Source organism: Pongo abelii, chromosome 7, assembly GCF_028885655.2.
Source record: "Pongo abelii isolate AG06213 chromosome 7, NHGRI_mPonAbe1-v2.0_pri, whole genome shotgun sequence".
NCBI classification, from domain to species: domain Eukaryota; kingdom Metazoa; phylum Chordata; class Mammalia; order Primates; family Hominidae; genus Pongo; species Pongo abelii.
The window spans coordinates 151,342,735-151,414,823 of record NC_071992.2 but is presented as its reverse complement, the minus strand read 5'-3'; positions in this window follow the sequence as shown (position 1 = coordinate 151,414,823).

The following is a 72,089-nucleotide window of genomic DNA, read 5'->3' as shown; positions in this document are numbered from 1 at the left end:
CCACAACTCTTTCCCTAGATCGATGGGATTAGAAATGGCTGATTTAATTAGTCCAGTCGCAGCCTTGCTTTATTACTTTCTTATTTACAATGAAATAATGGGAGCAAATGAAAGGGATTTGTCATTATCTAAGGACCCAATGAGGCTGGGGAGGATGCCAGTCTCTGGAATCAGCTGCGGCCCTTCCTGGAGGCAGACAAGGGAAATTGCTGCTTTTCGAAGAAAATCAGGATTTGTGACAGTTTGTGGAGTCCAGCAGGCAGCTTCACTGCCCACAAAGGCAGCTGAGACCAATAGCCCCTGGACCTCAGGATTCCTAATAATCACCCCAGGGACCTGAGTGGGACATTCATTCCTGCCACTTTCTGTATGACAAGGGACAGTGCGCTGAACTTTGCTAACCTTCAGGCTTGAGTCTGCATTAGAATCACCTCTGGAGAATTTCTACATAGTAATACTCAGGTGCCACCCCAGTGATTGTGAGTCCTCAGGCCCAAGTGGATCCAGGAGTCCTCTATTTTAGATGATGTCCAGGTGGTTCTGATGCATGCTGACCCTGAGAACCCCTGAACTGGACATACATAGCCCTTGGTCCTCGTGGACCACACTGGCCTCATTCCTGATGCACACACTTGTATACGTCATAAGAGAATATTTCCCAGCTCCGTATTGTACATGTGCTGTTTCCTCTGCCTAGGACTTCCTTTTTCTCCTTCACCCTCACTCGTGTCTTCAACTAGCAAACTCTTCCACATTATAAAAGGTCCCAAACAAATATTACCACCTCTGTACTGTTTGTCCTGATTCTCACAGGCAGAAGTTGTCACTCTCTCCTCTTTGTGCACAGAGCACTTCCTACAACCCTTCCTCAGAGTGCACATTTCATTATGTTTCACATGTCTTCCCCTCCACTAGATAATGGGATCCATGGACTTGTATTCCGTTCATCTCCATATCCTCAGAACCCAAAAAAGCATCTGGCACATGAGCGGATGTATTAGTCCATTCTCACACTCCTATAAAGATCTGCCCAAAACTGCATAATTTATAAAGAAAAGAAGTTTAATTGACTCACAATTCCACATAGCTGGGGATCCCTCAAGGAACTTACCATCATGGCAGAAAGGGAAGCAGGCACATCTTCGCAAGACAGCAGGAAAGAGTGTGAGCATGCAGGAAAAAATTACCATTTATAAAACAGATCTCATGAGAATTCACTCACTATCACAAGAACAGCATGGGGGGAACCAACCACGTAATCCAATCGCTTCCATCCTTCGACACAGGGGGTTACAATTTGAGATGAGATTTGGATGGGGATACAGAGCCAAACCATATAAGTGGGTATTCAAAATGTACATGTTGGGTAAAATAATGAATAAATAAATAAATAAATTTTCAGCCAATTCTATTGTCTATTAAGCCCCAGCTTAACAGTACATGATAAAATGTACTATTGTCTGAGCGATGTGATTTCAGAGAGATCAATAACTCTCTCTACACCCCAAAATAGCTTCCCTGAAATCCCATTATGGTGCATGAAATTCTCACCATTAGTTTATTCATTTAATTAAAAAATATTGATTGTGACAAGAACTCTGCAAGATGAGCTTGAAATTGTGGTTGGATCCAGTCTAGCATTCCCATCTGAGCACAGCAGTGGAAGGAGCTCCTTTTAATATGGAAGGAAACACTATACCATGGAAGGTTTTAAGGAAGAGTTTCTAGCACTTGGAGAATTGGTGGCCTCATTCTCTGAGAAAAGGAAGAAACCCAGGAGGAGGAGCAGATGGAGTGGATGGAAAGAGATAATGAGTTCATTTGGGGGCATGTGGAGTGTGCCTCAAGGGAGGTGGCCAGTAAGTGATGGATACAATGATCTGGGGCTCAGAGGAGAAGTGCCCTGGGAGATTATAATTAGGAAGTTACCCAAGTGTGAGCAGATCCAGACCATGCAGTGGAGTAGACGACATCACACGTGGAAAGTTTGCAGCATAAGCCAAAGACTAAATATAGGAGAAATCTTTTAGTAAAGAGAAGTTAAGACACCTGACATTTAGCTAAGCACTTCAGTGTAATCCTCCCCATAGGCCTACCACTGTGCCTGTCACATCATCTTGCTCAAGTAACATTGTTGAATGAATGAATAAATGGACTTTGGGTTGTAAGTACTATTACTATGTTCATTTTCTTGGTAAGGCAACTACAGCATAGAAAGCAAAATGACTTAACCAGGATTATAATTAGTAAGAGGTAGAGCTGCACTTCAAACTTAATTTTGTCTGATTTAGGGGTCAAACTTTGCTATCCTTCTTATGACATCATTTGAGGTGACAGCTGCTGGCAGTCATGCTAGTTCCTGACAACTACATAAAGAGGGTGACAGTGATATGCTGGAGCTGGCTCAGACCAGCTCATGAAAGCTGATTGTGCACACCTCATCCCAATGCTGTAGTCAAGCGACTTCATGTTGGTAGCTTAAAATTGGTAGCTTACAATTGTTGGAAGTATTTACACCATGGAAATTTGCAAATGCTACAAATCAGGGGTTTTTGTTGTTGTTGTTTCGTTCTTGCTGTTGTAACTTATTTGTTTACTTTTAGGAAGACAGTTTTTAAATCTTTACCTGGACACCACTGAAGGGAAGCCAGAGCCCATTATTCCCATTTTGCAGAGAAGAGACCCAGATGGTTAAAATGTTGAAATGCTTAGGTGGTTACAATTCTCCTTTGTATTGCATGTGGTAAAACTGAAGCCTCTAAAATTAAATGAGTCAGATGAAGTAACATAGCTAGTGAGTGCATATTGTTGTATACAGCTGGTATTCATATATTTTGTGTGCTGTAAAGTGTTAAGGTGGGAGGTGGAGAGGAGATAAGATCAGTCCTCCCTAGTTGCAGGGAATAAGGGGTGTATTACCTGTAGAGAATTTAAAATCTTCAGTAAAGTTGACAAAATGTGTGTCTGCTGTTTATTAACACCATGTTCTAGCAATTCTAAACAATGTCAGTAAGAAAGTCTCCTCCCCCGGGAGGAGACTTGCTCTCACCCTCCTTTTAGTACATGACCAGTTGATTTTTTTTAAATACACGTATCTGTTTAATATAGGTTTTTATATACATTGGCATAAGTTGTTCATAATGTCCTCTTTTTTTTCATGTAAGCTACAAATTTTATCACTGAATATATTTTTAATATGTATTTTAAATATTTTTTACTAACTCGATAACCCATTCCGCAGGTTTGTCCATTTTGTTAATATTTTCAAAGAACTAGCTTTTGGATTTGTTGTTTGCTATTTTTTATTTTTAATGTCATTAATTTCTGTTTATATCATTATTATTTTGCGCTTTTCCTTCTCTGGTTTACTCTGTTGTTCTTTTTCTAACTTCTTAAGTTGGAATCTTAGCTAATTGTTTAGCCCTTTACTCTTGTTCTTTTTCTAACTTCTTCAGTTGGAGTCTTAGCTAATTGTTTGGCCTTTGTCTTTTTCTAATACAAACATTTCAGTCTACAGTTTACTTCCAAGTAACCATTTTGATGCATACCATGTTTTCAAATGAAATATTTTTATATCATTTTCTCCTAAATATTTCTTCTTGAACACATGAGTTGTAAAGAATCAAAGATTTGTTTTCCAAACATATGAGGGTTTTAGTTATATTTTTGTTAACAATTTCTTGGCTATTCTCATTGAAGTCAGAAAACATACTTTTTATGATACCAAATATCTGAATGTTTTGCTTGGTTTTGTGGCCTAATGTATGTTAGTTTTCATATGCTCCTATACGAGTGAAAAACTGCTGTTTTCTGCAATTGTTGGGTAAAATGCCCTAGATGTATCTTTTAGCTCAAGCTTAATAATTGCATTGTCCAAATCTTACTTATCCTTACTGATGATTTGGGTATTTACACTATCAATTATTGAGAGAAAATGTTAAAAATCTCCTGTGATGCTGGAATTATCTATTTATTTTTCTAGTTCTGTCAGTCTGTGCCTCATATACATTGTGGCTATGTAATTTGATAGATACAAGCTTAATTAGTTATACCTTCTTAGGAATGGAAATTTATTTCATTATACAGTGAATCTCTTTAGCAAAAGCGTTTTCTTAAACTAATTTTTACCTAATATTGCAAAAGTTTTGCCAAGTTCTTCTGTATTTGCCAAGAATATAATTATGGGCATTTTTGTCTTTTTCATGTCCTATGTTTGAGGTCATTATGAATATCATGTTGATTTTTTTTAAACAAGCATGATAATGTTTGTCTTCATAGCACTTGTGGATATACTTGGGTTTATCTCTATCACTAAATTCTGTGCTATGTGTATCTTATATGTTTCCTTTGCTCCTTTTCCTTATGTTACTTTTTAATTGATATTTTTCTCATTCCATATATTTCTATCTACTGGATGAGAAGTTATGGCCTATATTTCTAGCTCATCCTAGAAATTCTAATATGTTTATTTGGCACACTTAGCATTTCAGAATCTAAGATCTTGGAACATTTTTATTCCCTTCACTCCCTCCTGATCTTATGTTCTATTATGCTTATGTATTTTAATTCTATTCTTTAAAGCTCCACAAGATATCATTTTTACTGTTCTATATTATTAAGGTTTGTTTTGATTTACCCATATATTTACTGCTTTCCTTACCATCATTTCTCCTTGCATCTCAAACCTTCCATCTGGAATTATTTTTGTTCTGCCTAAAATACAATCTTCATGATTACTTCACTGAGTGTTAGTTGGTGGTCAGTTTTCTCAGTTTTTGCCTATCCAAAAAAGTCCTTTCTTTTCTCCTCATTCTTGAGAGATATTTAAACTATCAGTTATTTTTTCATAGCACTTTGAAGATATTATTCTACTGTTTTCTATGTTCCATTGTAGCTATTAAGAAATCAGCTATTGGTGTATTTGCTGTTTCTTTATAAATTACCTGAATGTTTTTTCTCTGTGCTCTTACGATCTTCTCTCTTTGGCATTCTGCAATTCTATCAGGCTTTGCCTACGTGTGTTTTTTATTTTATTTTATCCTGCCTGAGATTCACCAGAACTTCCACATTTGCAGATGTGTGTCTTTCATCAATGTAGGATAATTCTCAACCATTATTTTTTTGAATATTACCTCTACCCTCTCCATCTGAAATTGCAAACTGATGTTCACAGCTTCTCATTTAAATTCCACGCAAGTTAATCTTGCTTCCTTTTTTTTCCATCTCTTTATCTCTAATTGGTATACCCTGAGTAATTTCTGTAAGTCTATCTTCTAGTAAATTGATTCTTTCTTCAGTTGTGTATAATATGCTGTTAAATTCTATCTATTGAGTTTTTAATTTCAATTATTTTTCATTCATAGAAATTGTTTTGGTTTTTTATTCAAATCTAATTATTCACATTTATTGTTCTTACGCTTTCCTCATTTTCAATTTATTTATTTATTTAAATATAGAAACATCTTAACTGCGTGTCCTGGCTCGGATAACTTCAATATCTGATCTCACAGTCTGTTATTTATTCTTACTGGTTCTCATTCAAGATGCCTTGTTTTTTTTTTTTTTTTTTTTTGTGTGTGTGTGTGTGTGTGTGTGTGTGTTGGGGGATGGCTTTGTGACTATTAACATCAGCTCATATTTCTTGGAACTTTATCAGTGGGAATTCTTTGAGGCCTGAGTTAAAGGTGAGTTCTTTCAGAAATGATTTGCATTTCCTTATAATAGTCTTCTGAAAGTTCTATCAACTTAGAGCCATTTAAAATTAATTTATTGGCTTAAAATTCTGTTGAACTACCCAGAGAGGGTGAATTTGGGCTGCAAACGCCAGTGAGGACCGGTTTCTCAAATTTTCCTCTGTTGTTGATTTCTAATGTAATTCTTCTATGGTCAGAAAACATACTTTGTATTATTTCAATTTATTTAAATTTACTGAGACTTGTTTTATGGCCTAGCACATAAAGAATATTTAATAAACACTTGAATGTGTACTTTGGGGCTGGGCAGACTGGCTCATGCCTATAATCCCAGCCCTTTGGGAGACCTAGGCAGGAGGATCTTTTGAAAGCAAGGAGTCCAAGACCAGCAACACAACACAGCAAGACCGTATCTCCACAAAAAAAAAAAAAAAATTAAAAATTAGCCAGGCATCATGGCATACAGCTGTAGTCCTAGCTACTCAGGGAGACTGAAGCGGGAGGATCACTTCAGCCCAGGCATTCAAGACTACAGTGAGTTATCATTATGCCATTGCACTCTAACCTGGGTGACAGAGCAAAACCCTGTCTCTTAAAAAAACAAAAAAATGTGTACATTTTACTATTGTTGGGTGGAGTGTTCTACAGAGGTCAGTTAAGTCATGTTAGTTGAGTTAGTTGGTAGTGTTATTTTAATTCTTCCACGTCCTTCCTGATTTTTTGCTTATTATATTTTCTATTAGTTATTGCTAGTAAGTACTGAAATCTTCAATTATTATTGTCAAATTTTCTATTAAACCTTATAATCCTTTTGGTTTTAGAGGTCTGTTGTTAGTTGCATATATGTTTATCATTTTTATAGCTTCCTGATAAATTGAACCTTTATCACTATTAAATATCTTTGTCTCTAGTAACATTCATTTTGTTTTAAAGTCTATTTTGTCTAATGTTACTACAGCCACTCCATCTTGTTAGTACAGACACTCCAGCTTGGATACTGTTTGATAATATCTTTTTAATTATTTTTACTTTCAACCTACTTGCGTTTTGAGTCTAAAGTGGTTCTTTTGTAGACACCATATGGTCAGATCCTAGGATGTTTTCATCTAGTCTTACAATCTCTGCCTTCTAATTGGAGTATTTAATATAACAATTGATGTGATTGGATTTATGTTTGCCCCTTTATTGTTTATTTTCTATATGTTTCTGTCATTTTTGTGCTCTGCTTCTCCTTTACTGCCTTCTTTTGTGTTAAATAGATGTTTACTAACCTATTATTCTCCGTAACTCAGCTCAGAGTTACCTCCACCTGGAATCCTTTCCTGACACAGTCCCCAGTCTAGCCCATGTCCCTGACTAGATTGGAAGTCTTTCTCTGGGTTCCCATTGCCAAAGCAGAAGCAACACTAGTCTCTGAGCTTCTCAAAGGAAAAAAAAATTATTTTTCCATCACTACATTCTCACATACAGGCTGGCACATATAGGAGTTCAATAAATGCTTGTTTAGGGATAAAGAAAATAAGTAAACAATTGCAATTTTATGTGTTGAGAGCTGAGATGAAAAAAAGCACAAAATGCTCAAAGACCCCAAGGAAGGAAGGATCTAACTTAAACTTAAGGTCAGGGCATCCTTCCTAGGACCCATGAGATGAATAGCAGTTAGTCTATCAGGAGAGAATGACATATCAGGAAGACAGAACTAATGTAGTGTTTTGCAGTATAGAGATTATATGCCATCATGGAAGATAATTTTAGGTGGTGTAGGGAAACCTTTATATATATATATACATATATATATATTTTTTTAAGATGGAGTCTCCCTCTGTCACCCAGCCTGGAGTGCAGTGACACAATCTCAGCTCATTACAACCTCTGCCTCCTGGGTTCAAGTGATTCTCCTGCTTCAGTCTCTTGAGTAGCTGGGACTACAGGCGCACACTGCCATGCCTGGCTAATTTTTTGTATTTTAGTAGAGACGGGGTTTCACCTTGTTGCCCAGGCTGGTCTTGAACTCCTGAGCTCAGGCAATCTGCCTGCCTCAGCCTCCCAAAGTGCTGGGATTACAGATCTGAGCCACCATGCCCAGCCAAAACCTTTATACTTTTATTTCATTGGTTATACATTTATTTTCATATGAATTAGAAAAAAAACTATGCACACACCATATGCTCACATACACACATCTACTACGTCAAACCCATGCTCTCACACCTATTGTTGCTCAAAGTCTACTTTGTAAGTAACAATCTTAAAATAAATATTAACTGAATAGTGGTTCAATCGGGATACGAAAGTGGCAGCATCGTGAAAGTGATATTTAAATGCCTGGAGTTTGGGAAGCACTGAGCTAAAACACAGAGATGTGAACAAGCATGATGAGGTAGATGCTGCAGACAGTAGAAACCAGCAGAACTATAAATTACATGTGGGGATAGTGTGAGGAAGAGGCTGAGTGGCTGGAAAGGAGCCATATCATACCCTGCTTTAAACACTTGCCAAATAGTTTGGGGTTTCCTCCAAGGGCAGTGCATGGGGGAGAGGACAGAAGCAGCGAGATCATTAGGATTTGGGTTGAGCATATGAAACACTCAGTCCAATACTTTAAAAGTCTTGAGCTAGAAGAGAATAATTTGAATGTCCCTAGCCTAAAGATAAATATTTAAGGTGACAGATATCCCAGTTACCCTGATTTAATGTTTACACATTATACAAATGTGTCAAATTATCACACATAACCCCAAAGTATGTATATCTATTACATATCAATAACAAAAAGATTTAAAACAATAAAAGCCTTGAGAAATACTTACCAGCTGAAATAATCAGACATGTAAATCAAGATAAATGTAAAGCATATTCATGGTAGCATCATCTATGTTGGTGAAAAACTATAAACTAAATATGGAACAAAAGATCGAGGCCAGGAATGGTGGCTCACACCTGTAATCCCAGCACTTTGGGAGGCCAAGGCGGGCATATCACTTGAGGCCAAGAGTTCAAGATCAGCCTGGCTAACATAGCGAAAGTCCGCCTCTACTAAAAATACAGAATATTAGCTGGGTGTGGCAGCACATGCCTGTGATCCCAGCTATTCCGGATGCTGAGGCACAAGAATCGCTTGAACCCAGGAAGCAGAGGTTGCAGTGACCTGAGATCACGCCACGGCACTCCAGCCTGAGTGACAGAGGGAGGCTCTGTCTCAAAGAAAAAAATAAAAAGGAGTACACTGCTGTAGATCCATGCCTGAAGGATACAGTCATCAAAGACATTTTTAAAAAATATGCTATGACATGGGAGAAATGCTCACAACTAAAGTTAAGTTTAATACCTGAATATAAATCTATATATTCAGCAAGGCATATATTCATTATAGGAAAAATAAATGGTAAGAAAAAGTATCTATAAGTATATCTATATCATGGTTCTATCTGGGAATATGCTCACCATTTAAAAAAACAACTTTTTAAAAGTTTACTATTTTCTACAATTTCTACCACAAATAATACTATTTTTTATTTATTTTTATAGATGGAGAAAAGTTATTTTAAAAAAGAAAAGGATATTTTCACAAAGACAGAACCAAACACAAAGAAGGAAGCTTTGGCCTCTTCTAAAACCAAAGCCAAACAGAGGCTTTAAAGGCCAAGAAGGCAGTGCTAAAAAACACTCACGCCAAAAAATAAATGAAAATTGCACATCATCCACATTTCAATGGAATAAGATACTGTGGCTCTCAAGGCAGCCCAAATTCTCTAAGAAGAGCACCACCAGGGGAAACAAGCCTGACCACTAATCCATCATCAAATTTGCCCTGACAATGGAGTTGGCCATGGAGAAGATCAAAGGCAACAACACACTTATGTTCACTGTAGACGTCAAGGCCAATAAGCACCAGATCAAACAAGCTGTGATGAAGCTCTATGACCTTGACTGGCCAAGGTCGACACCCTGATCTGGTCTGATTGAGTGAAAACGAGTGCATTTGATCTGCCCTAAGATGCTTTGGATGTTACCCACAAAATTGCGATCATGTAACAGAGTCCAGCTGACTAATCCTAAATATAACAATTTTTTTCACCACCAAAATAAATGAGAAAAAAAAAAAAAGGAAAAGGAAATCACTGAGGACTATTAATTGCTACCCCTGTAATAATCTCCCCCGAAAAATAGAAAAGGAACAGATCTTGAGACTAATTTTAAAAATCAGAGGGTGTGTTCAAATTTCCTTTTGTAGTCACTCCCCTTTTGTCCCCTGCTGCAGGAGTGCTAATACAAGGATCTGGGCTTTTGTTCCTGGAACCCTGGGCTAATCTTTGTCAATATTGGCTTCTTGGAACTATTTTCTGAACCAAAATGGAGGGCATGGAACAGAAGGAGAGATTTCTGACCAATCCCCAGTGCCTGTCCTGTACAAATGAACTTTTAAAGGGAGACAGAATAGAGAAAATGAAAATCAAATGTAAGAAAAAAAATAACTCTTTCTTATATTCATGCTAATTATTTTAATTATCTGATCCTTTTTTAAGGAATGGAGTAAAATAAAATTTAGATTGCCAGGCACGGTGGCTCATGCCTGTAATCCCAGCACTTTGGGAGGCCAAGATGGGCCAATCATGAGGTCAGGAGGTTGAGACCATCCAGGCTAACATGGTGAAACCCCGTCTCTACTAAAAATAAAAAAAAAAAATTAGCCAGGCGTGGTGGCGGGCGCCTGTAGTCCCAGCTACTCGGGAGGCTGAGGCAGGAGAATGGCATGAACCCTGGAGGCAGAGCTTGCAGTGAGCCAAGATTGCGCCACTGCACTCCAGCCCGGGCGACAGAGCGAGACTCTGTCTCAAAAAAAAAATAAATAAATAAAATAAAATAAAATAAAATTTAGATTTATATTTTTTATAATTTAAGGATAAGCATTCTTTAATGTTATCCTTTTCCTCTTTATTCATTAGTGAAATCACAGACTCTCAGGCTTGGGAAGGGCCTTCAAGTTCATCTGGCGCAATCCTTTCCTTTTGCAGAAGGAAAACTGCAACTCAATTCTGAGTTGATTCAGAATTTCGTAAAGGAAACAACATAAGGATGAGAAAGAGGAGGAACAACTGGGGTATTATAAAAAATTACATGATTTGAAATTATGCAGAATGTTAATATTTCTTAGCCACATAACCTTAAATAAAATGTCTTATTGGCACTGAGACTCAACTCTATAATTGAAAATTGGGATAATATTAATCACTGAGTGAATGTCAGGAAAACAGTAAGCAAGTCCTGTGTGTACAGTTAGGTCTTGAAATCAGCCAGATACTGTGCTATGCAGGTGACACAAGCTTCATACGACACTGCACATTGAGCGTTCATACCAACCACGTAAGGTCAGGAGTTCATACTGCCATCCCTGTGTTACAAACCAAGAATCCAAGTTACAGAGCTAGAAAGCGGCAGAGTCAAAATTTACACACAATTCACCAATTCAAGAATCGGAGTTATTAAATGCCAAAAGTACTATAAAAATTGCCAAGTGCTCAAAATGTAAAGATTTGGTATTTTTCTAACTATCCAAAGTGATTGGGGTTTTTCTCAGGTTCAAAATCGATCTGAACTGGCAGCTTTGCCTCCAGAATCCTTTGCTAAGTGATAACTCAGGCTCATTCCAAGTGGTCTCTAAAGATCATTTCATCTTAGATGTGCACATCTTGATCTTCTCTTGGTGTAGACAGACACAGGACCAAGGCAGTCCTGGCAAGGAAACCGAAGTACAACTCTTAGAGATAACCACTGACTGGAAGTCAAGAGCCCACACTGGCTCCACCACTGATAACCCTCATGACCGTGGATGTGGTCATTGTCCCTGCCAAACCTCAATTTCTGCATCCATAAAATGGGAACTGAGATAGCAGAGTTGTGTAGTGGAAGCGTGCTGGGCCCATAAAATGGGAACCGATGTCAAATAAGGACCCATGTGTCTTAGCCAGATATTGACAAGTTTAGAAGGGAACTTCAAGATCCCTAAGCTCCAGGGGTCATAAACTGAATGCCTCTAGGGGCTAGGCAGGCCACATAAATGAGGGAAACAACTTCAGTGTAGTACAGTAGGGAGCAATGGGGATTGTGGTAAACAAAAGAGATTTATCAAAAGAACTGTCAAGTTCCAGCTCTGTTGCAGAAATGTGGACCTACGACTTCTAGATCTCTCCATTACCAAAAGAAGGCAGAAATTTGATGTTTTATGAAACATATTCTAAATTTTTAGTGTTGACAAGTAACTCGGTTTTTTTGTGTGTGTGTACTCTCTAGGCTAAACATACAAGTCTGAAGGTAGTTAAGGCCCTTGGGCCGATGGTTTGCACCCTCTGACTCAAACCCATATCCTCCTCATCCCAGGCTAAGACATTGAGGTTCAGTGAGGTGAATGGAGTGGCCTTTCATGTCCAGGGCTGTAACCCAAACATCCTATCACCCAGTTCTAGCTTTTTTCATAGCACCTGGCCACTTCTCCTTTGAGTCCTTGGAGAGGATTCGAAAATGGAAGATTATAAACTAACCTAGCGAGCAGCAAACTTCAGCCTCCCCTCTCAGCTTGGCAGTGTCATGTGGCTAGAGTGCAAGGCACAAAAGAGACGATTCAATATCTCATTTTCTGACATGCCAGGAGTAACTGGTGGGAGGAAAGAGATGCTGGGCTCACGTCACAGTTGCAGGGAAATTTATTTCTGTTTCAGACACTGATGTATCTGCATATTCATAAAAGTCTCAATCATTAATCCAGTAATACCCACAATTTCCTGTCTATTTTCTCAGGTGTTACCTCTTTCTTATCTGCTGAGTAAAGAATACCCCCAAATGGCTGTGTTCCTTTCTCTCACAGAAAGATATGCTGTTGCCAAGAGAACCAGCTTCAGAAGTCAGAACCATGGAGAATAAAAGGCATCAGGTTATGCAGGAACAATTATGCCCAAGACCCTAATTGGATTATCAGCAGCCCAAAATTCAGCTTTAAGCAATTATCTATTCCATGCCCACTGGAAAAAAAAAAAAAAAAGCACAAGCACAAGTCATTTCTTAGCTGTCCTTCCTGGCAAGGGAGAGAAAAAGTTCTTCTTGCAATGCGTGGGAGATTTCTATTAATGAGGCAGAAAACAAATTCTTGGAAGAAAAAAATTACATACATCCACACAACATGTTACTGCATTTTCTTCCATTATAAAAAGATTTTTTAAAAGTCTAAGAAAGTGAATAATTTAAATCTCTATTCATAGCCCAGTACTGTACTGAGGCCTGCAAAAGATCAGATAATTCTTTTCAAATTTCATAAATTATTTCAGTGAATCATCAGACTTCAACTAAAGACAACATGAATTACAGGACTTCCATGTGCCAGCCCCTATGCTGGGTACAGAGCTGAGTGGGATGAATTGGTGAGCCCTCCCAAGAGCTTGGAGTCTTCTGACAATCATCAGACTTCAACTAAAGACAACATGAATTACAGGACTTCCATGTGCCAGCCCCTATGCTGGGTACAGAGCTGAGTGGGATAACTGGTGAGCCCTCCCAAGAGCTTGGAGTCTTCTGACAATCATCAGACTTCAACTAAAGACAACATGAATTACAGGACTTCCATGTGCCAGCCCCTGTGCTGGGTACAGAGCTGAGTGGGATGAATTGGTGAGCCCTCCCAAGAGCTTGGAGTCTTCTGACCATCATCAGACTTCAACTAAAGACAACATGAATTACAGGACTTCCATGTGCCAGCCCCTATGCTGGGTACAGAGCTGAGTGGGATGAATTGGTGAGCCCTCCCAAGAGCTTGGAGTCTTCTGAGCTCGGAGCCTTGGGGTTAGAGAAGCCAGCACTACCCAGACCATTATAGAACCATGAAACTTGTGTGAGTCTGGACGTGTACACCAAGGGCCTTGTAAACAGCAGACAGAACAAGGAACAATGCCTGGGAAAGTCAAGGAAGGCTGCCTGGAGGAGGTGACACAAATATTGAAGGATGAGTAAGAGTTTGCAGGACTGACAAAGTAGTGGGTTGTCATTATGATCAGAGAAGACAAGTAATACATGGTCACAAGGTGTGAAAATTCTTGTTGGTTCAGGGGCCCCTGGTAACTGACAACAGGGTCCCATGGTGCACAGGATGTCATGCAGCTCCTGTAATTTTGTGCAAAGTGTTTTTGCCATCATTATCTCATTTAACCTAGAGTAGTCCAAAGCCCATGAGGCCAGTACTTGAACTGAGAACTTCCCATATGCCAGCCACGTGGGTAAGTGTTTTTATATATAAAATTTCACTTCCTTTTCCTATCAGGCCTTTGCAGGAGATTTCCTTCCTAACCCCATCTTGCAGACGGGGGAAGGCAGTGGGCCATTGGTAGCCTTCCCCAGGTCATGAAGCAGCAGAGGGGGAGAGCTGGGATTCATACCTGCGCAGTCGGCTCCAAGACCACACTCTGTCCCATGCGTGTGCCACCAAGTGACACCAAGCAAAGCCCATTTGTGAGTTGTTGCTAGGATGAGGACTGAAGCTCCAGGTCAATGGAGAACACGAGGCCCACATTATAAGACAAACTGCCTCAATTGCTCACTCTCACGATGGCTTGTTAATGCATCCTCTGTGCCATCCTGGGAATGGTGAGGCAGATGGAAGCCAGGGTCACTTGAGGCTGGAGTTATTGAAATTGGCTCAAAGAATTAATGACTAGCTACAAAAAGGCACAGAGGATACAGGCAGGGTCTGAATTTGGGGCTCTATCCACATCTCCAATGCTCTGGCTCTTTCTACTTGACTGTGTGGTCCAAAGTGAGCAGCTTCCAAAATGCCCCATGCAGCCTAAAGTCTCTAGGGATAGCAGGAGCTTAGGAAAATAGGGATCAGATAGCACCAGCCCCTGTGACATTTCTAATCAGTGGCTGCCCTCCTCCTGGCACACAGGCCTTGCGATTGCCTGTTCCTTAACGCAGTAGCTCTGATGGGAATTCTCCTTGTCGGCTTATCAGAGTGACCCTCAGAAGAGGGGCCGACACAAAAGTCTCCCCAGGACATTTCAATTTAATTATTTATTCCTAACTTTGGCCTCTTCCTCCCTCTTCACAAACACCAACAACACCTCATCCCGAAACCTTTTAAAGAGTGGGAAGTAGGCCAACTCTGAGGCAGAGAGTAAATTTGAATCTTTACTCCACATTTTATTAACCTCTTGGGAATGGAGGCCCCTCAGCTATAAAATGGGATTTATTCATTCAACACATATTTCTTGAGCACCTACAATGTACCAGAGACATACAATTCATAGTCAGCAAAACAAACTGAGTCCCTGCCTCATAAAACCTATAGTCTAGCAGGAAAGAAAAGCAATGAAATCAGCCATTACAATCAATTTGATAAGTGTTTGGGCAGAGGAAGCCTAATTCTTAAGCCAGGAGGGTGATATTTCCAACCCTTATCCATGCAGTTTGAAAGCAGATCTTCCACATCCAATGCCTGGAAGCATTTTGAAAGAAGTGTGGTTGGGACCAAGAGGCTGTGGGACAAGGATAAGCTTTAGATTCAGACAAGACCAGGCACCACCATTTACTAGACATGCTATTCCCTATCTGCAAAATGGGTATACTAGCAAGACCTACATTCCGGGTTTATTTATTTATTTATTTATTTATTTTGGAGAATGAAATGAGATCATGTCTGTTATTCTTTTCTTTTTTATTTTGTTTAAGACAGGGTCTCACTCTGTCACCTAGGCTCTTTAGTGCAGTGCTACAGTCACATCTCACTGCAGCTTTAAATTCCTACAATTCTCACACCTCAGCTTCCCAAGTAGCTGGGAAGACAGGCACATGCCACCATGCCAGGCTAATATTTTTATTTTTATGTTTATTTTTATTTTGTAGATATGAAATCTTGCTTTGTTGCCCAGGCTGGTCTTGAACTCCTGGCTTCCAGCAATCCTCCTGCCTTGGCCTCCCAAAGTGTTGGGATTAGAGGCATGAGCCACTGCACCTGGCCCATGTTAGTTCTGAATCTGGCACATTGCAGGCATTCAGTCCACACTCTTCCCTGTCCTCCGTGTCCATCAGTGCAGGTGGCAGCACATGGCAAGGCCTGAGCTTGGAGTAGTAACAGGAGGCACACAGTCACTGAGGCAAATCCTCTTCTTTTAATCAGTCCCTTGTAAATGTAGTAAATCCTATAATGTGCAGGAAGCAGAATGAGCCCCCAAAAAAGCTTATATTAAAATACAAAAAAAAAATCTAGTTTTAGTCACAACTGGGGGACTAATTTCCTGTGTTAATTAATCTTGTGAAGATCAAAATTTGATGAAATAAGTAAATTACAAGCGATGGAAAAACACTGAAGTGGAAGGGGTTCATGCTTTTATAAATGACGTTACAGTAATCCCGCCCTTATCCTCAGGGGATACGTATCAAGACAACCAGCAGACGCCTGCAACTGAGTATTGAACTGAACCCTTATATATACTGGGGTTTTTTCCTATGCATGTGTATCTATGATAAAGTTTAATTTGAAAATTAAGCACCATAAGAGATGAACAATAATAACTAATAATAAAATAGAACAACGATAACAATATGCCAACGTCACTACTCTTGCTCTTTGAGGTCATTATCAAGTAAAAGATGGATTATTTGAACACAGGCACTGTGATACCACGACTGTCGATTTAATAACTGAGATGGCTGCTAGATGACTAATGGGCAGCTAGCGCGTACAGCATAGAAACACTGGACAAGGGGATGATTCATGTCGTGGGCTGGATGGAGCAAGATAGTGTGAGACTTTACCATGCTACTCAGAATAGCGTGCTATTCAAAACTTATGAATTGTTTATTCCTGGAATTTTCCATTTAATATTTTTGGGCCATGATAACTGAAACCACAGAAAGCAAAACTGTAGATAAAGGGTAACTGCTGTATATCTGTTGTAGTTTCGAAGCTGGGCCATGTTGGTTTTTTTTTTTTTGTATTTTTTATCAATATATCATAGTTATATATATTTTAAGGGGTACATGTGATATTTTGATACCTATGTATAATACATAATGATCAAATCACGGTAATTGTAATATCCATCACCTCAAACATTTTTTCTTATTTGGGAACATTACAAATCCTTTCTTCTAGCTTGGGTCATGTCGTTTAATGGAGTTTATGATAAATTATGGTGATGATGTGCTGATGAAAAACGTCACTCTTAGTTCCATTTATGTGGGCATCATAGAAAGACAAGGACTGTCACAGACAGAAAGATCAGGATTAAAATCTCATCTCAGGGGCCGTGTGCGGTGGTTCACGCCTGTAATCCCAGCACTGGGAGGCCGAGGCGGGTGGATCATGAGGTCATGAGATAAAGACCATCCTGGCCAACATGGTGAAACCCTGTCTCTACTACAAATACAAAAAGTAGCTGAGTGTGGTGGCACGTGCCTGTAATCCCAGCTACTCAGGAGGCTGAGGCAGGAGAATCGCTTAAACATGGGAGGCGGAGATTGCAGTGAGCCAACATCACGCCACTGCACTCCAGCCTGGTGACAGAGTGAGACCCCATCTCAAAAAAAAAAAAAAAAAAAAATCTCATCTCAGTCACTTTCAGCTGTGTGATCTTGGTGAAGTTAATTTACCTAAGCTGCCATTTTCTCATCTGCAAAAGAATACATTTTCTGTAGCATGGTGTTCTAAGGATCGAAAATGACAGCCCATGTCAAGTTCCTGAACTATCACAGAAGCTCAAAAATGTGTGAATCCTGGTGAGTGACATTAGCTTCCCTGCCTCACATCTGGATGCCTGAGTACCAGCCTCTTAGCCATTTCACATGGCCAAGCATTTTCTGACCCAGGAATCATGCTCATCCACAGAACTTGCTGTATTAGGCAGTTCTTGCATTGCTATAAAGCAAAACTTGAGGCTTGGCAATTTACAAAGAAAAGAGATTCAATTGGCTCACAATTCTGCAGGCTATACAAGAAGCATGGTGCTGACATCTGCTTCTGGTGAGGCCTCAGGGAGCTTTTACTCATGGCAGAAGGCAAGGAGGGAGCAGATGTGTCATTTGACGAGAGCCAAAGCAAGGTGGTGGGAGGTGCCACACACTTTTAAACAACCAGATCCCGCAGAACTCACTCACTATTACAACGACGGCACCAATCCATGAGGGATCCCACCCTCACGACCCAAATACCTCCCAGGCCCCACCTCTAGCATTGGGGATTACATTTCAACATGAGACTTGGGCACGATAAATATCCAGCACCCCTAAAACTGCCCTTCTACCCATGAACAGCAGCACCCTTGGCTCCTTCCTCTTCCCCTCAACATTCTCCTGTGTCTTCAGTCTTCCTTTCAGGTAAAGGTATCTCTTCTCCTATCTAAGACCAGCCCTTCAAGACTATACTTTCAGGGATCATTTCTATAGTTCATTACTAAGACAAGCCCCTCAACCCATGCCCTCAGGCCTGACCGGTCTAAATCCACCCTATGTTCGCCCTCCTCACGTCCTAGCAGGGCAGCAGGCACCCTCTACAGGCCTCCCCCCACTGCTTAACACGCCTCTGTCAGGCCTCTGAGCCCAAGCCTGCAAGAATACATCCAGATGGCCTGAAGCAAGTGAAGAATCACAAAAGAAGTGAAAATGGCTGGTTCCTGCCTTAACTGATGACATTACCTTGTGAAATTCCTTCTCCTGGCTCATCCTGGCTCAAAAACTCCCCCACTGAGCACCTTGTGACCCTCACCGCTGCCAGCCAGAGAACAACCCCCTTTGACTGTAATTTTCCACTACCTACCCAAATCCTATAAAACGGCCCCACCCCTATCTCCCTTTGCTGACTCTGTTTTCGGACTCAGCCCACCAGCACCCAGGTGATTAAAAAGCTTTATTGCTCACACAAAGCCTGTTTGGTGGTCTCTTCACATGGACGGATGTGCATGAAAGCCTCAGAGGGCCTCTCCTACTCCCCTCTCCCTTCCATGCTCCTCTGTCACTCGTCACAAAAAACAGGACCCATTTCTTGCCTCTCAGCCTAAGTCCATTGAGCTTGCACCTCCAGGCTGTCCCTTAATGTCTCAATCCTTCACCCTGGCCATGATGCCCAAGTTCCTTTGGCTCCAAGAAGCAACAGGCCTGCCCTGGCCACTGCCCAGCACACTCATCCAACAGAGCCATGTCCCCAGCCCTTGGCAGGAAGGACCTGACAGAGTGCTCACGCTTCATCTGCGACTATCCTCCAACACTAGCTGTCACTTGCAACATAAGAATGCTGATTATTGTACTCCTAATTTTTTAACATCTAGCAGGTCAGGCTGGTCACAGTGGCTCATGCCTGTAATCCCAGCACTATTGGAGGCAAAGGCAGGAGGATCACTTAAGCCCAGGAGTTCGAGACCAGCCTAGGCAACATAGGGATACCTTGTCTCTATTAAAAATTTAAAAAATTAGCCCAGCATGGTAGCACACACCTATAATCCCAGCTGCTACGGAGGCTGAGGCAGGAGGATCACTTGAGTCTGTAAGGTTGGGGCTGCAGTGAGCTGTGTTGGCACCACAGAACTCCAACCTGGGCAATATCTTGTCTCATAAATAAATAATAAAATAAAATCTAGCAGGTGAACTAATAAGTCCCCTAAGCCTCCCTTTTGGAGGTGGTCAGTGATGTCCATCTGAAACCTGAAACTAGGAGTCGTCCTGCCCTTGGAAGATTCCAGGGCAGGAGGATAGGGCCTGGAGGCAGGGAACAAAATGCCAATCCACGCTGACTTCCTGGAACTAAATCAAATGACAGCACTCCAGCAATGACAGGAATGTGAATGGCTTGGTAACTTCATCCTCTCCACTCACACCGTTTTACACTTTGTAACTTCACATTCATCCTCTCCATTTACATAGATCACAGGCACTAATTAACATCCTATCCATTTACAATAGGGCACATTCTGAGTAAATGACTCTGTTCCTTCACTTCATTCTCTTCATTTACATAGAATATACACCAAGTAACCAATGGGAAACATCTAGAGTATTGGAACCCCAGAAAATTCTGTAACTGACGCTCTTGAGCCCCTATGTTCAGGCTGCTCCTACACTGCGGAATGTACCTTCATTCTCAATAAATCCCTGCTTTTGCTTTCCTTGCTTTCTGTGTTTTGTCCAATTCTTTGTTTGAGATGCCAAGGACCTGGACACCTTCTGCCAGTAACAATTCCATGGGGCTGGGAGACAAGCAGAGAATCAGGGCCTCTTGTCCATAGCTTCAGGTTGCACTGAATCAAGAGTAAATTTAGAGTCAAGAAGGAGTGAGGTCCAGAGGTCTGTAAGGCCAAGAAAGGTTTGGACAGCTTGCCAAGCTGAGAGGAAGGCCTGGGAAAGGATTCAGAGTCAGCATGTGAGGCCGGGGAGTCCTGGAGTCCAGGAGCCAATGGCAGAAAGTGAGAAGCCAGGAAGCCAAGTATCAGGTGGACCTCAAGTGGGCTGCTGCTCATGGGCCTGCGGAGAAAGAAGGCTTTACTTAAGAAGCCAGAGATAAGCATGGACCAACCTCCTCACTGCCAAACTCAGTGATTGCTTCCCTGAACTCTTCCTCCACAAATGTCTACTGTTTGATCTTCTTCACCATACTTCCTGCCTGAAACTACCCTCTTTGGCATCCTTCTCACTCTTGGCTTCTTCTCTGGACCCAATTTTCCCTTGATTCTTTGCTCTTCATCCTCTCAGATTTTCCATCTGGTTACTAGTCAGTGACCAGACTAGTAGATGGAAGAATAGGACCTGGGTCTTCTAACTCCTGATGACTCTGCTAATTCCATTGCTACTGGACAGCAAGCAGCTAATAAAACAAAGACGACCATTCCATCAAAAATATTCATCAAACACCTTGTATGGGACTGGACTACACCAGGCATGATGGAGAATTCCTATGAGCGGCCTCCAAGGAGCATTAGATTAGAAGGTGGCTGGAAGGTGGATATTTTCATACCCAGAGACAAAGCTCCCCATCCCAAAACAGATCCAGAGTCTGTTTTGGACCACGGGGAAGGCCCTTCTCCAGGATTCTGATGAGCATTCGGTACCCAACAATTGTTCCCACATGCACTTGTACTGGAATTGGCTTTTCTGTGGCTGCTGCATGCTGTATCTGCAAAACTATCAGCTTCACCATCAATCCCCAAGCTTGTATGGTCTCTGAATTATTTAATGCCACATTCCAAGAGGCTGTGAATAATGGAATGGTGTGTAAATAATCTTATCTCTGTCTCTACATGCAGAGATTGTGAAGGGGGCATCTAGAGAGGCTCTATGCTGCCAGAATCTTACACCTGTGCATGATTAAAAACCAAGCCAAATGCCCCCTAGATAACTGCTGTTCCCTAGTGGGTGAAAGAGTCAAGCAAGCGTCTCATCATATTTCTCATGTGGAGAGAAGCAATTATATATCAGGTTTCAGGTTCAAATGCCTCTAGGATAATTATAACACTACTTTACAGCTGTATAGAGCCTGACAGATTTACCCAGTTCTTTCCCCTGCCTGTGAGAGGGGCAGGCTGGTTTTCCTAATTGACAAACAAGGACTGAGCCCCAGAGAGATTACCTGGCTTACGGGATGGGCAGACAACAAACCTGGGGCTCAGGCCTCCTGACAACTCCTCCAGCGTGCTTTCTTCCCGTGACATGGCTATCTGGGCATCGTGCAATTGTGCATTTGCCTTCCAGTCATTGTGCAGTAGCACTGTGACCTGCCCACATATCAGGTACCTCTTAGTTTTGGCCAGATTTTTGTGTGGGCATGGGAAAGGGAATTCTGTTTTCTTGAAGTCCCATACCAAGTATCAGACACTTGACCTTCTTAGGTAAAGCGAGCCATTGAGGTAAATGAAAGAATGAGAATATACAGGGAATATAGCGTTTTTTCAATGCACTATAGTGTGGTGGAAACAACCTTTGGCCCAAAAATCAAGAATTATAAGAAAAAGTTCTGATTCTGCCATTACCAGCTGTATCCTCTTAGAGAAGTCTCTTATCATTCTGAGCATCCATTTTTTATTCAATAAAATAGGATAAATAATAATTTACCCACAGTGTTGCTGTGCAGCTAAAATGAGAACCATGTCTATTAGTGGAAGTGTTATCCCCAATTATTAACTCATGTCTTCAGGATTGCCAGGGTGATGCAAAGATTACTCAACAGGCTGTAGTAATTGGGGAGAATTTTCAATCCTCCTAGAGGCAAGGGGCCCCAGAGAGACAGAAACAGTGCCTCACCTATGAGGCACTGAAACAGTCCAGGTTAAAAAAAATCTCCCATTTTAACCCTTCCAAGTCCTCTCCCAATTTCAAAATCTCCCATCATAAAAACCCACCTCCCTTGGTGAGGATGAAGGAAAACATGGACAGAAATGATGGAAGGAATAAAGTTCCCCCACTGTGATCTTCACCTTCATTTCTGAAGTATTTATCCTCAAAGGTCTTCCTTCTTTTCTTGGAGCTCTGGATCTCTTGTGATAACTCATCTACCTGAGCCCTTAAAGGAGTCCAGTTGGAACTGTGTCTCAGTAGACATCATGGGTTCTCTCTCATGCCCACCTCCACAGGACATCTGACTACCAAAATCACATAGATATCAACTAGGAGGTGGGTGAACAGAATTTTAAGTTAATTAAGGAAAGTGGGTTATTGTAGGGAGGTCCTATTCAAAAAAGAAGGAAATCCGGTATGACAGAGAGATGAAACATTGCCTAATTGGGAGAACAATTGGGAAGAACTATTAACCAGAATAGGCTCAATTCCAGACACCCCACCGCTTAAGTGTCAAGACCAGAATAGCTCCTCAAGTCTGATCAATGATTCCACTTCCTCCTCAACACCGAAGGAGTTTTAAGGTATGATAATAAAGAATTATACAAAATGGGAGGCTCACTCCACCTGTTCTCACACTTTCTCCCCCTCTTCTCTTCCCAGTTTTATTGCAGCATTGAATTGTGATTATATCTGATAGTTCTGTGAGCATTCCAAAGGGAGAAAGTGTATTTCTTTTTCTTTTATTTACAAAAATGTGCTGAACATCTCCACACTGCACAATTGGTCCACAGATATCTTTAAAACAACATATAAAAATAAGTTTCTTACCTACTCCTTAGACTCATTCTTCCTCCTAATACCCTATCTCAACTGGGGACACCACAGACACATTAATCACCAGGCAAGAAGGTGAGGAGTTACCCATGACCCATCTCACCCCTTCATGTCCTACATCTATCAACCCTAAATCTTAGTTTTCTCTTAGTCTTCACTTAACTCCTTGATATGTGTTGAGTTTCTTGTATGTGCCTGCCATGCATTCTCCAAGCTCTAGGAAAATCATGGTGGCCAAAACGGACATAATGCCCTCCCTCATGGTTCAAATTCAGCTCCACCCCTTATTAGCTTGGGCAGATTATGTATTATCTGTGCAACTCAGGGTTCTCATCTGAAAAATGGAGATAAAAATAGTACCTACCTCAGATGATTGCTATGAAGATTCAATAGATGGTGTATTAGTACATTCCCATGCTGCTACAAAGAACTATCTGAGACTGAGTAATTTATAAAGGAAAGAGGTTTAATTGACTCACAGTTCAGCATGGCTGGGGAGGCCTCAGGAAACTTACAATCATGGTGGAAGGGGAAGCAAACATGTCCTTCTTCACATGGCAGCAGCAAGGAAAAGTGCTGAGCAAAAGGGGCAAAAGCCCCGTATGAAACCATCAGATCTCATGAGAACTCACTCACTATCACGAGAACAGCATGAGGGTAACTGCCCCCATGATTCAATTACCTCCTACCAGGTCCCTCCCATGACAGATGGGGATTATGGGAACTACAATTCAAGATGAGATTTGGGTGGCAACACAGCCAAACCATACTAGATGGGTTAGTATGCGTAAAGCACTTGGAACATAGTTCAGTGCTGTGTGTCTGCCATCATATTAATTCCAGTTGCAGTAAATGATACTAAAGAATTTAGGTTCCTCCAGGGTGTCCTGTTGACCTCACACGTATCTACTTAAAGCAGGTAGACAAAGCTCCCACTTAGTCTGAGTCTTGACGGAACACTTATGGATCCTTCCAGAACACGGGAAGATGGGTAGCTTGTAAGGGGCTACTCAAGTTCCTGTGACTCACCTCCCTATCTGCCCGAGAGGCTGTCTGGAGGCACTTTCTCACGACCTCTCGGGTTCTGATAAGTTATGAGGCCTCTTACCCCACCCCTCGAGGGTATGGCTGAGAATAGATAGAACCATGTTGCTGCACTCAGCCATGGGTATCCCACCACTTGTGTTGCATTGTCCTCTGGCCCCTATGGCTTAGGAGTTCTTGGTATGTGGAACAAAGACCAGCAGGGAGAGGCATCTTTGGCTGCTTTTCCTTTCACTATATAAGTAATTAACTGCTCAAACCTAAGCATGGCCTGTTGTTCCTTTACTGGACAAATCCGTCAGGACTTTGGCCTCAACTTGGCCTTGTCCTTAACAAAGAGAAAGAAATTGTTTTGTGCAATTAGAAGAACAACAGAGAAACCAGGGTGGCTCTTCACTGACCGGCCCCCAGCTTTAGCCCATCAGTGTACACTGTCATTTCTGTATTTAATGTACATCATCTGGTCTCTCTGCCTCCACACTTGTTTCTTCCTGCCAAGCTTCCTCAGAGGAATCAGAGCAACACAGAGAATCATATGTGTCCCCTGCTTCTTCAAGTATCTTAAAGACTTCCGATTTTATCAGATAAATGCAATTTTTTATCAACGGCCTACAAGAGCCATCATGACCTGGTTCTGCCAATGTCTCCAGCATCAGCTGAGACTCAACTCATCCTGACACCAACTGAGCTCTCGTCATGCAGGCCTTCTCCTGCCCGGTCAAACATGAGGAGACCTGCACCTCAGAGCCTCTGCATAGACTGCCCTTCCCCCCTTCTGAGATAAGGGGAAGAGAAGACGGCAGAGGACTGCAAAGAGTAGAGAAGGAAACACAACAAAAGAGCAATGACAGTGAGCAACTGGAAATGTGGGACAGTAACCCAGAGAGAGTGGTACCAAGAACCCGGTGAGAGGAATGTGCTGGAAGGAAAGATTGCTGTACTCAACAGCACAATGAGAGCTCCTGTAAGGAGAGGGCTCACAAGTATTCAACAATTCAGCACCATGTGAGGTCATGGGTGACCTGATAAAGACCAGTCCTGGCACAGTGCAGAGGGTAGGGGATGTGGGCGGTCAAAGCCAGCCCAGAGTGGGTTGAAAGGAATCAATGAAAACAGAGAGGGAGAGGTAGGCTGCAGATGCAGGAGAAAAAGGGAAACCACCAGAGTGAAGCTGTCAGAAGGTGGGAGAGGATAGATTTCAGAGGACAAGTGGAGTGGGTGGCCTTGATGAGAGGAAGAAGCTCTAGAAACAAGAGGGAGAGAGAGAAGAGAGGGTGTCTTAGATGCTTTATCTGCCATTTTTCTCCACCTTGACTCCAGACTTCTCAAAATTCACCAAATATATCATATTGGTATTCCTTTCTGCAGGCTTTTGCTCTGGCTCTTGTGTTCCATGAATGTCCTTTCTTTTTGTTTTTTTCTTTTTATTTTTTTTAAGATAGGATCTCACTCTATTGCCCAGGATGAGTGCAGTGGCAGGATCATGGCTCACTGCAGCCTCAACATCCCAGGCTCAAGCAGTCCTCCCACCTTAGCCTCTCAAGGAGCTGTGACTACAGGAGTGCAGCACCATGTCTGGCTAACTGTTTACTTTTTGTAGAGACGGGGTCTTGCTATGTTGCCTCGGCTGGTCTCGAACTCCTGGACTCAAGCAGTCCTCCTGCCTCAGCCTCCCAAACTGCTGGGATTACAGGAGGGAGCCACCACACCCAGCCTATGAATGCCCTCTCTGCTCTCCTTTGCCTACTAACTCTCAGTGACTTTCTGTGCATACTTTAAGGACACCTCTTCCCCTCCTAGGTGCTATATTTCTCATCTTACTTCCCAAAACCTACTGTGCATCTCTCCATCACTACACTTGCCAATGTGTCTTATATTTACAATCTTAGCTATTTATTTTCATCTTGAGGGGGCATTAACTGTATGTGGGTAAGACAGTAATCCTATTTATATCTGCATCCCCAGTGATGCCTAACACAGAACTGGCACACTGTAAGCATTTGATGAATGACTGGAGTCAGAAGCCCTGGATTGAGCCACAGCTTTGTGTTTCTTTTCTCTGTGTAGATTTAAGCAAATCATTTCATCTGCCTGAGCTTCTGTTACTTAAACTATAGATGAGGGGCTAAACCCAGTTGGACATTGAAGGGATTCTGTGGGATATTGAATATCACAGTGCTTTGGAAAATAACACAATTTAAATGTTATATATTATCACCCATTGCCATCATGTCTTATGGGGAGCTGGCCCTTTCAACCTAATTAGTTCCAACAGAGGTATCTATGACACTATACTTTGATTTGGATTTTTGAGAAATTGAAGAGGTGAAGGTGTGGTAAAAATAAGACCTGGAATTGAGACCAAGTCCCTAAATAGACTTGGGACTTGAAGCAAATCACTTAGTTGGTCAATTTCATCAATCACAAATACTTACTGACCAATGACCATCATCAGCCACTGGAGATGCCAAAGTGAAAAGAAGGCTCAGTCCCCACCTAGAGCGTGAGAGACTTGCAAAGCAACAGTAAGAGTTCAGTATCTCCAAGTAACCGCCACAGTGGGAACGGGACAGGGAAGGGCACCAGCATCGCAAATGGAGCAAGAGGCATTTGGGAGGCTTCCAAAAGTGAAGCTGCAATTTGGAGAATGGGTGGGGATGGCCACAGAGAGCCCAGGTGTATTAGTCAGTGTTCTCTAAAGGGACAGATCTAATAGGATATATGTATATAGGAAGGGGAGTTTATTAGGAGAACTGACTCACACCATCACAAGGTGAAGTCCCACAATAGGCTGTCTGCAAGCTAAGGAGCAAGGAAACCAGCTCGAGTCTCAAAACCTCAAAAGTAGGGAAGCTGACAGTGTAGCCTTCAGTCTGTGGACAAAGGCCCAAGAGCCCCGGGCAAATCACTGGTATAAGTCCAAGAGTCCAAAAGCTGATGAACTTGGAGTCTGATGTTCGAGAGCAGGAAGCATCCAACATGGGAGAAAGATGAAGGCCAGAAGACTCAACAAGTCTCTTCATTCCACTTTCTTCTGCCTGCTTTATTCTAGCCACGCTGACAGCTGATTAGATGGTGCCGATCCAGATTGAGGGTGGGTCTGCCTCTCCCAGTCCACTGACTCAAATGTTAATATCCTTTGGCAACACCCTCACAGACGCACCCAGGAACAATACTTTGCATCTTTCAATCCAATCAACTTGACACTCAATATTAACCATCACACCAGGGAAGGTTCTTTTTTTATTTTTTTCTTATGAGATAGGGTCTCACTCTGTTGCCCAGGCTGCAGTGGTACAATCACAGGTCACCGCAGCCTCCACCTCCCCCGCTTAAGTGATCGTCCCACTTTACCCTCCCAAGTAGCTCGGACTACAGATGCACACCACTGGCTAATTTTTTATTTTTCATAGAGATGGGGTCTCACTATGTTGCCCTGGCTGGTCCTGAATTCCTGCATAGACAAAGGGGTAGAAGTGTGAGACAGGCAGACATTAAGGGGTTCCCTTAACTTCAGCCTGGTGAAATTCTGAAGCAGAGAACCCAGCTAAGGTATGCTCAGACTCCAGACTTGCAGAAACTGAGATAATAAATATGTGTAATTTAAACCTACTAAGTTTGTGTCAATTTGCTACACAGCAACAGAAACCTATACAAAGTGTGGGGAAACAACAGAACATTGTTAATCTCAGAAGCGACATGACCATCTCCTAAGCTTTGGTTTTCCCAGGTGTAAAGTTGGAACTGTAACAAGATCAGACAGCCCTACTTCACAGAACCACTGCAAGCCCCACTGAGATGTTAGCCTCAGAAGGGTTTGTAAATTGCCACATACCATAAGGTTGCTGGTCGGTAGCACTCCATTTCCTTACACACACTTAATCACAAAGTTCCCAGAGTGGGCCTCATACCTACTTAGAAAGAGTAACACATTGAGAACTAGCCAAGATCTTTTCATACTCCCAAAGCAATGCTCTTTCTTGCCTCTGAGCCTTTGGCTGGGCTGTTTCTTCTGCTGGAGCACTCTTTCCTCCCTACCTCCTATTCACCACTCCTGCACGTGGCTAGATCCTACTTCCTATACACTTTTCAGTTTCTAGCTCTCCCAGCCTCCCTTCCAAGGCAAGGTGACCATCCACCATCTCACCCTGCCTCCATGCCCCCCGGCACCCTCCAAAAACTTGTGTCATCCTTGACTACAGTCTCCTATTTGCCTATTTTTCTCCCATCCCACATCCTTATAAGCCGTGACCTTCTTAAAGTCAAGAATTATATCTGAAGTCACCTTCATGCCCTTCATATCTGGCACAATGCCCAGTGTGCAGTAGGTGGTATTATACTAACATATAAAATATTTTATTAATATATATATCAATATACATAGTGTGGGCAGGCTTCCTGGTCTAGCAGCACTGATATGCGCAGGGGAGCAAACTCCACCAACAGTCTTCCCCCAGGGAAATAGATACATTTATATTGTATTCCCTGTAAGAAGAGGGTGTGTGGGGGCTTGTTTAAACTTTTTTCTTAAAAACAAAAGCAATTGGAGAGTATTTGGCTTTCTTACAGGTACAGGCAGCCCTCCTGCTCTGGGCTCCCTCAGGCAGCTGCCAGAGAAAGTTTGCGGCTGCCTGAGTTGCCTTCTCTTCTGAGTTGTCAACTCAACAGCTTTGGAGCAGCCTTCCTGAGAGGTGGGACGAAGGGGAGGTGGCTTTGCTAGTATTTAGATTGAGAAAAGGAAGCCTTCATTACACAGAGACTGGGACCATTCCCACTATCTCAGGGAAGGTACAAGAGAGATTCAGGTAGAGGGGTGAGGAAGGAGGGTGTGTGTCAACCCCACAGCAGAGGCACCAGCACTGCAGGCCCAAGGGTCCTGGTGGGGCTAAAGACAGGGAAGCAGTGTGATCCCACTTGTGCTTTACACCTCTCCTGGGAGCCCTGGGACTCTCCTTGGATGAAGCCACAGAACAGAGCCAACACCATTCCCCTCTCACTCCCACTTGCAGGTGGGACTTTGCTGCCATTCCAGCCTGGATTTGAATCCAGACCCCACTATTGCCAGCTGCATGACCCAAAGCCAGTCAACCAATCCTGCAGAAACCCAGTTTCCCACCTAAAAATGGAAGTGGTAATCCCAGCCTCGCAGGGTTGTTGAGACAATTCAATGAGGTTAAATATGCATGAAGCCCAGAACATGAGATGATTTCTAAATGTCAGTTCCCAATCTCCCAGCTACTTCCCCCTGGCACGGTAGGCACCTGAGCCCAAAGGAAAATGCATTCTTGAAAGAAAACGAGATGCTACATGGGATGATCCTCTGAGATGGGTAAAACTCCAATGTGCAAAGTGTAGTCACCATGATTACTATTGAAGAAAACAAAATGAAAAACAAGTATCGTACAAAGGAAAAGTGCAGTGCCCGCAGAGCCTGCTGTGTTCACTGCTTGCATGTGTATAGAGCACTGCAGAGCACCCAAGCTGCTACACACATTTTGTTTCACCTGACCCTTGGACAATATCAATATTTCAATATTTCCTGCATCTTACAATAGTGGAAACTGAGGCTCCACTATTGTAGGACTCAGGGGGACTGGAAATCAACTTCACGTTCCTAGAATTATATGTTCTTTCCTCCCCGCTACACTCTATCCATGAACACTCCTGATCGTCTCAGACAGGGAAGAATCCACCAGAGACTGTCGGATCCCTTGCCCTGTGTGTCTCCCACCATGGAGCCAATACACACATTCCCCTGGAGAGACCAATTAGAGCAATTTCAGTTGCACATGAAACAAACCCAACTCAAACAAGTTGAACAGAAAGAATTGATTGACTCCCATGCCTGAGATATGCAGGGGTATTCAGGCTTAAGTCACAACTGGGTTCAGGTGACCCACGGATGATGACAGTCAGGTTGAAAACACAAGGTGTCACAGACATCTGCTGTCACACTCCTTCTTTCCCAGTCTCAAGCCTTCTGCAGCAAAGCTCGCACCTTCCCATACCCTCCAATCGGAACAAAACAGTCTACATAGCACCCCCCAAACACACATGGAGCATTCACACTTCTGAGAATTGCCTTAAAGAGGTTGTGCCTCTGAGAATCTCTGTCTCACCTCGTTTTCTTTCTTTCTACAGTCTTTCTGTTACTGAAGACACACAGTGATTACCCCTCCTCTGTGAGGCCTTCTCTGATCCCTCTTTGCTGTGGGCTACAGTTTTCTAAGGACTTAAAGAATTGGCGTTGCATGGGGTCTGATGGGGCAGACTTGGAGTCCTGGGGTCTGTTTTTAAGTGAGAGAAGCTGTTACTATTTGAAAGTTGCCTGCTACTTTTTTTCTATGTTTATAAAGAACACAACAAAACTTTAGATAAACCACTTTGTGGCCCTTTTAATTATTTACATGTAAAGCTAGTAGGAAGAATGCAATGTGGGAGGGGTACACTGGGGCTTTTTTTTTTTTTTTTTTTTTTTGAGATGGAGTCTTGCTCTGTCACCCAGGCTGAAGTGCAGTGGCGTGATCTTGGCTCACTGCAGCCTCTGCGTCCCGGGTTCCAGTGATTCTCCTACCTCAGCCTCCTGGCTAGCTGGGATTACAGGCACATGCCACCATGCCTGGCTAATTTTTGTATTTTTAGTAGAGATGGAGTTTCACTACATTATCGAGGCTGGTCTCGAACTCCTGACCTCAGGTGATCCACCCGCCTCAGCCTCCCAAAGTGCTGGGATTACAGGCATGAGCCACCATACCTGGCCCACTGGGGCTTTTTTAACTTGACTGAAGTGGTCTTTCTCCTCTAAGAAGGACACAGGAATATTGGCCTAAGAACCCAAGAGCCTCTTGAGAATGAAATTATTTAGATCCCAATCCTGAATCTTTTGATGTTCAATGTTGATGGAACTTGTCTGGATACCTAGGGGGCTGCAATGGGGGGAGCCAGCAAATGGAGCTGATGAATCCTATCCACAGGCCAGAATTCCTCTTCTGCCACCTGGGCCCAGAGTGGGCTGGCCCTCTTGGGCTCTCTCCTATAGCCCTCGAATGGATGGGTAAGTCAGAGCACACCTGCTCTGCAGGCCTGCTGTTCTTCATTTCAGGGAGGAGGGGAAGAAAGATCCACTTTCATCTCAATTAGAAGCCATAGTCTCCAGCTCAGTTTTACAGAGGCCCCATATTTTAGAAATCCTCATGTATTTGCCCAAAGTCATAAAAGTGTACTTTCTCATTTGACCTCTGGTTTTTGCATATATGCTTCCTCAGTTTGAACCCTAAACATGAGAGGAGTGAAGATGTATGTTTTATGGTACCTTTAGAACTTCATTCCAGGTCTCTGTTTTGCTTTGTTTCATTTTTCCTACTGGGTTGGGGGCAGCAAGGACAAAACCCAGAACTTCCCCAGGAGCCTCCCTGGCCTGTGGCTAGGAGAGGATCCCAGCACTGAGGACTCAGTAGCATTGTGGGTCTGTGTCCTCCCTAAGCCTGATACACCTCCCACTTGGAGGTGCACACTCTCATTCATTCCTCAGCAACACTTTATTTATGGTGCCCGATGTCTGGGATAAAGAAAGTGGATTGAGAGGGACTAAGCAACCAGCCCAAGGCTGCACCATATGCGAGTGGCAGCCCCAAGCTTCCAGCCAGATCTCCACGTCTAGGTCTAGTGCCCAGGTTGGCTTTTTATTCAAGAGATGACTAAGGTGACACGTGACACCTGCTTCTAACTTGTCAAGTATTGGTTCCATGTGCTTTATACAATAAAAGAACAAGATATATCTTTAAAAAATAATTGGTATACAACATTCATTATACTATTCAAGAAATTAAATAGGCAAATCAACTTTTGTTTTGTTAGGAAGTTGATCTTGTCAATATTCTCCTTGGGTCTTCTAGACCCCTCTCTCCAAAATCAATTGAAAGGGGGGATCTGAGGAGCAGTGAGTTGGCCCTGGGCTGAGCTTGCCTTCCTGAGGACACTCCCCCTCACAGGATCTTCCCGACTCACCCCTGATGCCTGCTCGCCCTCACCCCACTGCCCCATGCCCTCAGCTTTGCTGTCACTCTCTGTTCATTTCTTTCCTCTTTCTCTGTCTCAATGCCCCCACCTCCCTTCTTTTTGCCCTGTCTCTCTGCATCTCTTTCACAGCCATACACATAAATTCACTTTATGTTTCACATATCAAAGCTGGTTGCCTTCAATGGGGTGGAGGGACAGCTGTCCTGAAAAAATAAAATTTGGCCAGTATCATCAGGTGGTGGTAGTTTTCCTTAAGCCCTTAAATTCCCTTTTCTCTCTCTCTGTCAAGGCAATCTTCTCTGAAGGACAAAAGCATATGGATCTTAATAATTGGGGACGTTGCCGCACTGAGGCCCTGATTCTTCCTCCTGCGTCTTTACTAATCTGCCTCCACAGAGCCTCAGGCCAGTGTCCTGAGTGTCCTTGCCAGATATTAGCACAGCCTCTCCCAGTCCTTCCCTGGACCTCAAAACCACTCAGGCTCAGCTCCTTGGCCCAGGGCAGCACAGGAGCCTGTTGGACAGCCTCAGCTGCATCTGCCTACTGAAGAGGCTCAGCTGGGGAATGCTCACCTGGGGTAGAGATGGGGAGGCCAGGTGGGGGAGAGAGACTGTCCTGCACTGATTGAAGGGCTGTCACTGCAAAGGTCAGCTTGGCTGTGCAGGGCTCTCCATCTGTTACAGCTGATGATGCCACAGCTGGCCAACAATGGCGTGACCCTCCAGGGAATTTCTGTCTCAGCATCCATCAGCCTTCTAAGGAAAGCTGCACTTACAGATGTGTCATATGCAGGTCTTGAGTGACTGGCCACTTGTCACCCTCACTGCCTCCCATCGAGGTCTTCTCTCTCTTCCTCGGCATGGTGATTTTTTTTCCTTGCTTTGATTGGACCCACAGATGTGTTGACTGTAGCAGGAATGGGAACCGCAGCTAATCAGCCCACTGATGGCCATCCAGGCACTGCCCCCACACCAGTCCCATGATGCTGCATGGAAAAGGCACAGGCCTAAAGTGAGACCTGGGCTCCAATCCCAGCTCCACTGCTCCAGCCATCTGACCTGGGTCAATTACTTGCAGGAAATAGGTGTCACACTCAAGCTGAGTATGCTGAGGAGAGTTTAACCAAGGACTATTTACAAGGAAGGGCCGGACCTGAGGAAAGTTAAGGATGAATGACAGGCAAGGATGCTTATTGGCTCAAGGCTACAAGAGCCAAGAGGAGTGGCTACTGTGTGGGGACAGCTGCCTGACAAGAGTTGTGGCCTTCAGTAGAGGGACACAGCCAACCCACAGCATAAACCCATGGCATACTCTCCTCCCACTGACAAACCCGGCCAGAAGCCGGAGGACCAGGGGGCCCATGGAAGCAGTCCATAGGGGTCAGCTCTGGGAGCACAGGGCTAAGGATTTGGAGACAGGACAGGAGATATCCAGGTTACCCTATCTAAGCTGCAGTTTCCCCACCTGTAAAACAGAAAAATAACTATAGGGTTATCAGACAAGTCAACAAAATAACACAAGCAAATGTCTTATTGTGGCACCCAGCACACGGGAGCTGGACAATACTTTCTTTCACCATGACCCAGAACCCTGCGCCTCTCTGGTTCTGCCTTAACCCAAATCAGGATACATCCCTTCACCCAGAATCTCCCCTGGGAATGGCCTGGTTTGCAGCAAAAGTCAATTCTCACTAGCCATTTAGGATGTAGCTTTGTTTAGAAAACACTGACAACTTTTTATTTTATTTTTTTTGAGATGGAGTTTTGCTCTTGTTGCCTAGGCTGGAGTGCAATGGAGCCATCTGATCTCAGCTCACTGCAACCTCCACCTCCCAGGTTGAAGCAATTCTCCTGCCTCAGCCTCCCAAGTATCTGGGATTACAGGCATGTGCCACCACGCCCAGCTAATTTTGTATTGTTAGTAGAGACAGGGTTTCACCACATTGGTCAGGCTGGTCTCGAACTCCTGACCTCAGGTGATCCACCCACCTAGGCCTCCCAAAATGCTGGGATTACAGGTGTGGGCCACCACGCCCAGCCGATAATTTATTGTATATTTCAAAATAGCTAGAAGAGAATTGTAATGCTCCCAATACAAAGAAAAGATAAATATTTAAGCAGATAGATATCCCAGTTTCCCTGATTTGACCATTATACATTGTATACCATTATCAAAATATCAGATGCACACCCCAAAAATATATGCAACTATCAAATATCAAGAAAAATATAAAATAAAACATTGATACCTAATGTTTAAACAATGGATTACGCAGCACTTAGTCTGATTTAACACTCACAGCCACCCTGAGAGGTAAACCTGTGATCGACTCCATTTTACAGATGAGGAACTGAGGCTCAGATTAATTGCTTTGCCCAAGATATTTGCATCATGAATAAGAAAGCCGAGAATCAAACACTAATCTTTACCTTCCAGGTCTGTGTCTCTTTGCATTTACTCTATATGTCTCACCTATAAAGGGAGCATGGTATATTCCCTTCTTAGTTTTCTGACCCACCTGAAGGAGATGGGCCCCCTCCTCTATGGCAGACACTGGCGTATTCCATCCAAATCCCCCAGAACTCTTTCCCGAGCATCCTTCCCCAGGCTTCAGTGTGCTTTGTGTCTGCAACCCTAAACCTGAAACTTTTCAAGAGAAGAGTCTCCTCAAGGTACTGGCGCCACTTTGTCCTGTGCTTAAGGAAAGTGGGATGTGCCTGGGAGTTTGTATCTCCCTCGTGGCAGCCCTTAGCTGATGACTGTGACCACAACCATGGGTGCTGGAGACTGATCACCCTGTTCCCTTGCCTCAGGGCATGGCCTCTCCAAGGCTAAGGGTGTCCATAGCTTCTTTATGGGATCAGGCTGAAGGTGCCCATCTCAGGACTTTGCTGAAATCTCACCCTTGTTTGGCCTCTTCCCTCCCTGACTCCCTCATCAGCTTCTCCTGAGAGCACTTTCTCAAGAAGTCACCTGCATGCAAGTTCTCATATCGAGATCTGCAACTTGGACCCCAACCCAAGACATCCCTTATTCTAAAGCCTCTTCATTGGAACTAGAAATATCCTCACAACAGAGTGATACTCAGACGGGACCACCTCTCCCCAAGTCAGAGGCAGCTTCTTTTCTGCTCTAGATCTTCAGGCTTTCTGTGAAATCACACACTATTCTAAAATTGCAAAAAGTCATTCTCCAGCAGAGCCCATAAGAATCCAGGAGAATCTCCATGATTCCTGGCCACAGGTCCACCCAGATAAGCATAGCACACAATTTCTTACATGATTTTTCTCAAGGACACACAAATAGTCCTAATTCCTGTCCAATTCTCTCTCTCCTTTGCAGGCTCAGGCCTGAAATTTCACTATCAGGGTTTTGATTGCTGCTCCAACAAAACATCCTCATTGGAGTCACACTTGAAGCTGTTATCTCAAAGCTGTTACACTTTAATTTGAATGAAATATCAGTTTCTTCATCTACAAAACAAAGATAACACCACAATCTTGGGAGCTTGGAGCAAAGATATAAGGGCTATGGAAAACTATCAAAATGTAAGTAAGTGTCCTTATCCCCATGACCATTTCACCAGGGACCTTTTCAGGCTGAAAGTCATTGTTGCTTTTACCCCTTCCAGCCTATGGAGAGTGAGGCTAGGTAAACCAAGCAAATCAATGACAACGCTTTCTACACGACGAGCAGAGTACCTGACTCAGAATGTTTAGGCAATAAGGAAGTTCACATAACCCAAATCTCAACAGGTTTTCTAGCACAGGTTAAACCACAGCTCAATGACCTTAACAAGGACCCACAATCTCCGCATCGTATTTTCAGCATGCCACAGTCAGTCAGATGGCTTGTTCCTCAGGCTAGACACCCTCATGGTCACAAGAAGGCTCAACATCAATTTCCAATTTGCATTAGCAACTTTTAAATTAGTATTAGAAAAATGCAAATTGACACCACAAGGAGATACTCTTACACACCTATTCAAATAGAGAAGATTTTAAAATTTGACCATACCCAGAGTTGGCAAGGATGTGAAGGAATTGGAAGGAAGGAATTGGAAATTTTACATACTGCTTATGAGAATGTAAAATAGTACAACCGCCTTGTAAAAGGGTTGGCAATGTCTTTAAAAGTTAAATACAGGTTGGGTGTGGTGGCTCACGCCTGTAATCCCAGCACTTTGGGAGGCCAAGGCAGGCTGATCACTTGAGGTCAGGAATTTGAGACAAGGCTGACCTCAAGGCGAAACCCTGTCTCTACTAAAAATACAAAAAAAAAAAAAAAAAAAAAAGTCACACGTGGTAGCACATGCCTGTAATCCCAACTATTAGAGAGGCTGAATGAGGCACAATTGTTTGAACCCAGTGGGTGGAGGTTGCAGTGAGCCAAGATCACACCACTGCACTCCAGCATGGGTGACAGAGCGAGACTCCATCTCAAAAGAAAAAGTTAAATACATACCCACTATATGATCCAATCATTCCACTACCCAAGAGAAATGAAAGCATGTGTTCATACAAAGGCCTGTATATGAATTTTCATAGCAGCGTCACCTGTAATAGCCAAAAACTGGAAACAGCCCAAAGTTCATGAAGTGAATAAACAAATTGTGGTACATCCACACAATTGAATACCACTCAGCAATGAACAGGAATGATACACTTGGCAACACAGATGAATCTCAAAGGAATTCCACTGTGTGAAAAGATCCAGACAAGAGAACATATCATACATTTGTATAAAAATCTAGGAAGTGCACACTAACGTACAGTGACAGAGAGCAAGTCAGTGGTTGCCAGGGGACAGGATGGCAAAAGGAACAGGAGAGAAAAATCAAAGGGGCCTGGAGAAACACTTTTGGGGCCGATTCATGTGTTTGCTATCTTGATTGTGATGATATTTTCACAGTGTACATATCTCTTAGTTTGTGCTGCTATAATAAAATACCTGAGACTAAGTACTTTACAAAGAACAGAAATGGATTTCTCACTGATCTAGAGGCTGGAAGTCCAAGATCAAGGCACCTGTAGGTTCTGCTGTCTGGTGCGGGCTGTTCTCTGTTTCCAAGATGGTACCCTGATGCTGCATCTTCCAGAGGGAGGAAACGCTATGTCCTCACATCACAGAAAAGACAGAAAAGGAAAAGGGACCAAACTCCCTCAGTCAGCCCCTTTTATGCTGGTATTAACTTATGATGAAGGTGGAGCTCGCGTGACCTAAACACCTCCCAAAAGCCCCACCTCTCAACACTTGCATTGGGGATTAAGTTTCCACCACATGAATTTGGGGGGACACATTCAGACCATGTCACTACATATGCTAAAATGTGTTAAATTGTATGCTTTAAATACATGCAGTTTACTGTGTATCAATTATTCCTCACTAATGATCTTTTTTTAAAAAAAGTACTTCAGCAGCATGGAGCATGGAAAATAGCAACAACATAGAATGGTTTGGCAGGGGTCAAAAATAGTTCCCCTCCCCTTGAGAAAACCCAATGAAATATTTAGTCACAGACCAGAAAACATCCTTTAGCAAACAAAAGGATTGTGTTCATTTGTGTTGACCGACATATTTCTTTTTTTTTTTTTTTTTTTTTTGAGATGGAGTCTTGCTCTCTCTAGCCCAGGCTGGAGTGCAGCGGCACAATCTCAGCTCACTGCAACTTCCGCCTCCCGGGTTCAAGCAATTCTCTGCCTTGGCCTCCCGAGTAGCTGGGATTACAGGTACCCGCCACCACGCCTGGCTAATTTTTGTATTTTTAGTAGAGATGGGTTTCACCATCTTGGCCAGCCTGGTCTTGAACTCCTGACCTCGTGATCCACCCGCCTTGGCCTCCCAAAGTGCTGGGATTACAGGCATGAGTCACCACACCCAGCCTGTTCACAGACATATTTCTTGAATGTCTATTATGTGCCATTCATGTGCTAGATGTCAGGGACTCAACAATGAAGACCTCCCTCTCAATAGTCCAAACTCCAGCAGAGAAGGCTGGCAAAGAGCAGCAACAACAAAGCAGCATCTGCACTCATGCCCCAAAGCATCACATCTCCTGGCCCTACACACTGATCAATTTTGCTGAACTGCACTCTTTCTTGTGCTGACCACCCAACCCCTTTGGGGAACACATCCTTTGTTTTAATTATCTTCTATCATTGGTTAAGCTACCATTGGTTAAGCTATAATCAAGTGACTGTCAGTAAAGATTATACACTTCTCTGTCTGTTCATGTCATACACTGACTTTGAAGACACTCAACCATCATACCCTGAACTCATCAACCACATCTACTATTCCCTCTTTGAATCCACCTTCTCTCCCATTAATAGAATGGGAACAAGCATGTTACAGCAATAGGAGCATAAATAAGTTATCAGACATAGCCAGATCCTAACCCATCTCACCACTACATTATCTATATAATTTTGGGAAGGTAATAAACCTCACTGGGCCTTCATTTTTCTATATATGCAAAGGGGATAATATATAATTTCAAGGGTTAGTGAGAAGACAAAAGATAATGCATGTGAGAACCAAGCACAAGGCCTAGCACATAGTAGGTGCTCAGCAAACTGAAACTATCACCATGATCATAATGATTCCCATTCAACCTCCATGATTTATTAGCATTGTGTCCTTGGGTGATTATGTTACTGCTGTCATGCCATTTCTTCATTTGAAATGTGAAGGTTACAATGCTTATTTCACAGGCTGTATGTCAGGTTCATTATGAAAGTAGCATTAGAAAGTTACTATATTAGCATTGACTGAGTACTTGCTAATTGCCAAGCAATGTGCTTTGTGTTGATGCAAAAGAGATGAAAAAAGGCATAGTCCCTGGCCTCTAGGAGCTCAGAAAGTGTAAGCAGAAAGTTAAGCTATAGTGAGAGAGAAGGAAGTTCTTGGCGGATATGGAACATAGAGAGGCACTTCTCCCAGACTAGAATAGGAGAGAGTTCAGAAAAGGCTTCCTGGAGGGTGCACTATCTGTAGAGTTTCTCCAAGGAGTAGGGGAGATGAAATGTCTTCCAAACAGATGGTCAATAAGAGCCAGTCATATCAGAGAACTGCACATGGTTTGGCCCAGCTGGTGCTGAGAGGTAAAGTACTGCACCCACCATCCTGACCACAGAAGGCACCCAGAAAAGGCTGGTCTCCCCTTCCCTTCTCTTCCCCAGGCATTGCCTGCCCTGTCAGCAGCTGGCACGGAGCTGCACTTGCAGCAGAAGCTGGCCTGTCACTATTGCAGGATTGACCCGTGGGCAGGCGTCCCCCACAGATATGACATCCCTCCTCCTGGCAGGCCCTCTGAAGTGACTCCCTGCCGTGGGCACTGACACAGCCTGGTGACAATTACAGAGTGAGAGAGACTCCTCGCCATGGGGCTTTCAGATCAGTGCCATTATCCTCATGTAACATTTATATTCCCCTTTGTCCTCCGTGGCCCTTACGACTTCCGCTCATGATTACTCACAGAGCATTATTTCTGCGGAAGAGTTCAGAAAAGATAAAAGGTTCTAGATGCCTTTAATCTGCTCCCTCTTCAGGCCCCTTTATTAAGCTGTCCCCTGTTTCCCACCCCACACCTCTGGGGTGGCTGATTACCCGTGACAGATTGGGAACCGGGGAGAGAAGCAGCCAGCATCATGGAACGCATGCTGGGCACCATGTGACACCTCACACATACCCGTGGTCATACGGTGAAACAGATAGCATCATCTGCATCTCCACTTTACAGATGGGGCCTTAGAGGGAGAAGCAATTTATCCGAATCACAGAGGTCACGGATAACATAGCTAGGATTTTAACCTGAGTGTGCTTGGCTCCAAAGTGTTTGCTATTTCTCCATACCAAAATAGCTTCTGAACCCCAAACATGAGGTAGAGATGGAAGGAATGTGCTTAGCTCTTGTGGAAGTTCTTCTAAAACTATTCAGTGGCTTGTGTGCTTCTCCTTCCAGGACTGACGAAGTGAGTGGTGATGATGCTGTAAAGAGCAGCAAAGCAGAAGTCTTAAGAAGTTCTAAAGTAGGTGAGTGATGATCAGATTTACATTTTTAAAAGAGCACTCAATCTTCTGTGTAGAGGACAGATTATAGAAAGCAACACAGGCAGCACAGAGACCAATTAGGAGGCTGCTGTCAAAGTCGGAGGGAGCACTGGCAGAATTTGGCGCATTTGGAGCAGCAGAGAAGATGAAGAGAAGGAGGTAGATTCCGAATCTCTCTGAAGGATAGCACCCACAGGTCTCACTCACTTGTGGGCTGAATGTGGGGGTGAAGTGGTGACATGAATTACAAAGGATTCCTGGGACTTGGGCTTGAGTGATTTGGGGGATGGTGGTGACATTTCAAGATGGTAAACACGAAGGGTAGAACATCTGTGGAGGTAAGGTGGGAAAATTAAGACTTTTTGATATATTAAGTTGAGGTGCCCATTAGTCATCTAAGTGGAGATGTCAAGTAGCAGGAGATGTGAGTCTGCAGCAGAGGTGTCAGTGCTGAAGAGAAATTTGGAAGTTATTATCATGAAGATAGTATTTAAAGCCATGGAAATGGATGGAGTCACCTAAGGAGAGCGTGTATAGATAAAGAAGTAAAAAGGACCCAGAAGTGAGCCCTGGCATGGTCGTCAGACTGGGGCTCAGACCCAGAGCAGAGGAGGGAGACCCAGCAAAGACAACAAGGGAACACAGCCAGGGAGGGCAGAGCAGGGCCTGGCCAGTGCTGTGTGAGTGAAGCCAACATCATTATCCACGTGGAATATTATAGGGAAATAAGGGAGACGACTGACAAGACCCTTAGAGTTGCTGGTCTAGAGGCTGACCATGACCTGAAAAAGCACAAGTGGAGGGTCCCATTCAGCCCAGCTGGAGGAGGTGGAAGAGGAAATGGGAGATTTGAAGTAAAAATGCATGAAAGAAGTGATTCTGTGATGGAGATAAAAGTAACAGAAGCAAGTCGGGAATATGAAAAGGCAGGATATATTAGCAAATGATATTATTCTAAAAGAATAATTCTAAATAGAGGAGTAAAGTCCTATAATCCAGTCCACAGTGAAAGTTTGTCATTTGATAGAAGCTGGGGCCATTCATCGGCTGAAAAGAGAGGAAAGGAAGGTGGGCCTGGTGGTGGGAAGAGAAGTCCCAATGGGACTGCTTCTCCTGAATTACGTAAGCAATTCAACCAGCTGAGAATGAAGATGGGAAAAACCTAGTGGGGTATTGAGGAGAAAGTCCTTTTCTGAGCATGAGAAATAATATCTAAGTGTAGCAGGGTTGTCAACCACACTTGAGTGTCCATCTGCAGTTAGAGGCCGTACTCTTCCTGCAGGACCAGTCTCAGCTCTGTCTCCAGTTCATTCAGGTGCGTAGGAACAGATAGGATGGACAGTGCACATCTGAGCTTAATCAGGGTTGAGGTTTGGCTGGGTCAGTTAAGCAGAGGAGAGGTGCATGGACATTACAAATATTTGCAAAGAGTGATTTTAATGATGGTCCTTAGAAGATAAAGTGTGTCTGAGAGGAAAAGAGGTCATGAGGGGGTGACTGATCATGAAAATGGGGTAGATGGATGAATGACAATGAAATGGAGCCATTGGGAGCTGGGTCACTGAGTCTGTCACCTGCAAGGGTCAGGGGTGTGCCCAGAAAGCACTGTATTCTAAAGGGACATTTAAAAGATGCTGCAAACACCAGGGTGTAGCACTGGAGTGAGTGGCTGGGGGAAGAGGTGGAGGAACGCAGAGGCCAGTGAGTTCCAGGGCACTGTTCTGTTCCAGGTGCTAGACTCTGCCTGGAGGCCTCTGCCCAGAATCCTCATCACCAGCTTTGAATTGCCTGTTTCTTACCCTTAGGTCTCAACTCAAGTGTCTCCTTCTGAGAGGAACCCCCTCTGCTACCACACCATGACCATCCTTTGACGCATCAGCCCCCTCCAGCCCTCCATTATTTTCCATCACAATGCACACAGTTTCCTTCTTCCATTGCACCAGATAGCACTTGCAATTATTTTTTGTATGTGTTTACTCATCTATTTGTTTCCTTACCCTTCCCTCCCATAGAAATACAAATGCTCTAAGATCAGGACTTGCATCTTGTTTTGCCCTGAACCCCCAACACATTATATGCATCAGTAAACCTTTGTTAAATAAATGAGAGTAAGTCTGAAGTTCCTAACCTGTGCCTGGCACATATGAGACGCCCTCCCCTGCAGAGGATCAATCCCCCTAATTCTTCCTCACTTGTAATCTCTGAGGTCGACAGGGCAGGTGGGTGCTTGAGCATTAATCAAAGTACGAAACAGGCAGACGTGGGATGTGGAAAGTGAAAAACACAAAGGCAGAAACGTGCCTGTGCAATCTGGAGGTCTGTGCGCATGGCCCAGGTCTGAACTGGATTCTCTACGTGACCTTGTGGTACCTCCCCACTCTCTACCTCCCACTCCCCAGGCTGTGTCTACTCACCTGTCAAAGGTGAGGACTGGACTAAATCTGTAGTTTTCAAATATTTCTTTTTGAATTAGCAGAACTTCTTGGATAAACCTTTTAGCACTGATTTAGATATAAAATGGATCAATGGGGCTGGTAATATTAAGAGGTTGGTAGAATCCAGCACCCCACAGATCAATCCCCCCACCCAGGGACCTCCACACCAGTTTCTCAGCCCTCTCCCAGGGCCCTGTGGCTCCACGGGACACAGTTTGGAAGCTGCTGTTCTAGACTCCTTGGACCTCCATGGTGGGCATGCCCTGCAGGTGCAGCCCTTTATGGGTCCCTCATCCTCCTAAAGAGACCGTCTCCTGGTGACAGAGCTCAGCCCTAAGGCCCCTCTGGCTGGGACACTGCTTTCTCTGTGATCCTGATGGGTGCTGACAGCAATTAGCAGGGAGAGAAATTTCCCTGTAGAAAGATGGGAACATTTATCAGGCACTTCACGCCAGGAGCCAGAACACAGCACAAAATTCATTAGTGTTTAGGGCAAGTAAGCTGTCCCATTCTCACCCAAGGGTTAAAGGGAAATCCAAACTCTATAAATAAGGGCTATTAGGGCCTTTTAAATCTTGGTTTGCACCAAAGTGGAGTTTCTATCTCTTTAATTTGCCATCCTATTCCCTGGGCATGTCAGGGCTGATGTGAGTTTAGGGTTTTTTATTAAATCAAGCACCTGTCAGGTGGAAGTTTGTTTCACTGGCAATGCGTGGCCAAACCAGACACCAGTGGATGTCTGGCATGTACCTCAGCTGCAGACCTTCTGAACAGCCTGCCTCTGTTAGCATCCTAAAGGCTCGACTATAACAAATCACATTAAGGGTTCTTAGCATATCCAAATACTGGCACCTTGCGTCTGTCTTTCGTCTCTCCTTTCCCACTCACAGGCGTGGTTGTGAGTCATTTCATGAATGTATGTTGAGCACCTTCTATGTAGCAGACACTGTGCCATACCCTGGAGATGCAGAGCTATTTTATTCATATCTAAAGTCTCTGCTTTCAAGGAAATCTGAGTATTGGAGGTTAGTCAAGAAGGAAACTGGCCCCTGCAGGAGAGTGTGATGGTTGGGGATGTGTCTGTTACACAGAGTCAGAGGAGTGGCACCCAATCCAGGCTCAGGGTGTTCAAGAGAGCTTCTCAAAGCAAGAATACCCAAGGAAGAAGCAACCTATGGGGAAAAGCATTCCCAGGAGCAGGAACTGCATGTGCAAAGTCACAGAGGAGGATAGAGCAGGTTGGACTTGGGGTACTCAAAGTGTGGAGAGGCTGGAGATTTGCAGACAAGTAGGTGCAGAGAAATGAGGCCAAAGAATGAGGCAGGGCAGGGCCATGAAGGCTTGGAGGCTTCGTGAAGGAATCTGAATTTTAGCCTGAAGAAACAAGGGATCAAAAGAAGTTCTAATGCTGTAATAGCAAGCAGCCTTCTTATGTGGAAATATTCACTGCAACAGTTAATGCTCTTCTAGTCGCAAGTTACAAAAATTCAACTCTAACTGGCCTAAACTGGAAACTCTAGAGATTCAGTTGCATTCAAGCATAAATGGATCCAGGTGCTCCAGTGATAACACCAGGACTCCGTCTCGCCATGGCTGGGATCTGTGCTAGCTTCAACGCCAGAAAGACCCTTTTCCTTATACCTGCAGGTAGTTCCAGGCCAACCTAACAGCTGGTATAGCTAACATGCATGATTGCCTACCCCATCCTGAGAGTATTCTAAATATTTTCTAAACATTCAGTCATTTAGAACTCAGAACAACTCCGTAAGGTGGGTGCTTCTTAAATGCTTTTCCATAGATGACAAATTGAGGCACTGAGAGGTTAAGTAACTTACCCAAATCATGCAGTTAATGCTGCAGTATAAATGTGTCCCCCAAAAAATCGTGTATTGAAGCATAATTATTGATGTGATTAAGAGATGGGGTGTTTAGGAGGTGATTAAGTCATAAAGGTGGAGCCCTCAGGAATGAGATTAATGACTTTATAAAAGAAATTTGAGAAAGCTGTTGTCCCCTTTTGCCCTTCCATCTCTTCTGCAACAAGGACACAGAGTTCCTGAAGAGGAATGGGCCTTTACTGGATGCCAAATCTGCCAGCACCTCGATCTTAGACTTCTCAACTTCCAGAACTGTGAAAAATTAATTTTTATTGTTTATATATAACCCAATCTAAGGTATCTTGTTCTGGCAGCAGGAATGGACAAAGGGCTAGTAAATGGCAGAGCGGAAATAAGAACCCAAGTTTGATTCTAGAGCCCATACAACTTAACAGGCACCTTTAACCACCCCTGTGGGATCTTTCCAGCTTGTAATTGCAGCAGAAAGACTCTCTTCCTGATTGTTCCAGCATAGACTCAGTCGTCAGACTGATTTGGGATTCATGCCCATCCCCCTAAACCAATCACTAAATCCAGAGAAATCAAATTTGACAATTGGCTGGGTCTGGGTGCCTCCTGAATCCAGGAGAGTAGGGTAGCCTAACCCAAATCTCATGAATTCAGAACCCAGAGGAGTGGTCCCCCAAAACAAAATCAATGTGGTGTTACTGGGAAGAAAAGGAATAGCCAGAGAGAAGAAAAACAAATCAACAGCAACAATAACAATAATAATAACAATAATAACCTGATAAGCGCACCTCTCATTCCATTTTACAAAGCCCTTTCTCATTCATTAGGCACTTTGATCTCCAGTACAACTCTTTAAGAAAATGACAAGGGATTATTAGATCCACCTTTCAAATAAGGAACCACATTTGGAGCAGTAAAACAAGTCTCCTAAGATCACAGTGAGGAATTGAGGGCCAGAACTTTCTCAGATGCCATTAGTCCTGCATTCTCAGCCCTCCGTGGCTCACTGTCACCTCCCCCTCCATCCTTGCTGCACTGGAAGCAAATAGGGGTGTTAGTGACAGAAACTGGGCTTGAGCTCTGGCTCTGTCAGGTTCTCTGAATTCTCCCACCAACCCCAGGCAACAGGTGCAATTGATCCATCTTCAGATCTGAGGCTCAGAGGTGGGCAAGGGTGCAGGCCACACCGCTGGTGGAGGTGAAGTATCTCCCTGCAACTCCCATCCAGACCATGCCTTATAAGCAGGAGACATCCTCCCCAACCAAACTCCCTTGTTGCTTTTCCCACACGTTTCCCTGGATCCTTGGGCCTGGCTCCCACTGCTCCACATGGTACCATAGTATATAGTGTGGAAAACAGGGTCTGAGCAGAGGACACCCCACACTGAGCAGCAGGGGAGCATCTGTGAACACGAGGTGGTCAGAGGCTGAGTAAAGAGGAGGCTGAGTGACACCAAGGTCAGGTCTCAGATATCAGAAGCAGCACTTGTAAAGTAAAAATAAAAACAAATGTCCTCTAAGTCTCTATCACATGCTGAGCCCTGTGCAAAGCAGTTAAAGCCCCTTGTATGCCCCATACCATGTCATCTCCATCACCACTGCATAAGGGAGAAATCAGTGTCTCAACTCAGCTGAAGTTACAGCTAACCCCCTAGGTGGGCTCAGCGCTAAGCCCCTTACATGTGTCTGCTCATTTAATCCTAGTAGCAGCACAAGGAGGCCAGGGCTACCCTCATCCCCTTTTGCAGATGAGCCTTAGTGTTGTGAAGTCACTTCCCTAAGGTTGCTCAACAAGTAAATGCAGAGGCAGTCCTGGAGCCATGTCTAGAGACCCCAGAGCCCATGACCTGGCCCCACATCCAATCTGTCCCTGAGTCAGAAGGGCAAGGTGAAGCTAGAAAAGAGAGAGGAGCCCTCGCCAGAAGCCGGGAAAATCAAGGCAGGACACAGGGTATTCAAGGGCAGTGCGGGCAAGCGGTGCTGAATCAAAGCCACAACCAGAGATAGGAGGCTGCAGGACTCTGAGGTGCGGGCTCAGGGCCAGCACAGGGCAGGGTGGTGGCTTAAAAGGTCTATCCTGGACACCATGGTCTTCCTGCCTCTCTGTGGATGCCCAGGATTTCCCCCTGTCACCTCTGGAAACCGTGTCCTTCACTGCCTGGCCCAGCCCTCACCTCCATGGAAGGCTTCTGGCTTCTCCAGCTGGTTCAGAGTCCCACATTTGTCCGAAGCCCTCTATCACCCTTGGTCTCCTCCGTTACAGGGCAGCACTCCGTTTTACTTTGTTATTCAGTGGTCATTGTTTCAGAGGCCACAGAACTGGGAAAGTAGGAGCTGGAGGGAGAGTTCACTCATTCATTCAATACAAATGCACGGCATCTCCTGCATGGTGACAGAGGTGGATGAAACAAAAACATTCCCTGTCACAGATGCAGATGCTGTTGTTTTCCTGCCATGACCCTCTCAGCCCACCTGAAGTGAGCTCCTGATGACGATTCCCATACATGCCAACAGCTCACTGCATCTCTCTATCTGAGAATGCTCTCATCTCAGAGCCTGGGGCAGGCTGGACATGCCAGGAATCAATGTTTCAGGAGCAGTCATGGACCAATGAGATTGCAAGTTGGTGGATAAAGACCCCAGCATCATCATCCTGAAGTGGAAAAGTTGTCAGATGTGTCTAAAACAGTCTCCCAGACGTCCCCAGTGAGACAAAGTCCCAGTCAGCAGTGACCACTCATCAATAAGACTTTCCTCCCTTCCTTATATTCCTTCCTTCACTTATTCCAGTGCTTCCTAATAAACTAACTGCCCCCAGTGCTTATCTCAGGGTCTGCCTTGTAGGGGAACTCTACCTTTGTAGAGTCTAGTAAGAAGACAACATCTAGAAAATCCTAACTCCTTATTTTACACTTGAAGGAGCTGAACCCTGAAGAGAATAAGCTTCCTTGGTATGTCCATTTTAACTCCATGTCTGTAGTAGGATCTTCTCCAAAGCTGAGACAACTCCTGTCATATATTTCTTTGGTGTTACTCAGTGCTGGGCACATGGCTGGAGCCCAATAGATACACACTGAGTTGAATTGAATAGTAAATGCTATAGACTTCCCCCAGTCCTAAGGGGAACAAAAGGGCTGGTTTCCAGAGGGCTGCAAATTAGCTCCATCCAGGTGCATGCACCTGGGTTTAGCTGATTCTATCTTGAACACCCAGAAATGAATACATGCAGCTGATTCTTTTCAGTGCAATCGTACAGACCTGTGTTTACATTATCGTCCCCGGCACTGGGCAAATTACTTCCTGCATTCATTCCACAAGTATTTTCGGAGCAACTGCAAGGTGCCAGGCACTGTGTGAGCCACTGGCGACGTATATAAAGATCATTAAGGTCATCACTGCATGGAGCTTATACTCCAATGGGGGAGATAAAAACAAGCCAGTAAATAAAAACCATCATTTCAGATTCCTCATCCGTAAAACGGGAAGAGGGGATGTTCCTATTGGCATTCTAGAGAGGCGTGAATGAGCCGAGCCAGGAGAAGCACCTGCACAGGGTTTAGGGTGCGTAAATTTAGGTTCTTTTCTTCCCCCACCCCAGGTTTGAAGCCAAGGGTTTCTAAGGGAGGAGGCAGAGGCAGGAACAGGGACTAGAAATAGTAACTCAGAGCTATATTTCAGGCACCTCTTTGCTCCTACCTTTCTCCATCTCTCCAAGGAGGGAAAAAAGCCATTCTGGTTGACAGATTCCAGGACAACAAGCCAATGTTGCCAGTGATGAAGATTTCAGAGAGTAGAGTTAAAAGGTCAGTTCGCGAATTAGCTCTTGTTTCTCCTCCTTCTGAGAATCCAAAGTGCTGAGAGCTAGGGTTAGTGATAAGAGCTAGGGTTAGGCCAGCTGTCCTGAGCTTGGGTCTCATTATCTCTCCCTCCCTCCCAAGGTTTTCACCTTCTCCTATAGGCAGCCTAAGCCAGCTCAGGGTTAGATATAAAAGCGGACAGGTCTCTCTCCTCCTCTCCTCCTCCTCTCCTCCTCCTCCTCTCCTTCTCTCTCTCTCTCTCTCTCTCAACTGCCCCCTACCTTTCCCACTAGGTATCAGAGCTGCTCTCTATTCATTCTAAGGTTTGCCCACTGAGATAATAAAGAGGTTAGGAGGACAAACTCCACAGACAAACTGCCACCTTCAGTCACTTGTGACCTTAAGAAAATGACAGCCTCTTCACAGCCCAATTTTTTCATCTGTCAAATGGGCGCAATAACAATGATTTTCATCTCAAAGGATAACGGAGAGGTAGCTCATGGATTGCTAGGTGTAACTCTAACTGCCAGCTGTTTTGAATAGAACAGGGGCAGGAAGCTTCTTAGGCTATTATCAAACCAAAGCATCCCCTACAAATCGCTGGGCCCCGTAAGGCTCAGCTGGAAATCCTAGGCTGTTTGCCTTCCCGTTTCTATTAGTGTGTATGTCCTCCCTCCACTGCTGTTTATACTAAGTCTCCATTTGGTTATTCATGGGATAATATCACCAAGAAACACTCCAGCCTCACCCCGATGTCTAACATAACCCCTTCCGTCTCTCTATGATCGCAAAGATTTGGTTGTGATTTTCCCTTCTGGTGGGAAGGCTCAATATGTCAAGAAATGCCTTCCCTCTCCTGCCTTTGCCCTGACAAGCATCAAGACAGAAAAATAACCACTTACCCTTTCCAGACAAGGCCCCCAAATCTGCTAGGAATTGCCTACCCCTCCCACTCCCCTGCTCCCACTCACACACGCTTTTCCCCAGGCTCTGGGGCCAGGCAGAGGCGGGGGTGGGGAACTCCAACCCCTAACCACCCCTGAGCTTGGCACTGACTGAATTAATTCAAGAGGTGGATGGCAGCCATTCAGCCTGAAGGCCACCTGTGCTCCAAATTTGAAAATCCATTCACTGGGGAAAAGCTGAGAGTCCCAAAGAGAGTCAGTGGATTTTCGTTCACTGAACATTGCCTTGGGCAAATAAGCAATTTTATTTCCCCTTCCCCACCTCCTTGAAAACATCAATGAAGTGTTTTGTGGTGTCGCTGACAGCACATGTCACTTCGGAACTGAAAATAAAATCTTCTTTGAGCTATTTATAACTGACTGGCAAATGGAAGATAGTGGGATGGGAGCTAAGAAGAAATCTGAGATTAGTGGAGTGAGCTGAGAGCCAGCCCCTCCAGCTCCCAGCTGTGCAGCTCTGCAGGAGCCACTTAGAGTCTCTGGCCCCAGGTCCTGATCTATAAAGGAGAACGGATGACCCCCGCCCACCTCCCTAAAGAGGGAGCAAGGATGGGGCATGGAGAGGATGAGGAAGGGAAATAAGAGAGGGACATGTGCATGCTTTGCAAGGGAACTTGGGGGGGTCTTTTATGAGCTGTTAAGTGCCCATGCAAGTGATGTTTCAGAGACCTTAAGGGATCCTTCTTAAAGCAGGGGTTTTTAACTTGAGGCTGAAGATCTAAACAGCTTTAAGGGGCCCGGCAACCACCTGTAATTATATGCATTGTTTGTAGTGCAGGGTGAATCTCTCAAAAGAGAAGGTCTTTAAATTACATCAAATCTCAAAAGAAATGGGGACATGTTGTTCAAAGGGTACAAACTTTCAGTTATAAGGTGAATAAGTTCAGGGGAATCCAATATATAGCATGGATTATATATGTATATAATGTATAGCACGGACTACAGTTAATAATACCACATTGTTTACTTGAACTTTGCTAAGGGAGCAGATCTTAAGTGTCCTTTCCACACACACACACACACACACAATGGTAACTAAGTGTAGTGAAGGGTGTGTCAATTAATTTGCTTGTGGTAACCATTACCCAATGTATACATATATAAAATCAACATGTGTATATCTTGAATATATACCATTTTGATATTTCAATTATACCTAAATAAAGCTGGGGGAAAAAAATTATCAAAAAGCATTCAGAGGCTGGGCGCGATGGCTCACGCCTGTAATCCCAGCACTTTGGGAGGCCAAGGTGGGCGGATCATAAGGTCAGGAGATCAAGACAGTCCTGGCTAACATGGTGAAACCCCATCTCTACTGAAAAATACAAAAAATTAGCCAGGCATGGTGGCGGGCGCCTGTAGTCCCAGCTACTTGAGAGGCTGAGGCAGGAGAATGGCGTGAACCCGGGAGGTGCAGCTTGTAGTGAGCTGAGATCACGCAGCTGCACTCCAGCCTGGGTGACAGAGCGAGACTCCGTCTCAACAAAACAAAACAAAAAAAAAAGAATTCAGAGAGTTAAACCCAACATCCTAGATGGGGAAGAAGGCTGCAAACTCAGATGCCCACCAAATCCAGGTACGTAGTCTTGGGTGGAAGCTGAGCAAGGAACCAAACAAATGGACCCATGTGGACAGCGGCAACCTGGGAGCTCCAGCCCCAACAAAGGCAGTAACCGCTACTCAGAGATTATTGTCAATCAGGAATGAGGGCCCAAGGGCTCCTGATTCTTTCTTTGTTTTTTTGGTTGTTTCTTTGTTTTTGAGGCAGGGTCTCATTCCATTGTCCAGGCTGGAGTGCAGTGGCACAATCTTAGCTCACCACAGCCTTAACCTCCTGGACTTAAGCAATCCTCCCACCTCAGCCTCCAAATCAGCCGGGACCACAGATGTGTGCCACCATGACCAGCTAATTTTTGTATTTTTTGTATAGATGGGGTTTTGCCATTCTGCCCAGTCTGTCTTTATTTGGTTTTAAGGCAAAAATAGAAAATCCAGATTTTTATTTATAATCATCTACCTATTTTCTTTCCTTTAGCTAATTCACAGCTTTAAAATTGTTTGGGTTTGGCCAGGCATGGTGGCTCATACCTGTAATCCTAGCACTTTGGGAGGTCAAGGTGGGTGGATCACCTGAGGTCAGGAGTTCAAGACCAGCCTGGCCAACATGGTGAAACCCCATCTCTACTCAAAATACAAAAAAAAAAAAATTTAGCTGAGTGTGATGGCGCACTCCTGTAATCCCAGCTACTTGGGAGGCTGAGGCAGGAGAATCACTTGAACCCGGGAGGTGGAGGTTGCAGTGAGCCAAGATCGCACCACTGCACTCCAGCCTGGGCGACACAGTGAGACTCCATCTCAAAAAAAAAAAAAAAAAAAATTGTTGGGTTCAATACAGCACGTCAGCAGGCTGCATTCGCCCTGAACACCCCACTGTGTAAATTCTATTCTGGAGTCACTTGGGGAGACGTCTCATAGCTGCTCAAGAGGAACCCAAGACCAGCATCGTGATTCTAAAATGATGCCATCATAAGTTCTCTTGAGGCCTCTGATGTCACCATCTTTCCACATGTTCACCTCTTCTGGGAACTGTACTCTCCATCAGCTCCTCCCTCTGACTCCCATTGGATCCATTTCCAAATACCTATCCACTGACCCTCAGAGCCTCCTCTGATTCAAGCTTCTGCTCATCTCCTGGACCTGCCTGGTGGGTACCTACCTATCACTCCATCATCAGCATGGCAGCCAGCTGGTTCCCGGCCACAAGCCTTTCCCTTCTTTGTGCATACAGGCAATCATGAGAGGTGGCTGCCCGGCCTCTGCTACACACAACAATAAAGAAGTTACTTCATCTCCTTGAACCTCAGTTCCCAAACAGGTTCCAATTCATGTTGGTGGTCCTATCACTCACCAGGAACTCTAGGCCCCACTCCATTCTTTCCCTTGAATTCATTAATTGGATCCCAATTTTTTTTTTTTTTTAATCTCTGGGGAGGAATCAGTGGGTTGTAGGTGTGGAGAAAGATGCCAGAAGTGCTCCTCCAAAACCTTTCCCTCTTGAGAAGTAGGATTTCCATTCTCCCTGCAGAAACACTAAGAGTTGGAGATAAGAGTTCCCTAGCAATGCAGCCATTCACTATTTGCAACAAGACTGAAAACGAATTGCTTATCCTTTGGAGACAAGGTCCAAAATCTGTTTAAACAACACCCTTGCTATTGTCTGCATGGTTTTGGCCAGGCATAAAGAAGGGAATATAGTTGTTTGTTTAATGCCCTCATCTTCCTTGCTGGATCCTAAGTTTCACAAGGGCAGGGTCTGTATTTGTCCTGTGCACTTCTGAGACCTCAGTGTCTGGCAGAGTTCCTGGCATGTGGCTAGAGCTCAAGAGATGGTTGTTGAAATGAATTAAATCTGCTGACAGCGACACCTGGCATGCCACCACTCTCGAGTTTTCTCATCCCCAGGCTAAATGTGCCTCAGAGTCTTCAGCCTCTCCTGACCCCACAATCACTCCGGGGAACAAGTCCCCACTTTATAGTGACCTCACCCAAACATAATACTCCACAAAAGGTTGAGCAGCCCAGGGCCCTCAGCGCAAGACTTTTCTCTCCTCTGCAGACCACCTTCTTCTCTGCACGTGCCTGGGACAAGACTCATATTTCTGACAGCACCCTCACTTCACTGCCTGTGGTCCAGGATGGAGCTGCAAGGAAGAGGCTCCGGAGCAGCCTGCTAAAGCTAACAAAATAGTTCCTGTGTATGGACGGAGCTGCTGCCCCACAGACATGTGACAGAAAAATTAATCTTTTTTACAGATGAGTAGACAAAGGCCTGGAGAGAGATGTGTCATCTCAAGAATGGGGTGTGGACTTGATTGTAGAGAGAAGGGGTCCCCCAGAGGGATAAATAGTGAGCTGTTGTTGTTCATGCTCTGTAGTTTGAAAACAGCTAAACCTCCAGAAACAGAAAGACAAGATTAGAGCAAAATGTGTCACTGGAGGTTTTCTTTTTTTCTTCTGTTTTAGACAACTTTATTGAGGTATGATTGACATACAAAAGCTGTACATAATTAATGTATACAACCTGATAAGTTGTATTTTTGTTTTGTTTTTTTGAGACAGGGCCTTGCTATGTTGCCTAGGCTGGTCTTGAACTCCTGGATTCAAGCAATCCTCTCGCCCTGGCCTCCCAAAGTGCTGGGATTACAGCTGTGAGCCACCCTGATGACTTTAGATTAAGTATACACTCGTGAAATCATCACCACAGTCAATGCCATAAACATACGCATCACCTCCAAGAGTGTCCTCCTGCTCCCTTTATTTTTTTTTTACTTGTGTCTTTCTTTTGTAGTAACTGCTAATCCCATTTCTAGATCTATATACCCAGCAATTGAAATCAGGATCTCGAAGAACTATCAGCACTCTCATGTTTATTGCAGAGTTATTCTCAATAGCCAATACATAGAAATAACCAAAGTATCCATAGGAAGATGAATGAATAAAGAAAATGTGCTATATACATTCAGTGGAATGTTATTCAGTCATTAAAAATCAGAAAAATCTTGCCAGTGGTGAGAACAGGGATGGAGCTCGAGGACATTATGCTAAGTGAAATAAGCCAGACATAGAAGGATAAATACTACTGGAGGTTTTCATGAGATCTGGCTTGGTGAGAGGGCAGGGTAATGAATGGAGAAGTAGCTTTGACTTAAAAGACTTACCTTTAGGTCCTATAAAATCCATGGAAATAATTTCTTCAAGCCTAAATTTCTTTCTCCATAGTGGCAGACTGAATTGGATCCAGTTCTTCACCCGCCAGTACAAGTACTCTGCATCCACCCTCCCTTGCCATGCCTTTGCTTTGACTCAGCCACGTGCCCTGCCTTAGGAAACGGGATGTTAGCTGTCACGACAGGAGGGGAGAATTGAAATGAGATTGGGCTGCCATTGGGCCTACTTCTGTGCTCTGGTGATCTGCCTTGACCTGAGCTTCCCTGAGGTGCAGTATCTATTCCTTCAGCCTAGGACCCAGAACTGAGTTCAACCTGCAGGCTGGAGCAAGGCTCAGCCAGTCCCACAGAGCCACCCTATGGAGCCTACCCGAGATCAGCCTATCCACAGTCAATCAGAAAACCTACGAACAAAGGGAATAAATGCTCATTGTTTTATACTAGTAGGAGTCTATGGCTGATTTCTACACAGCGAAAAAGACTGAATACTGGTGAAATGAGGGCAGCATCAATTCTGATGAACTCTTTGCATCATGCTCTGAATCAGAAGTCATGGTAGTAGACAGAGTCTCTTGTACATTATAACACATGATAAATGTAAGGTGTTTATTGTTATTGGGTAAATAATCCAAATGTGTCTCAAATGGAGTGAAAAGAAGAACATGATTAAATGTAAACAAAAAAGTAAAGTATATTATTTAATTTGTCACTTCAGTCTTTTTACAAAGATCTGCTCATACCCCTTCTCTACTTAAAACTCTCTGTTACTTAAAACTCTCTGTTACTTACAAGGTGTCATAGACGCCTTGTCAGGCACTGGTGGCTTTTAATGTGGCTTCATCATGCCTCTCCCACCTTCTATTTGGCCTCTCACTCACCCCACATATGGCTCACTGTATATTCCAAGAGCCAAAATTGGACTAAAAAATGACTCCCTATATACCTCAAAACCTTTTACCCTCTGTGAGTTTGGACAAGGCATTGCTATTTCCCAAGTGCCGCCTCCTCTGTGAAGCTGCTTCTGCCTTCCTTAGGCAGAGTCAGCCACTCTCTCCTCTAGCTCTCACAGTTCATAATCCTTTGAGCATGTATCCCGTGCTGTGGTAGACTGCTGCCTACTAACCCTTCAAGGAACTATTTCTTCCAGAATCCATGCCCTTATAGAGTCCCTTGCCACTAATAGATTATAACAAAATTGCCATTGTAACCTTTCCAGGGCTAGCCCGTAATTTAGCCTGGAAATTTCTGCTTCCTCCCTCTCGGAAGTTTCTTCTAGAAATCCAGCCACCATGTCATGAGGCAGCCCAAGCAGCCATGTGGAGAAGGCTACATGAATGAGAACTGTGGCCCCTGCCTGACAACTCCAGCTAGACTCTGGTCAAGCCTCTCAACGATTCCAGCCTTCTAGACACCCCCAAATTCCAGCCCCAACTGAGCTCCCAGTTGAGTTTCCAGATGAGGGAAGCCTTCTCAGCACCCCAGCAAGGCAATGTGCATAAGAAAAGTTGCCCAATAAACCCAGAAAATCATGAATAGTAATATGCCACTAATAGTTTTAAGCCACTAAATTTGAGGGTGGTTTGTTATGCAACCAAAGATGACTAAAACACCTCTAGCTGTCAGGGATCTCAGCTGCAAACAACAGAATTGATTCAGTCTTTTATTAAAGGAAACTTAGACAATGAAAGAATTTCTGAGAGGGCCCTAAAATCATGCCTGAAGGCTATATATCCAGTAACAAAATCTTATTTACTGCACTGATGGCTCTGATGGAGTCCCAGTGTTGTGGGCCTAACATGGTCACCTGGACTAACACCATGTTTACTACAGCCAAGAGGTCCACCCCTTAACCTGAATGTCTCTTCATCATCATCACTAGAATGGATTTCAAGTTTTATCTGCTTCTTTATGTCCCACTTTTACATCCAAGTTTGATGTCATTCCTTCTGAGGAATAGAAACTGGGTCATGTACTATATCCTACCTTTAAAGGAACTGTGAAAAGTGAGTATGTTAGTTTGCTATTGCTACCATAATAATACACTTGGTGGCTTACATGGCAAAAATCTATTTTCTTTCAGTCTGAAGGTCAGAAGTGTCAATGGGCTAAAAATCAAGACATTGAGCGGTCTGTGTTCCTTCTAGAAGCCCTAAGGGAGAACCCATTGCTTGCCTTTTCCAGCTTCTAGAGGCTGCCTGCATTCCTTGGCTCATGGTCCCCTTCACATCATTCTGACCTCTGCTTCCATCCTCACATCATCTCCTCTGAATATGCTTCTCTTGCTTCCCTCTGCTTATAAGGACCTTTGTGATTACTTTGGGCCCTCCCAGATAATCCAAGATAATCCTCCATCTTAATGTCATTAACTTAATCAAATCTTTAAAGTCTTCTCTGCCATGCAAGTTGACATTTGATAGGTTCTGGGGATTAGGACCTGCACATCTTTGGGTGGCCATTATTTTACCCACCGTAGTGAGTTTCTGAATTTAATCTTAGAAAGATAGAATTCAGAAAGTAGAAAATTCTTCAAAAATGGAAAAACAAAATCAGTGACTTTACTAGTGCTGCTTACACATATGTTATGTTTCTGTTTCTTTCTGGTTACATAGGATATTGCACATTCTTGTCCCTATTGAAAAGAGTCGTGCCTATGCAACTTGCTTTGGCCATTGAAAAACAAGCAGAAATGGATGACAGTCTTACTTTTAGCAGTGCGAAGTTCATCATGCTCTTTCTCTTTCCTGTCATAGTTACTGGCAAACAGCAGCCTCTCTACCAATCTGAGTCCCAGAGTGAGGCAGAACCCCTAAATGACCCATGATGGACATGCAGCATTGATGAGAAATACATTTTGTTGTGTTAAGCTACTAAGATTTGGGTGCCTAAATTAGCTCATCCCAGTGTTCAAAATATTCAGGACAGCCTAAAGCAGGTTTGCTACGTACTATTTTGTAATTGTATGCTTCCAAGTATGTCTCTAAGAATGTTTATCCACTGGTCACAATGGAGCTATCTTGGTCAAGATCCAGCAACAATTAATGAATTCAAAGGTCAAACTAAAATCCTCTCAATGCAACTTGGTATATCGTCCCATAACTCCTGAATGCATTCATGCATGCCCACACATATAGATACACACACACACACAGAGAACAAGGCTATCTATCATCACAGAGAAGCTGCTCCTTCATTGCCTTCTTCTAGGTTCCCAGCTGTTATACAACCCCAGGCCAGGAAAGCCGGTGGACTGCAGGAGAGAAATGACAACACTGATTCTAACTTGCTAGGTTGCTCAGAAGCCTAAATGGGGATGAAGAGCTAAGTAGACTGATAGGGAAGAGAGATGCCCAGCTGAACAAATAGACTTAACAAGCTGGTTATAACTGTGTCTGCCACAACTCCTCAGCTCCAGGAAATATAAGACGACAGAAATCCAGACAGCCTGAGTCCTGATGAGGCAAGCTAGTTAAGGGACAGGAAAATCCTCCCCCACATATGTACTCACTAGAAAGGTCTTTACTGAGGATGGGTGTTTGCCAAAGAGCCAGGCCTGGAAGACAGCTTGAAGGAAAAAGGAGAAAACTGTTGTGTGCGGGGGTGTGATGTGGGGGCCTGTGTATGTCAGCATGGGGGTCAGGATGGGTAGGGAAAATAGAACACAATTTGTCCTAGAAATCAGTCCAGAACCTTTCCTCCAATGGGTAAGTTAGCACAGGGGCAATTCTCAGTGAGTGTGGTAGAGACGGGCTTCTATAATTTGGGGGTAGCTCGGTGGTTAACATGATTTTACAATCACACACCCAGGCTTAAATCCTAACCACTGAAAATATTCAGGGAGCTAAAAAGACCAAATTTAAGCTTCACGTATGTCACATATCTTACTGATTTTTGTTTATCTTGTGTTTAGCGCTGTGCTGAAACGTAAATGCCATTCCTCTATTCAGTCATGCATTCATTCATTCATTCCTTTTTTCTTTCTTTTGAGAAACATGAATGGAGCAGCTACCCTGAAATGTTGGAAGAAATAAATAAGGCACAATATTTTCCCTTAAAGAACATGCAGATGATACAATAATATAAAAGTTAACCATAGAGCAAGGGTCTCCAAAGTGGAAGAAGGGGCACATTTACCAGGATACTATAATATAAAAAGTTAACCATAGAGCAGGGGTCTACAAAGTGGAAGAAAGAGCACATTTACCAGCTATACCCAAGACAGCCACTTGGATAGAAAAAGAAAATATTCAAACTTCTATTTCTATTTATTTTTCTCTAATATTTTCTAAGTTTGTATTTTATGTATGCCTTATAATCTGTACAATAAAACAACACAGTGGCACTTGTAAATAATAAATAAATGAAGGAATATGCAAGAAAATATATTTTGAAGATATGTGCTCAAAAATATGTGCTCAAAATTTGATAGAATGCACAATCAAAATCCTGGAGATTTTAGATTTCCTAGTTAAGAGGACAGCAAGATAAGAGCATCGGATTCATCCTCATCCACCTTCCCATTGAAATACTTATGAAAATAGACCCAAGAGAGCTAAAGGTACAATAACAGTGAAAGCCAGAAATAATGTTCAGTTATCTACCACAGCCCAAGAGGAATTTCTACTAAGTGAACAATGAGTGAGGCTATGAAGCAGAACAATAACACCAGCAAGAAGATAGATTCCCAAACATCCCCACGGCATCCACCTACCTCAGAAACCATAGCTTCTTTATCAAAAGGAAGGACAGCAGGGGAGCTGTATTAACTATCCAATGCTGTGTCACAGATAATCTCACATTTAGTGGCTTTAAAAAACAATCATTTCTTACCTCTCTTAGTTCAGCAGATCAGGAACATAGAAGCAGGTCAGTTGAGCACTTCTGGCTCATGGTCTCTCAGGTGACTGCTGTCAGATATCAGCTGGCATGCCAGTCATCTATAATCATGGACTGAAGCCCCACATCCTTCCAAGGATGCTCACCCACGTGGCCAGCAAGTTGGAACTGGCCAGTTGGTTTCTCTTCAGGCAGGCTCTCCACAGAGCTTCTTGAGTGTCCTTTCAACATGGCAGCTGGCTTCTTTCAGAGAGAATGATCTAAGAGGCCATGCTGGAAGCTGCAATGCATTTTATGACCTAACCTTGGGAATCACACACTATTACCTCCACCATATTCTGTTGGTCACACAGGCCAGCCCTGTTTCCATGTGGAAAAGAACTACACAGGGCATAAATATTAGAAGTAGGGATCACCAAGGCCACTAAAGGCTGACTGCCACAGAAGCGAATTCACTGAAGGTAAGTTTTGATGGGGCCAGGGCCCTTTTTCTGTCTCTGTCACTTTCTGCCTCTCTCTCTCTCTCTCTCTCTGTCACATGTATCTCCTCCATTAGTTTTTATCTGTCTACATGTTCCCAAGGATTACAACATCCATTTGTAAAAGAGGGAAAATTTTTATGGAGTTAGCAACTAGCACCAACGAAGGATTTATATGTAGAATATCTATAGACATATCCCTAATAGATTACTTGGGAAAAAAGAAAAACACCTGTGAGTATGAGTTCAGCGAGAACCAAGGCAACAAAGGAGATGCCCAGACCACTGCTCGAGACTAGGGAGATAACTTTATTTTTGAAAAGATTTCTTCTACATTTCCCTTAATTCTGCAGCCTCCACTGGCAGAGGTCAGTGTTCCAAGGACCAACAAAGGATTAACTTGCAGGGGACACTGGCATGGATTTGCCAACACAGAAGACAGGACTTCCTTTCCCAGCTGGCAGTGGGTGGGTTCTTGCCTCCTGATGCCCGACTACCTCAATGAAGCCACTTCCATATAGAGTATAAGGTTCTGTAACTTTCAGAAGCCACTCCAAGTGAATTCCTACACCAGGGAGGTATACTCCCCGTATCAGGGAGGGTTCTTAGATGCAAACAACATAATTCATTCTGCCTAATATAAGCATGAAACAAATGTATTAAAGGCAGGTGGATAGCATGAAACAAACATATTAAAGGTCGGCGGATAGCACAAAACATCTCTGAGAAGAGCAAAGAACTGACCCTGAAGCTACAAAGTCCAAACACACTTAAGAGGATTATCTAACCAAATAATCACCACCATTGCTACAGAGTAGCTAGATGATCAGGACTGAATGACAACAATCCTATCACTGCTGCCCCGGAAGAACCCAATAGCCCCACCACTTTCAGAACAAGAATCTTCCCTTTCCAGATTAAAGCTTCATATTGCTCATTTCGGATTCCACATCTCAACCAGGTTGATCTGACTATAAGGACTGAGGTCTCCTACCGTTATGCAGCTGGAAGCAGGCCTCAGGATAAAATATTCTGGATTCTACTTTGAGAAAGCAGGAGAAATAATTAAGATATAGTGATGTTATTTAAAAGATACTGGGCAGCTACTAATGACATATGTCAATTGCAGAGACAAAATGAACATAATTAATATAAATTAGTGAGAAGGAAAAGGGAAGGTGTTTTTCCCCACCTACCCTGTCCAGATCAGAAGTAGGTATTGCTAACATTGCTGTTCATTGGACCTCATGAAATCCCAGTGAAGTAAACTGCTCAGGATTATGAGGCTCAGGGAGAGATCAGAGTAGACAAGACAGCCATCACAGGAGACCCTGCTAAACATCTAGACATAAAGAAAAGATGTCTCCCTCGGCACTTGTATCTGCATCTCTACAGGGGATTCCACGGGCATTTATCTTGGACCCAGAGATAGAAAACCTCAGCCTTGTAGACTAAAAATGTGCCCATCTTCATCCACAAGCATCCTGTTATAATTTCTTTCACGTAGACTCTAGGAACGCACATTTGGTTTTTTCTGTTTTGTTTTTGTTTTTTTTGAGATGGAGTCTCATTCTGTCGCCCAGGCTGGAGTGCAGTGGTGCGATCTCAGCTCACTGCAAGTTCCTCCTCCCAGGTTCACACCATTCTCCTGCCTCAGTCTCCCGAGTAGCTGGGACTACAGGTGCCCGCCACCACACCTGGCTAATTTTTTGTATTTTTAGTAGAGACGGGGTTTCACTGTGTTAGCTAGGATCGTCTCGATCTCCTGACCTCGTGATCCACCCGCCTCGGCCTCCCAAAGTGCTGGGATTACAGGCATGAGCCACCGCGCCTGGCCAGGAATGCACATGTTTTATATATCAAAATGCATGTGTAAATTTATTTTCCCATTCCTTTTCATCAAAGCCACTCCCAAGCAGAGCTCCAGATAAGCAGAACAGAACCAGAGGTACTAGGTGCAGTGGTTCTTTGTCATGTTTTGGCTACCCAAAATGTAAATTTCCTTCCTCTTTGGCAGTAATCTCCAAACTGTATTACAGTCTTGGTGATAAGCACAGTGTATAGAAACCTCAGGAGCCCTGGTAACCCCTCTCCTCGCTACGCAGCAGCTGGGCAGCCACACAACCTGGGCTTATCTAACAGGACTCTCCTATCTTGAACGCTGAAGCTCCCGTGTGTTCTCAGCTACCTTCCCTCCCGTGGTGTCTGTCATTTTTGTGAGCCTGGTTTCCAGCCTTTTCATCAGTCCTGTATCTCACCAGCACACTTCCCAAAGGTCATCTTCTTGCTTAAGTTATGCCGAGTCAGTTATGCAGTCAAAAAACCCATGAGCAGTACAGCCTTAATGTAATTCTAATTATTAAAGAATTCAAAGTTTTGTTAGCCTACCCAGCTTCATCAGGGTCAACGAACAGGTTTTGTTAGACTTTCTGAAAGGCCTTCATGTTTCAACAAACGTCATTGTTTGCACCCTCTGAGCCATGCACTGTCCTAGATAATGGAGACTCAAAGATGAATCGGCAGCCATTCTCTCTCTCCAGGAGTTTGCAGTTGGAAGGAGTTCAAAGCTGTTTTAATGCCCCCCATGACCATTAATATCCTTCAGACACCTAGGAATCAGGTTAGAAACCACTGATCTAATCAAATCTCATTTTATACAAGAAAAAACTAAGAACCAGAGAGGTAAAGAGATTTCTGCAAAGTTAGGACCAGAACTCAACTTCCAAAATCCTAGGCCAAAGCTCTTTCCACTTCATCACCCCACCTGCATGAGATTGAAGCAGCAGACGTCACCTGCCCGTTTGTTGATTTTTGCCAACTGGCCGATACTGAGATGCTGGCAAGCAGACTTGTGAATGCCCAGTTAAGCCCAGCTGGGGTCATCTGCAAAATGGAACACTACCTGCGGAGGAAAACAGTCTCACGGAGGCCCTGCAGAGACGCTGTGGAGGACAGGCTTAGAGCAAGCGAGTCCAAAAGAGGAACAGGAACGGAAGCAGACATGGAAGCTGATCTGCCTGCCTTCCCAGCACACACCCAGGAGCATATGGCCTGTAATTAGCCACCCAGGAGATGGTTATGGAGCCACAAATGGAGAATTACGGCTTCAGGGGCTTCAGGTGAGAAACCTCGGCAGGAAGCCCAGCCCACAGAAGACAGAAAAGCCTGTTTTCATGCAAATGACTTCAGTAATCATAAACAAAGGAAGACAGGCAGGGGCTTAGGGATGACAGAGCATGGGGAGCTGTGGCTCTATCGGATGTGTAACTGGAAGGTCTTCGAGGCCCCGCAGCCCTTCTGGTGTTCCCCACGGGCCCTGGGCACCCCACCCGATTTATCACAGGACTGCAATCTGGCAACCCTCAGGGACATGACTGAGCCTGTGGTTCCAATGACCCTGATTTTCGTGGTTGGGAAGATCCACTTTACACATAAGAATTAGCCACCGTTCCTCTGAACCCAGTTCATTTTGCCTTTTTGCCTCCATCCCCTTCTACCCCATGCTAAGTGGAGGAGGAGCAGAGGTAGCAGACACTCCCCAGGCCTGAATCCTGTGACCACAACTTCCTGGCTAAAGGTGGTCACTTCACTTCTATTTTCTCATTTCCTATCTGTAAAATGGGGACCATGTTGTACGGAAAACAGGAGCTACTACTTTGAAAGCTCTTAGGCATGTGTCTTGCTTATCATACAGGCTCAATAAGGGTGAGAGGTCTCTGTCGATATCCCCACCTCACAGATGCCTTTAGATAACTCATATCCAATTCGGTTGCATGGTCTTACTGCTCTAGTCCTTCTCAGCTTTCCTCTCACCTCACATACCCTCCCACAATTCACACTCCCCTCCACCTCTGTGCCTTTGATAACCACACTTGGAGTTCCTTTCCCCCTCATTTCTGCACCTCTATAACCCACCCCTCCATCTAGACTCAGAACCAATGGTAGTTCTTCAGAAAGCATCCCACATAGCAAAGACAGAAATAACCAATCCCTTCTCAGCTCTCATGATGAATGAGCTCCCTTATGGCTCTGCACACTCTCTTCCCTGTATTAGAATCATTTATGCCTGTTACCTCTCACAATCCCCAACTACCTACTGCGTGGAGCAGCAGGGGCTTGGTAAATATTCATAGAATGGGTGCACAAAAGAAGAAAGGGACAATGTTTGCTCTGTGTAGCTTCCAGTTTCCTCTGACCTGTCCCCGTCATCCTCCACTCTGTCCAAACCTTCTTGCTCAGCCAAGAAGCACCATTCACTCACTCTTCTGCAAGCATCTGCAGATGTGCGCTTTCAAACCCACCATACGCCAAGTCCTGAGAGGGAGGTTTCAAAGGACAGTCAAAGCTCCAGCTGGCCTTGCCTGAATGAGAAAGAAGGAGTAGGGCAGAAGTGAAGGGTGCAAATATGTACACTGATGGGTCAGGGAGCTGTCGACACAGGCACAGACTGCAGAAGTTGGAGTAATGGAAAATAAGCCAGAATTGGCTGGCTGGGCCCGGCGCAGTGGCTCATGCCTGTAATCCCAGCACTTTGGGAGGCTGAGGCAGGTGGATCACTTGAAGTCAGGAGTTTGAGACAAGCCTAGGCAACATGGTGAAACGCTGTCTCTACTGAAAATACAAAAAATTAGCCAGGCATGGTGGTGTGCACCTGTGGTCCCAGCTACTCAGGAGGCTGAGGCTGGAGAATCTCTTGAACCCAGGAGGCAGAGGTTGCAGTGAGCTGAGATGGCACCACTGCACTCCAGCCTTGGTGACAGAGCAAGACTCTGTCTCAACAAAAAAAAAAAAAAGGAGAAGAAGAAGAATTGGCTGACTGAGGTCAGACCATGAGGCTCTTGCTAAAGAAATTAGGTTATGTTCTATAAACAGTGGGGAATACATGAGGATTCATTGGAGATGATTTCTAATAAAGTTCTGAGCATGACGACTGACACAGAGTGAGTGTTCAATAAATGTTAACTATTATCATCATTATTAATTTAATTGACATCTTAGGTCTAGGGGGGTAGCCATTGGATGCTTTGAAATGAAAATATCCAGGTAATTATACTCAAGTTCTACTTCTTCCCCCAACTCACTGTATGACCTCATGCAAGTCTCTCAACCTGTCTGAACCTCTCTGGGCTCCAGTTTCCTTATCCGTAAAATGAAGGGGCTGCACTTGGTCATCTCTGTCTTTGTAAACACCAAAAATCTGAGACAGGTCTCAGTCAATTTAGGAAGTTTATTTTGCCAAAGTTAAGGATGCGCACCCATGACAGCCTCAGGAAGTCCTGAGGATATGTGCCTAAGGTGGTCAGGGCACAGCTTGGTTTCATACATTTTAGGGAGACATGAGACATCAATCAACATACATAAGATGAACATTGATGTGGTCCAGAAAGGCAGGACAACTCAAAGCAAAGGCAAGGCAACTGGCAGGGAGGGTGATCCCAGGTCATAAGTAGATAAGAGACAAATGGTTGCCTTCTTTTGAGTTTCTGATTACCCTCTCCAAAGAAGGCAATCAGATATGCATTTATCTCAGTGAGGGGTGACTTTGAATAGAATGGGAGGCAGGTTTGCCCTAAGCAGTTCCCAGCTTGACTTTTCCCATTAGCTTAGTGATCTGAGGTCCCCAAGATTTATTTTCCTTTCACATCTTCCTCCTTTAACAATCCCTTATCCTGAGACTCAGCTTCTCCTGCAGATCTCGCTGACCTGTCCTTTCTGTGAAAACCCCTTCATGGGCTGTGCCACACACATCTATGCTCTCTTGCATCATTCATCATTGTTCCAGTTTCCAGAGTTTCTGATGCACCCAGAAACCACATCTCTATTCAGATCTTCCCATCAAGACCTACAAAACAACTGAGCACCCAGAACATTCCCAATAGCTATCGATTTAGGACGAGTCACAACATTAGGAAAACAAGCAGTCAAAATTCAGCCTTGTATTAGCAATAATAATGATAAAAACGAGGGGGACCAGCAGGAGGAGCTAATACTGAGTGTCCAGCCTGGGCCTGGCTATTCAAAGCATTTCACATCTGTAGCAGACATGGCTGTCAGTCCAAAGAGTCAGATGTGTAAGGTCCTCAGAGCAGGCTGTGCTATGGTCAAGCCATTGTAACCCCTGTGACCCACAGGTACACATCCAGAAGGTCTCCTGGAGTCAGAAAGTCTGGAACAACGGGAAAACCACAAAAGAAGAAAAACAGCTAGTTCCTGTCTTAGCTGATTAGCCAACCTTGCGACACTCTACCATCGTAACATGCTCTACCCTAACTGATCAATCAACCTCACGACACTGTGCTCTGTGACCCCTCCCACCTTGTGATAATGTACCTTATGACATTCTTCCCCTGCCCGCAATAAACGGCCCCTAACTGTAACTTTCCACAGCTTACCCCTAACCTGTAAAACCAGCTCCAATCCCACCACCCTCTGCTGACTCCCTTTTTGGACTCAGCCCACTCACACCCAAGTGAATAAACAGCCTTGTTGCTCACATTTAGCCTGTTCAGGTTGTCTCTTCAATTAGATGCACGCAGAACAAGATGTTTAAGAAATATGTATCTTCTTTAAACTCAACATAATTTCAGCATTGTACCCCATCCCATGTGGGCTGTCAGAAAATCCCTTTTTGATCATTTTTTAGGCCCCTTCACTTTTTAACGTGGACCCAGTCCCAGGAATCCCATGTGGTTCCCACAGGGCAGGGAGCAGCTTCTCTTCCATACTCATTCCTGGTTGCCAATGCCACTCTCATCCTCCAGCCACACGGTGGCCCCTCAGAGGCAGGTGGCTGCAGCTGCACAGCTTGGACATGGGGAAACCTTTGATGACATCAGCACCCCAAGACCCAGGGCCCCGTTTTTCAGTATCCTTTCTTGTCATTCTGTTCCTCCTCCTCTCCAGGCTCTGCCTGCACTGTGAGCACCCTGGCTGTGGTCCTTCCTTCCTCTCTTTGATATGCTGGAGTCATGGGCCACACCTGTTTTCCCTCACCCTCTAGGAGCCTAGACCCTTAGCCCTCCTCCTACCCCACCAAGCCCTGCTCAGGGAAATCTCTGAGTCTGGCAGGCAGAGTCCTCACCTCTTCCTGCTCCCAGAAGTTTCTCCTCCCTCAATTCCTGGCCTCCTTCTTACTTTTGCATTTCGATTACTCACTACTCCTAGAGCCTAAACATTTTACAAAAAAAAAAAAAAAAAATCTTTCCTAGAAGAAAGCCTTCTTCAGATTTCCTAGAGGGTGAGGGGAAAATGGGTGTGGTCCATCCTTCCAGCACATCAAAGAGAGGAATGAAGTGCCCCAGCCAGGGTGCTCTTGAGGGCCATCTGAGAGCAGAGCCTGAAGCACAGCATCATGGACAATAAAGAAACAAACAGACATGGGTGTGTGCCAATAAAACTTTATTTGTGGGCACTGAAATTTTCATTTCATGCAATTTTCACATGCCACAAAATATTATTCTTCTTTTGACTTTTTAAAAACCATTTAAAATGTAAAAACAGATCTTAAAAATGTTATTAAAAACAAACAAAAAAAGTGCTCACAGGCCTTACAAGAAGAGGCAGCTCAACAGACTTGGCCCAGGGGCCATAGTTTGCCAATCCCTGGTGTGAAGGAACGAGCACTGGATATGGAATCCGGCAGCTGTGTTCCATTCCTGCCTCTACCTCATGCTGGCCCCAAGACCTTGAGCAAGTCATTTCAGGTTTCTTGGTTTCTTTTATCCTCAAAAGGCTTGGAATATAATAGTGCACTTGTCATAGGACTGTTCTGAGCTTTAACTGATATACAGTGGAAAGGGCTATTACGCACAAATACCCAAAGATTATAGAGGCTAAGTTAGGGCAGCAGTGACCCTTTCTTATTATGGAAGAAAAACCTGGCATCTGGAAAGTATGAAATAGTAGGGGAGAAATAGGTTTTGGAATCAGAAAAGTCCCAGGTTCCAGCCCTGACCCAGCCACTTGGAAACATATAACCTTGATGGAGTTACTCAGACTCTCTGAACTTCAGTTTCTTCATCTATAAAATATTGTTAATATGCCCACCTTACAAGCTTTTTGGAAGATTATTTCAATGGCATAAAAAGTACTTGGCATATAGAGACAGAAAAAAAATGGCAGCTATTATTTATTCCAATGCTGTCTTGTTCTTTTTTTAATTTCAAATTTCTGTTTTTCAGAGATGAAGCCAAAGTTCTTTATCAAAAGCAGGCCTGCTCTCTGTCTCCAAAACATCTCTTTTAATGGTTCCCCTAGGCTTCAACACAACATGCCCCCTTCCTCCCCAAGGGAAACCTTGTTGCTGGAAAGTGGGGCAGCCCTTTGAACTGGCATTCTTTTTCCACGCTGAGAAATAACACTGGGCAGCATGCTGGGAGTTTTTTGTTTCCTATCTCTCCTCCCTGGAGTTGCCCTTTCTGGGTCTGAGGCTGACAAGGGACTGGCAGGGGGAGAGGCTGCCCACTGGCATGGCCTGGGGAGGGGGAATTGTCTGCTCAGGCCTCACTGCAGCTGCAGGGGCCTCAGGGCCCTGCCGGCTTTGGGGTCAAGCTGATTATGTGTTCCAGCCGGCTGTGCCTTTGATCTGACACAAACAGGCCTGGGAAGGACTAGGCTTTTCTTCTTGCTGAGAAAGTTTCTGGATGTGTCATTTTGGTGGAGGCCTGTTTGGGGCTAGAAACTTGACGTGACTAAAGGATCCATGATGCTTTAGTAGAGGAGAGGCTGATGGAAGAAACTCCTGGTTGTCTGATTGTCCTGGTCTTCACAGGGAGATGGATGGGCCCAGGGCTGGGGTTTGCAGCCAAGAAACTGGAGTCAGGATAGAGGCCAGGATCAAGAATAGCCAGAGTGACATGAGCCCCAAGAAAGCTGTGGCCAGAGAAAAACAGAAAGCTGGGCTTAGGCACTGACTCCAATGAATGAAGACAGAGCCCAAGGTCAAGGCAAAGTCCAAGAGTTGGGTGCCTTCAGTCCATGTGGGTCAAGCACCTTCCCTTCCCTAGAGGCTGGGACACGTCCTGGGACTGTGTGATGAATATGACACAGTCCCGGTCACCTGAAGAACTTGCTTTCCAGGCAAAGAGGTGTTCACATGTAGGCACCGAGATGTGTTCCCAAGCCCATCTCACTGTATTCATGGGCACACAGCTAATCCATGTTCCCTAGCTTACTTGCAATGTGAGCCATGTGACTGAGCTCCAGCCAGCGGATGTAGGTGATGGGGATGTGGTCAGGCTTGGCCCACAAAATGCTCCCACAGCCTCTTCCTCCTTTGGTGGCCAAATGCAGGGTCTAACAGAGGGCTCCGAGGCCCAGGACGAGGGCAGAGTCACAACAAGGGAGGAACCTGGGCCCCTGAATGACCCCATAGAAGACCACCTGTGGCCAGGAGCATCTGCAACAGACTTGGTGAGAATAAGAAATAAACCTTCGACAGGTAAACCACTGGGATTCAGGGGTTGGCTTGTTACAGCAGTTAATGTATCCTGACTAATAATCATGTTCTAAAAATACATAATAAGAACCATGGTCATGGTGCTATAGAACAAGATGACTGAAGAGAATAAAATCCAACCTCCTTCCAGCTGCACAGTTTTAAGATTTCAGGATTCTCCAGGCCCTAATCTGGGATGTTCTTGGTCAAACCTGAGCTGCTGCTGGAATTAGTCTCTGGGTCCCCGATAGGTTCAGCCTGCTGTCCACTCCTGATCATTCAGCCCCCACAGGTGCTGGCTGCTCCCACAGCTCCTAGAGGTCCTCGGCCTGTTTCTCCAGGGTCTCTGACAGCTGCCCATGATGATCTTCCCTAGGCAGAGTTGTGCCTTCCTCACCAGGCTGCGATCTCCTTAAGGACAAGGACTGTCTGCTTCTCCAGTATCCAACTGAGAACAGAGAAGAAAGCAAGGCTTGTCTCTCTGCTTGATTAACAAACAGATGGCATGCTTCCGTGTCCTCCAGAGCTGACCAGGTGGATGACTATCATCTTGCACTGTTCTCCACATCTTACTGCCTACCCTGGCCTATCTATCTGTGCTGTGGTAGCTTGCAAGTGGCCATGCATTCCCTCCACTTATGCACATGCTCCTTTGCAATAGGCCTCAGCCACTCTTTCTATCAAATAGTGGGATTTATTGCTCCCACCTTGAATCTAGTCATGGCCATGTGACTTGCCTCAGCCTACAGGACAACAGCAAACATAATACAAGCTGGCACTTGAAAAGCACATGTACATTGGGATCTGCTCTTCTTTGCTCCTCAGGAAACTTCTGCCATCATGTGAACAAGCTTGGGCTAGCCTCTTGGAGAATGAGGCGCCATGTGGAGAGTCCCAACCGTTGCATTAGAGACCCTGATAAGAGAGCAAAGCCATTCTAGAGCACTCAAACTAGCCACACCAGCTCAGAACAGAAGACCACCCAGCCAACCCACAGAATAATAAAAAAAAAGAAGAAGAAATGCTTGCTATCTTCCCTGACTACATTTGGCATGGTTTGTTATGCAGCAAAAGTTAACTGACACATGTGTGCAGTCACCCATGACAGAACTTTCTGAGAATTAGGAAACTGAAAGCTGTCATGGATGAACTCCAGCCAGCCATCCCCTAAAGCCCTTCCTTCCTGTGAGCCTGGGAAAATGAAAATGGGAAAGTAGATCATTTCCTCTTTTTTTCTACCTGCACGGAGTGCTGTAGGTGAGAACTGCCTTGAGGTGTCCAGTAACCCTCACAGGGTCAGCTCTCACCAAAACCTTGAGCACTGGAAAAGAAGAAAAGGTAACCAGTGGGCTTCCATTTGCCCTGCACACACCCATGAACACAGATGCACATATACACATGCACGTGTTGCATGCACACACACATAGACACATGCACACAGTTTTTGTATCACTGACAGCAGAGCGGAACAACTCCAATTCATTCACGAGCTGGGAGGACCTAAGATGGGAATCAGAGGTGGAAAATAACAGCAGAAACAAATGAGTTTGTCTTTAAAATTCACTTTCTGAAATCCTAATGCACTGTTCAAACTGGAAAAGCAAACTTTGGAAATGAACACTTTCCCCAAGTTTGTCTTTCCTAGGCAAGAGTATCTGTGCACAAGCAATTGCATGCCTGCCACTTATATTACATTATACTATATTATGTCATATTATATTATATAATAAATACATTATAAGTATAAAATATATTTAGCCTAATTACTTCATGTTTCAGGGCTGTGCTGGGGCCTGTACATAAACAAATAAAATAGAAATAGTCCCAACCTAAAAGAGGTGATTATCTGGTGGCTCTGTAAAGTAGCTCTTCAATGTCCCATTATTCCTATATGTGACCATTACTTATTTAACATATATTATGTGCTACTCCTTGTGATACAGAGAGAATAAGACACAATGTCTGCTCTCATTAAGCTTATATCTGGTGAATATCCTCTGGACCCATATGCCAGTGAGGAAACCTGAGCTCAGAGAAGTGTGATAACTGGTTGTAAGTCACACAGAACAGCTGAAATTCAAGCTCATGTCTCCCGCCTCCATCTGGGAGTGCTCATTCCACACATATCACTGTAGTGAATCCAGAGGGAAGGAGGTCATCCCTGTCTTCACTTTGGAGCAGGTGGCAGAGCCTCTCACTCTTTTGCTTTAGCTATTGGTTGGTGGAATACAGCACTAATGGCAGTTAATTGCATTATAAGGGTGACAGTGTATTAGCATTTTAAATAGCAAGTATAAAACAATGGTGCCAGTTAGACTTCGTTGGTTGCAAGCAACAGAAAGTCCATCTGGCTAAATGTAGGGGAAAAAAAAATAAACTCATGGAAGGATATGGAGTAGCTCTAAGCATCTGCAGCAAAGCGGAACAGCCTGTTTCAGAAAGGTCAGCAAGGAGAGCAGCTTCCGGGTCCTGGGCACCACCAGGAGAAATAACTCTAGCTATGTATTGTTTCCCAGTTTCTGCTTCCTGTAACTCCACTCAAGACTCAAATTCTTGGAGGAGAGAACCTGACTGGCTAAGCTTGAGATTCATGCCCACATTTGACAGTCCCACTGAAACTTCACATCCCGGGGGAGCAACTCCCAAATGGGAATCAGGGTGCAGCTGCCAGAAGGAAGAAGAATGGCTGGTGAGCAGGCAACTACAACCCTTGTCCAAGAAAATAATCACTAGAGACCTTGTGGGTACAGGAGCCAAGAGTCATGCAAATGGTGGGATGTAGATTGTGCTTTCCAAAGATGGTTGCACCAATATAAATATCATCACATATACTTTTCTTACAGTGTGACACCCCTTCATCAAGGAGGATCTCTGTTATCTTCCCTTGAACCCAGGCAAACTTTTGTAACTCCCTCAACCAATAAAATGTGGCAGAAGTGATCCTGCATGGTAGGCGTCCCCCTGACTCACCCACTCTCTGTCATGATGCAAGGTTTTTGGAGCTGTGGGCCACCATGTTGAATAGGACATATGGAAAGGTTACATGGAGACACAGAGAGAAGTCCAAAGAGCCCCAGGGATTTGAGTCTCCCTGGTACTTATATACTCCCTGGTACTTGCCCAGTTACCAGTCACATGAGTATAGAAGCCTTCAAGATTGCCATAGCTTCAGCCACTGTCTGGCTGCAACCTCATCTGATATCTCAAACCAGAACCACCCAGCTAAGCTGCTTCTACATTTCTGGCACACAGAAAGTATAAGATATTAAGAAGGATTATTGCTGTTTAAGCCGCTAAATTTTGAGGTGACATTTTACCCAACTGCAGTAACTGGAACAGGCAGTACTATGATTATTACTTTTTTTGTTTTTGAGACAGAGTCTCACTCTGTTGCCCAGGCTGGAGTGCAGTGGCATGATCTCGGCTCACTGCAACCTCTGCCTCCCAGGCTCAAGCGATTCTCCTGCCTCAGCCTCCCTATTAGCTGGGATTACAGGCGCGTGCTACCACACCTGACTAATTTTTGTATTTTTAGTAGAGACGGGGTTTCACCATGTTGGCCAGGCTGGTCTCAAACTCCTGACCTCAAATGAACCACCTGCCTCAGCCTCTCAAAGTGCTGGGAT